Here is a 72,089-nt window from a genome sequence, read left to right as displayed (position 1 = left end):
TCTGTAGCTTTCAACTTTTCTAACAGTTGACATGTATCAACAGTAAATCCATCAGTAAAGTGATGAGTGAATGTCTCTGTTTCTGCAGTAATGATGTGTTCATGACTCTCAGCACTTTATTTCCTCTGTGTACTTGAGTGAAATCTGCAGAGTAAACAGACTTGATAGCAAAAGTCTGTGCAGGTGTGTGAGCTTGGAGCTCAGTGTGTTCACTCCAACACGTTAACATGAGAGCTGAAAGGAAGCAGGCTACGCTGCACAGCTGTTCCACTTCTGGTCTGAACAAGACTGAAGTCCCTGCTGCTCTTTATACTGGATGTGCTGCATCACTGACTGACAGCTGATGAAGTGAGTCTCACTAAACACTGATTTATGACCTCTGTTGTTTCTTCTTCTCTCATCAGATGGGAGGATTGGTCTCTGTCAGAGTGTGAGTGAACATCCAGGAGTGTGTGTTGAGAGAGGATCAGCTGGATCCTGATGATCCATCTGGACCGGAGTCTGGATCTGGATTTTGTCATCTTCACTTAAGTCTCTTAACTGACTACAAACTGAACAGTTATCTCTGGATTTTGTTGAATCAGCACTTTACAGATGTGTTATACATGAGCTGTTTGATGCAGAAAAGATTAAAAACAGGTGTTATAAGTCAGACTCTGACCCTGGGCCCATATTTATCAAGCGTCTCAGAATCACACTGAGAGTTAACGAGGACTAAAACTAATTAATGAAGCAGAAGAGAATTTACTGTGACTGTCAGCAGGAGAAGGATTACTCCTGGGAGAGAGTGAGACGTCTGTGTTTTACCACAGTCAGAGCAGCAAAGTAGAAATAATGATGACGTGTTGTAGTTTTCTCACAGTCTCAGCTGGAAATATGAAACAGTGGTAATTTGGTATATTATGTGTATAAGCAGGTAACCAGGCAGGTAACTTACCAAGGTTATGGAACAAAACTATGATGCCAAAATTCATTATAAGATGATATTTACAAAGTGTAAAGAAAGCCAGAGAAATAAATGTAGCCTATATGTTAATGAAGATAACAGGTAATTAGACTCAGCTGTGTGAAATGATCTTGGTTCAGCCACATGGTTTCACAGCCTGTAATAGTGCTGCATCTTGCACATATTGCACAGACACATGTTGCAAACCCTCTCCATGAAGAACATCTTCTCTTCCACTGTCCAATTCCTCTTTCAACTACTCCCCAAGTTAACTTGTGTTCTCTACATGAAGGTAAATACAGCGTAACAATAGAAACATATATTGTTCAGGTGCATCCTCCTCTCTCAAATATCAGGCTGTAGCTCTGCTGTTATTTGAAGGAGCCTCAATAAAAAATAAGCCTATAAAATATTTGAGCTGTTGTAATGAAGTTGAGATATCCTTCATTATGCAGCTGACATGATTGTGTGTAAATCAAAGTTTTAGTGGGCTGTAACTGAGGACCCTCGTCATGCTCATTATCTTTACGACGTGCATTAAGCCAGATCAAAGTTTGATTCATGACTTCCATCATTGTTGCTTCTGACAGAATCGTCACTGTTGCACAGCTGCATTTTCCCCGTTACCATAAAGTGTAACATTGTGAGGACGTTCTGTATTTATTTAAATGATGTTGTGTAGAAACATCATGTGTTCTCCTCTGCATCACACACAAAGTCAGTCTCACTAATGATTCTGTTTTAGTCCAAACAATCTTTTAATAAGCTCAGTGTCATCAAGCGTTCCCAAAACATCTCTCCTCTCAGGGAATATCTCTGCCTGAACTCCATCTCCTGCAGCTCCTAAATATTGGCAGAGATACGAATCATTTACCAAGTTTGGAAAGTTGATAAAAGGCTTTTTCTCCTAAAAGTAGAAGCAGAGATGCGTCACTCTGATCATTTTTGGCCAGTTAGGAGTGATTTCCTGCTCTGAGACGCTTGATAAATACGGGTCCAGATGTGACAGATGTGACAGATTGGATGTCCACAAATTTCATTCAGTTAAATTGTGAAAGAATTTATCATTGGTCCAGAAAACCTGCATGCAGGTCAAATCATTGTAGGAGAACCAGTTGATCTTTGTTTTTTCTGCAATCTCCAAAATAGCCCAAAGAAGGCCTGGGCTCAATCAATAATAACTTCTAACCTCTAAAGACATGGATGTATATTCAACTTCGTCTGGAAATGCCCTCAGGTAAACTGAGAACCCTTTCTTCACATTTAAGTGTCAGTTTTGACTCCTCACAGAACCATCTCCTCACCCGAAACTCTCCTCAAACTGTGTGGGACAATCCCAAATGGAAATTATGACACTAATGATGCTACATGCTTTACCAACCCAAGTTTCAGAGGATATTGGATTAAAGGACCCTTTCCTTGGACAAATGCAGAGAGACTGTTTATCATAGTGAAACCTCATCCATTTGTTTGATGAGTTTGGACAACTCTACCTACATTTTATGTTCTCTTTTCACCTTCTAATCTCATACACACACACACACACACACACACACACACACACATTCCAAAGCACATCCTCCCCTGTTGCTTTCACCCTGGTGTGACTTCAGATAAAGATAGTCCAGACCTGTTGTAAATTCAGTTAAGACTTTCTGTGTTCCTTAAAACCAGAAGTTTGATTCAGTGTTTCTTAAGTATATAATCATCTTGTAATCTATATATTATTGGTCACAAAGTAATTCCTGTTTAACTAGTCCAACTCGATCTTTCTGTTATAAAGTATAGCTGAGATAGAAATATCTAACTTTAATTGTTCCATAGTAATGGAACCACAGTGCCATCTAGTGGACAACTTTCAATGAGGTTGAATGTTAAAGACAGACCTCTCCCAGTGTATGATGCATAATGTTTTATTATTGTAATATATATTAAATTACCATTAAACTCTATATAACTCAGTAGGAATGTGATATGTATGAAAGATACTTTGATAAACAAAGAAGTAACACTAGTAGTTATAAAGTATGTTAGCTAGTATGAAAAGTAATTTGTTAAATAACTATAGTATGTTTTAATTAAGCTGCATTGATGATTGTTAACTTTGTGTGTTAATGGATGTATAGCCAACAAAGACTACATTCTGTTTTAACCTCATCAAAGGATTAAATTCAGGTATTGTGATGGTGATTACATTATAGATGTGTGTCTCTGAACATTTGAGTAACGTATCGTACATTTGCAATTTAGGGTTAAATCTGGATGATCATGGTGAGATAGTTGAATGGTTGAAATGTAATCAACTCAGGGAAGATCACGTGTTTTCTTTTGCGCGGGAGAACATCTATCTCCACCCACACAGGCCCATCTTATAAAAACAGTGTGCTGGCTACTCTGCTCTCTCTGATACCCCGATACTCTGCTACGTAGACGTACGTTGCGTCCTGAAGACTTCCGCCATTTTAATTTTCTCCACACTTTTTCTTTTGTATCACGTGATCTTCTAAGTTAACTGTTTTCCCCTTTAAGGCACGTGCAGTATTGTTACTTCAGTAAAACAAATTTTATGTTGGAATTCTTTCACGCGTTTTATTTTGAAGTATAGTTTTGTTCGGCCAGCGAGATTATTATTGGAGTTATTTAGTAAGAAAGTCATTCAGTCAGAGACTTCAATTAAAACGATCCGCTCTCTATGGATCAATACCTCTTCAAGGTTTCAAGACCTTTATCCGTCTTTGTAACGGTGAACCCTGTGATGATCTGGAGAATCACCTGAAGAAGCTGTAACTACATCACTTCTCCTTAAAGGCTCCCGCAACGCTCACGAGAGGAAACTCGCCACGCAAAGTAGGCTGAACAACGCTACTCCTGCTCTCCATCTCCTTCATGATTAAGAGTTGGTGTCGTTTAAATTGAACTCTCTGGTTAATTCCTTAGAGAAGTTTAGTGAAGAATTAATTCTCCGTTAATTACGCTTTCATTAACATTTCACCATCATTCATCCATAACTTCATATATGCCATTTAGAACATTTATTCTGGTTGATTATTCATTTATCTGTTTGCATTGAAATCTCATTTATTTACTGTTCATTATTTAGTTCAATAAATATATCTTTATCAGCATGTCGTTGTCTGTGGCTTCAATTTAAGCAGAGAATTAGATCACTGCATCGTAACACACTACATCAGACGTGAGACTGATAAGTTGTTTCTGTGTTTCTTCCCGGCACAGTTAAATTAGACTAATAATGGGAAGTGGTGCCCCTTTTCAAACGAGGATTTTGTATTAATAAAGGTGATGTTCCTACATCATATCTTGGTTCTGTGGTGAAAAACTTTGTATTTTTGATTCCAGTCTAAGTTTTGATGATCATATCAGCAGCTGGTCCAGTCCTGTTTTCACCATTAAAACATATTCAAATAATATCTATGAAACCAGCACAGAACACTGCTGCTGTCAGACTTTGACCTCAAAGCAGGAAAAGAGATCATATTACTCCATTTCTATCATCACTTCACTGGTTACCTGTTTGTTTTAGGATTGATTGTAAAGATTTGATTTATTACTTTTAAAGGCTCTTCATGGCTCCAGATGACATTTCAGAGTTGCTCTGTGTGTAAATATTAAAGGTATCTAGCTTTTATATACAAACATATGATGTCACAATGAATAGTTTATATCTCATAACAATATTTAACAAGTCATTTGCATCAGGCTGTAAGTAAACACTGGAGCTCTATTAAGAGAAAGGATGTAACCAGCCCTGTTGCAAGACATTTCAATGAAAAGCAACATCACATCTCATCTCTATTTTTCACAGGCATAGAAGTGATGAAGTCCAGTCCAAGAGGTGGCAATGTCAGTTTTCTTAGTCATTCTCATTTTGGATTTTCTGTTTCCAAAGTTTATCTCTCAATTAATGAGTTTTTGTAGTGTTTTCTTAATACCTCTTAGTTATGTGGTTTTGTAGTGGTTTTTTATGATGTATTATTTCTTATTATTTTTTATCATTTTATATTGTTGTATAATGTATCTTTCTGCTCTATCTATACACAGCACTTTACAAAGCTATATCTATATCTATGCCATATCTAATAGGCACATTTTTGGATTAACACAGTTCTGCTGAGAGACACTTTAGTTTTTCTCTGAGATGCAAAAACCATTATCGAGGCTCAAATCAAATCTAGTCTTGTAATATTTATGTAAAATGTCATTTATAATAATTCACCACATTTCTTCTTTTATTGACTCACAAAAGTACAAAGAGAAAGACAGAAAATAGAGAATTCTGACAGTTAATGAAGAAACAACTGAGTCCTACCATCTCTAACGCTCCCAAAACAATGTGAAAATCTGAACCAAGCCTTTACCCTCAAACAATATCAGTCATAAACCTTATTAATGTCCTTCAATTCTCACTGTACTTACATCTTACAGCACAGGCAGCATGCAGTGTTCATACTGTAGAGCAGCACTGACAGAAGAAGAAGACAACAACTATTCAATTAATTCAAATAAAGAGAAAAAAGTCAAATCAAATGAAAAGGTTGGATTGATTTGTATTGTGACATTAAGGACTTTTCCACTGGTGCTCATGTTTCATGGATTCTGTCTCATTATTTTACAGTCGAAAAGCTTCCTTTTCTAACTTCATCATTTCTGTAGCTTCAGTCATCCATTCTTTCTGAGTTGGCATATTTCAAACAATACAGTTATTGATGATGACCTTCTTAGTGAGCGTACATAGAGAAAGATCTTTTTACCACATTTCTTTAGTGACAAACTACAACATCCTGCTTTCTGTCACAGATGTAATAATCAAACAAACTTCTTCTTCTGCTGCAACAAAAAGACGCATCAAAAGTAGATTTTCTTTCAAAAAGTCACTAAAACAAAAACTGATCAATCTCACATAGATAAAAGCTTTTTTAATTCTTCTTTTTTAATATATTTTATCATCCAGTTTTATATACAATACCAGCCAAAACCTTGGACACACCTTCCCATTCACTTCAGTGAGAAAGTCTGTCCTGTATATTTTTATTATATTTTATTTTTAGCTATTTATTTTAACTTTTTTTTAATAATAAATTACTTTCATCTTTTCAAACACAGTTTTCAAATGTAGAGTTATTTCACTTGATTTCTAATTTTTATATTTTGCTTGTTTTGCTTTTTCTTGTTTTGTTTTGTTGTTTTTTTTTGAGCAACTTGATTTTAAATAGTTGTTTTGTAGGAAGGAAAAAGCTGATGGGACCCAAATAAAAAAGACAGAATAAATGCTTCTTAGCCCCTCCCACAGGAAACAAACTATCAACATGTTGTTGTTTTTGTTTGTTTTGTTTTGTTTTTGTTTTAATACACTGTTTCCCAAAGTCCAAGATGACGTCATCAAATGTCTTGTTTTGTCCACAACTCAAAGATATTCAGTTTACTGTCATAGAGACTAAAGAAAGCAGAAAATATTCACATTTAAGAAGCTGCAATCAGAGAATTTGGAACAGAAATATGTCTTTGAGTGTTTGTGATGTTCTATATGTCCAAAAGTATGTGGACAGCTGAAAATTGCTGTAAGGTCCTTCCCCAAACTGTCATCAAGGTTTATTGTGTAAAATATCACTGTATGCTGTAGCTTTAAGATTTTCCTTCATTGAGACTAAGCGGCTTCAACCAAACCAGGAAACAAAAGGACACTAAAGTATGAGGCTCCCAACCAGGGAGTCAGGACCCCCACAAAGAGTCACAAGATCAATCCATAGAAAATCATCAAAAACATATTTCTGCTGCACAAACACAAAAGGTTGACTTTTCTCCATGCTGTCAGACATGGCTTAGAGGATGAACCCTAATAACTTTAGTGATCCTCTGACTGTCCATCATGTATCATCAGCTCAACATTTCATTTGTCAATACTTTGCTTTATGAGCAAATACCTTCAGAAGGAATGACGTTCCCATCAGCCTCAGAACATGTTAACATGCTGCACTAAGATGGTGAAGACGCTAAACATTATACCTGCTGTATATCAGCATGTTAGCATTGTCATTACACGTATGTTTGTTAGCATGCTGACATCATTTTATGTCTCCAGGACTCAGAAAACAATATAATCTGATCTGAACTGCTCACAACCAACAGACAGATGCAGCCTGTGATGCAGAGTCACAAGTAGACAGTTTTAGGGGAAAGGAACCACTCAGCTGTCCCTTTACTTTTGGCCATATACTTTCTAATCAAAGCACAAAGGGCCACTTACTAGCATGGGAGCTTTCAAGCAGATCTAATGGCCTTCATTCAGTGAATAGAGCTGTTGTGTCTGTGATATTTGACCTTTAGTTTAGTTTAGTTTCATCTTTGTGCTTAGATCAGATTTTCTCCATCAAATATTGTTTCTGAAGCTCATGAATGAACATCCACAGTCAGTTGATCATTTTTGATTTCATCTCAGATTATTTCACTTGTTAAGTACTAAACCCAGTTTGGACTTTGATGTTTTTTGGTGAAAGCTTCATATTATTGATGTGAAGTTTTGTGAACTGTGGTTGTGTTGAAGGAAGCTGCTCTGTTAAGTCCAGTGTTGATATTCAAGCATCTGATCACAGAAACACGTTGATGGAAGACTGAGAATCTTAGTAGTGTTTAGTTTTGGACTCTTATTCCTTGACAGTGGACATCTCTGAGCATGTTGTAGCCTGATGTTAAGTGTCTCTGTAGCTGCTGCTCATTTTGATAGAAAATACAATCTACATGGTGCAGCATTAAACCAATGATACACGTATGTTTAGATTCATCTGTCATGGTATTTAATAATCATATTCAGAGTGAAGTTGTATTTTCTTCACTGAGCATCAGTCTGTCCAACCTTTACTCTGCAGATCTGTTCACATCAGCATGAAAACATATTTTTATTATTAATATGAGGATATTTTTGCCCTTATTGTAGCTGTAATGAACACTGTCATTCAAAACATAAATGAGGTAGATATGAGATGATATGATCCATCTGGAGTGTTGTAGAAAATCATTTGAACTGTGAGATGAAGCGGACAGAAAGTGGAGTTTCAGCACTGGACTGTCAGACTGTAGATGCTGTTTTTCTGTTTTCTGTTTGTCCAGCAGCAGTTCTGTTTCCTCTCTGCTGACGTGGAGCTGGACTCAAACTGACTCAGGAGGGAACCAGTAGCATCTCATGGTGCTCAAAACACAGCGAGCAGTCCTAATCTGAGCAAATACTACCCGGGATTAATGATGTAGAAGTCTGTCTGTGTGTGAGACAATTCCAGCTCAGCCTGGAGGTCTTCATGGGTCCAATAAAACAGACCTGCCTGTGTTCATACATGAAGTTTAAACAAACAAACCTGTGAAGACCTGAAGCTCAGCCGTCTGTTTCATGTTGATTTTCCTCCTTATTTTGTATCAGTGTACAATCAAGAGTCTGAATGTTTGCTGTAAAACTCCCAAAAAACAAAGCAAATGTGCTCACAGAGGTGGACTGATGACTGAAGCAGATTTTCTTTATTTTAACTTTATACTCATTTCAAAGACATTTTCAGCTTCATTTTTAGGACATTTTACAGACAGAAATGGGGGAAAGTGTTAAGATGGTTTGGTTGGCATGCAGTCAATATACTGAGATTCATATGTAGTTCTTCATTTGAATAATAATAAAATCAATGAGTTTTCAGTGTGTAGTTTTGTGTCAGTGGATATATCAGCATATCAGGTTGTTTATTTAATTACACCCTCCTCTCTGTAAAATGTCCTGAAAATTACACCTTAAATATCTGCTAATTAACTGTTAAATGAAGCCTCAGCTAGATTTTGAATGAGGATAAAACATATTTATTCACATTTAGCCAGCTGTAATTATTAATGAAGTATGTTGTGCTTTAGTACTTTGATAGATTTAGTGGAAGTTTGACTCAACATAGTAGATAGTTGATGAACTAGTGTAGCTGGTGAGCAGCTAATTACCAGCAGTGGAAGAAATACTCAGATCCTTTACTGCAGTAAAAGTCATGTGTTGTATTTGAAAAGCTTGTTATATTATCCATTGTGTCAAATCTTCATCTGAAAAGTAACTAAAGCTGTCAAATAAATGTAGTGGAGTAGAAAGTACAATATTTCCCTCTGAAATGTAGTGGAGTGGAAGTATAAAAGTCCATCATGTCATTCAGTAAAGAGTTATTGAAAATGTTTCATGGCTGCAACTAAGAATTATTTTTAGTATTGATTAATCCCAAATGTCTGTTCTCAGCATCCAAAGTGATTCTTCAAACTCAGTTTTTACTGAAGAAAATGAATCCCAGTTTAAAGGCTCTACTGCTGACAGGGAATATTTTGATTTTCAACACTTTAATGTGACACTGAAAACTAGTTTGATCTGGTTAATCAGTCGACCTCCAGCTGTTCATCTGAGCTGGAACTGATCTGCTGTAGCTGTTTCATTATCAGCAATTAAAAACATGTTCACATCTTTTGTGATTATTGATGATGATTATTGATGATTGTTCTCAACATCACACACTCACAGAGCTGCAGTCAGGACAAACCTGTTTCTCTGAGAAGAAAAAATAAACTTGTATCATCAGGACTTTCTCACACACAGCAGAGTCTCTGCCAAACACTAGTGAGTACAGCTGATAATATTTACTGTAGTTATGGGACAAATGAAGCTTTCTGAAGCAGTGAGTCAATATGAAGCAGTTGTGTTGAAAATGCTTCAGTTTCAAAGCATTTGATGGTCAAAATGGCGACATCTGCTGGACAACTTTGACATTGCTTTTATATGTAAGAATTCAGGGCAAGACGTCATGAAACAGACAAAATATAAGTAAACTCACCGCTGTCATCTGTCATATTTTATTCAATAAAGCTTATTTACCAAAACTGTCTCAGTGTCTGATGGTCAAATATATGGAGATAATTAGTCATCTGTTAATAATGTTTATAATAAGCTCTTACTACTTTTATTAACTCCGAGTTCCCGCCTCCTCTCACATCAACTCCGTGGGATCTGCGGACGAGCAGAGATACCAGAGCGGGTAGAGAGTTCCCCACTGCGGGCCGAACACTCCTGTCTTCAGTTACTGTCCTCCCCGTCTGCCTCTCTGGGAGGATACTCGCGGTTTTCTGGGCGACAGCTGACCAACTGCTGACCCAGACCCGAGTGAAGCTGCGTTGGCGGACACTGGCTGCTGCATGTAGTCCAACGGTAACTCCGGGGTCGCTGGCTGGTGGCTGTCTGTCGTGTCGAACCGCTCCGGACTCTGTCTCTGGGTTCTTTTTCCGAACCGGGCCGTCTGCTCGTGTGTTCCGCGTCCTCCGGTTCCTCAGCTTGTCGCTCATTCTGCAATTAGTGAGATGACTGGAGATGTGTCTCTCCCAGTATCATTACTGCCCAGTTCATCATGCAAAATAATCAATACTTAAAACACACATAAACACATTAAAACACACCAAATGATCAAGAATAAAAAAGTTACACAGCAAAACAAGTAAAAGCGTCAACCAACAACATGCAAAGTGAAATAACATCATACAAATAAAAACATGCAAAAGGCATTTTTGACCCTGTTACATTAGACTCAGAGTTTGTTCAACCTGCTTTCTGGAATAAACCCTCAGAAAACAACTGTTTTTAGTACAATGAGGAAGTCACTCACACACACACACACACACACACACACACACACACACACACACACACATTCACACACACATGACTTCCAGTAAAGCTGAAGAACAGAGGAAGTGAAAGTTGAAAGTATTCAGTCAGACTCCATTTTAAAGTCAACAGAGCAGAAGGAGGAAAACAGTCTGAGGCAGGGTGAGTGTTAATATCAGAGCTGCTAATAATGATTACTGTCATTATTGATCAATCTGCTGATTATTTTACTGATTAATTGTTTAGTTGATTAAACTGTGTCAGAAAAATATGAAATCACAGTGTTGACGTCTTCAAACGTTGTTTCCTTTGTTCTTTTCCTGGTTTCTGCGTCCTCACAGTGATGTAACGTGACACACTGCTGCAGTTAAAATAGAGAGAAGTCACAGTTAAGAACCACACAGATGTTTATCTGAAGTCTGTTTGTTGGATTTAAAGCAGAGTCAAAGTTTATCTTTGTGATGGCTGGAATACACACATGGTTGTAGTTAAAGTCATGTAAACTAATAAGAAGCTACTAAGTTGAGAGGAAGGACTGGGTTTATTATACTGTGTATGTGTGTGTGTCTCCAGTGTTACTGGTTTACCTCTCAGACTCCAGAAGATGAAGGATTTGGAGGAAGAGGAGGACGGAGCAGAGTCTCTGATATCCAGCTGTCTGTCTATGAAGAGTGACCGGTCTAAACGTAGTCCTCCAGTCTTCAGTAATGAACCTGGACCCTCAGACACAAAGTAAGAGACTGTTTCTACTGTAAACTGACCTGAAGATGATTCAGTGAGACGGTTTCATTAAGGTTGTAGTGTAGATATGAAGGAAACACAGTAGAAAGAAATAATGAACTACCTTCCATTCAGCTGTAATCTAGAACAGATCTTCATGTACATGTTAACCAGAGACAGAGACAGGGCTGCTATTGTTATTTGATTTTCCAGTCTAACAATCTAAAGTAGTAGCAGGTAACCCAGGGTGATATTTACTAAGGATTTAGTAACAAGTCACATTGTGTCTCCTTATTTACTAAAGGACTGCACCGGGGTTTTGTGCAGGTAAAATGGAAGAAAATGGAGTGTTTGGTCTCCTGCAATACAGAATGTGTCTTAACGTGTTCCTGTTCAAAGACACAAAATATGGGAGGAAGTAATGGAAATGTATACAAACAGCCTGCTGCAGCTGATTTATCACTGCAGACTGACCACTGCAGCAGAGGAAACTGAGTCTGACATTTAACGTTTGGGAAAAGTCAAATGTGTAAAACTGTTGTATCACACTGACACAGAGGGAGAGAGATTATAGCAGAAACAGTGAGAGAGAGAAACACAGATGAAAAGATGCATTATGAAGATATTTAGCAGAGCTCTCTGTTCAGCACCACAACACAAGACAAAAGAGCAGCAGTCTGTTATTTTTCTGTTTTGCTCAGTTGCCTCCTGCTTATTTTTCCTGACTTTTAATGTCTCATAGTAGCTTAAAGGAGCCCTGTGGAGTTTTCTTGTTAACAGACAAAAGTCATGTTTACATTGACTTACTGACCAAAACACATTGTGTGAATCCTTGTGGTCTAACAAATGTGTTGAATCCATTTCCCTCCTCATGAAACATTTGCAAAGTCAATTTTTGAAGCTAGTATTTTAAATCCTGCATTGTTTACATCCATGTTTACTAGTTTGCACTCTTCTTCTTCTTCTCTGCCTTTGCTGGCACATTGTTGTCTGAATGTCTGAACAACATTTAATAACAATACATCAAATTCTTGTTGAGAAATTTCAGTCTGAACCAAAGCATCGGACTAAGCTGCTGCTGGCAGCTAAACATGCAGGAGGGTGTGCTTTATAACACTGAACAGGATGTTATCCACAATATGTTTGGTAAAAGACTGATGCCATCCTGTTAGAAAGTTATCTACCAGGAACATTTACCTGTACATATTTGATTGTGACATTGTGTTAAATTAGCAGATAGTTGAGTCAGATTCAACTTTACCTGCTAACTGAAAGCTGCTGTGAGCTGCTCTGCTAACAGTGAACATAAATGTTATCAGAAACGTCTTCAATAAAATTCTCTGCTCACACTTTGAGCTGTGAGTTAATTTGTAAAGTTCAGAGTAATTTCAGATGCAATTGTTCATTCAACACATTACCGCTCTCTCTCCACACACACACACACACACACACACACACACACACACACACACACACACACACACACACACCACACACACACACACACACACACACACACACAAACACGTGACTTCCAGTAAAGCTGAAGAACAGAGGAAGTAAAAGTGAAAGTATTCAGTCAGACTCCATTTTAAAGTCAACAGAGCAGAAGGAGGAAAACAGTCTGAGGCAGGGTGAGTGTTAATATCAGAGCTGCTAATAATGATTACTGTCATTATTGATCAATCTGCTGATTATTTTTCTGATTAATTGTTTAGTTGATTAAACTGTGTCAGAAAAATATGAAATCACAGTGTTGACGTCTTCAAACGTTGTTTCCTTTGTTCTTTTCCTGGTTTCTGCGTCCTCACAGTGATGTAACGTGACACACTGCTGCAGTTAAAATAGAGAGAAGTCACAGTTAAGAACCACACAGATGTTTATCTGAAGTCTGTTTGTTGGATTTAAAGCAGAGTCAAAGTTTATCTTTGTGATGGCTGGAAAACACACATGGTTGTAGTTAAAGTCATGTAAACTAATAAGAAGCTACTAAGTTGAGAGGAAGGACTGGGTTTATTATACTGTGTATGTGTGTGTGTCTCCAGTGTTACTGGTTTACCTCTCAGACTCCAGAAGATGAATGATTTGGAGGAAGAGGAGGACGGAGCAGAGTCTCTGATATCCAGCTGTCTGTCTATGAAGAGTGACCGGTCTAAACGTAGTCCTCCAGTCTTCAATAATGAACCTGGACCCTCAGACACAAAGTAAGAGACTGTTTCTACTGTAAACTGACCTGAAGATGATTCAGTGAGACGGTTTCATTAAGGTTGTAGTGTAGATATGAAGGAAACACAGTAGAAAGAAATAATGAACTACCTTCCATTCAGCTGTAATCTAGAACAGATCTTCATGTACATGTTAACCAGAGACAGAGACAGGGCTGCTATTGCTATTTGATTTTCCAGTCTAACAATCTAAAGTAGTAGCAGGTAACCCAGGGTGATATTTACTAAGGATTTAGTAACAAGTCACATTGTGTCTCCTTATTTACTAAAGGACTGCACCGGGGTTTTGTGCAGGTAAAATGGAAGAAAATGGAGTGTTTGGTCTCCTGCAATACAGAATGTGTCTTAACTTGTTCCTGTTCAAAGACACAAAATATGGGAGGAAGTAATGGAAATGTATACAAACAGCCTGCTGCAGCTGATTTATCACTGCAGACTGACCACTGCAGCAGAGGAAACTGAGTCTGACATTTAACATTTGGGAAAAGTCAAATGTGTAAAACTGTTGTATCACACTGACACAGAGGGAGAGAGATTATAGCAGAAACAGTGAGAGAGAGAAACACAAATGAAAAGATGCATTATGAAGATATTTAGCAGAGCTCTCTGTTCAGCACCACAACACAAGACAAAAGAGCAGCAGTCTGTTATTTTTCTGTTTTGCTCAGTTGCCTCCTGCTTATTTTTCCTGACTTTTAATGTCTCATAGTAGCTTAAAGGAGCCCTGTGGAGTTTTCTTGTTAACAGACAAAAGTCATGTTTACATTGACTTACTGACCAAAACACATTGTGTGAATCCTTGTGGTCTAACAAATGTGTTGAATCCATTTCCCTCCTCATGAAACATTTGCAAAGTCAATTTTTGAAGCTAGTATTTTAAATCCTGCATTGTTTACATCCATGTTTACTAGTTTGCACTCTTCTTCTTCTTCTCTGCCTTTGCTGGCACATTGTTGTCTGAATGTCTGAACAACATTTAATAACAATACATCAAATTCTTGTTGAGAAATTTCAGTCTGAACCAAAGCATCGGACTAAGCTGCTGCTGGCAGCTAAACATGCAGGAGGGTGTGCTTTATAACACTGAACAGGATGTTATCCACAATATGTTTGGTAAAAGACTGATGCCATCCTGTTAGAAAGTTATCTACCAGGAACATTTACCTGTACATATTTGATTGTGACATTGTGTTAAATTAGCAGATAGTTGAGTCAGATTCAACTTTACCTGCTAACTGAAAGCTGCTGTGAGCTGCTCTGCTAACAGTGAACATAAATGTTATCAGAAACGTCTTCAATAAAATTCTCTGCTCACACTTTGAGCTGTGAGTTAATTTGTAAAGTTCAGAGTAATTTCAGATGCAATTGTTCATTCAACACATTACCGCTCTCTCTCCACACACACACACCACACACACACACACACACACACACAAACCACACATACACACACACCACACACATACACACACACACACACACACACACACACACACACACACACACACACACAAACACGTGACTTCCAGTAAAGCTGAAGAACAGAGGAAGTGAAAGTTGAAAGTATTCAGTCAGACTCCATTTTAAAGTCAACAGAGCAGAAGGAGGAAAACAGTCTGAGGCAGGGTGAGTGTTAATATCAGAGCTGCTAATAATGATTACTGTCATTATTGATCAATCTGCTGATTATTTTTCTGATTAATTGTTTAGTTGATTAAACTGTGTCAGAAAAATATGAAATCACAGTGTTGATGTCTTCAAATGTTGTTTCCTTTGTTCTTTTCCTGGTTTCTGCGTCCTCACAGTGATGTAACGTGACACACTGCTGCAGTTCAAATAGAGAGAAGTCACAGTTAAGAACCACACAGATGTTTATCTGAAGTCTGTTTGTTGGATTTAAAGCAGAGTCAAAGTTTATCTTTGTGATGGCTGGAAAACACACATGGTTGTAGTTAAAGTCATGTAAACTAATAAGAAGCTACTAAGTTGAGAGGAAGGACTGGGTTTATTCTACTGTGTATGTGTGTGTGTCTCCAGTGTTACTGGTTTACCTCTCAGACTCCAGAAGATGAAGGATTTGGAGGAAGAGGAGGACGGAGCAGAGTCTCTGATATCCAGCTGTCTGTCTATGAAGACTGACCGGTCTAAAGGTCTTCCTCCAGACATCAGTAATGAACCTGGACCCTCAGACACAAAGTAAGAGACTGTTTCTACTGTAAACTGACCTGAAGATGATTCAGTTTAATGTCATCTGATAACCTACATTACAACACTATTCTATTATAATTCTGTGTTTTTTTTAATTCAGTCACTAATCTTTTTGTTGTTTGAGTTTTGACTGCATTATTTCTTCATTTACAGCTTTCATTTTGTTTATAGATGCTTGATTTCTGTTCTGAAATGTTTATTAGTTGCTTCAACCAATATTTAATGCAGGTTAAATTACAGAGGACAGATTGTTGTGTTTGTGTAGCGACTACTGGCAACAATGTAAAAGTCGCTGAGAGGCTGAGGTTGGGCCTTGTTTGCCGTTTGTCTGACACGCTACCAAAAAGATTTGCTGAGATCAAAAAATAAGTTGATTAACTTTTAATAATGAAAAGGATCAACTTATTATAACGTGCACAAAATATAGGCTACTCAAAATAATCACAGCGATCAGGTGTAAAACAGCGGTCAACAAAAAATACGACGACCCACTCACCCTCTGTCTTTCTTACCAGCTGGCATGCAGGTGAACAGGTGCTTATATTAACTATAGGATACCACCGCCCATATCCATGTGACCTGATTATCAATCACTGTGATCGTGCAATAATAAACAAACCAAAATAACCCAAAATATAAAACAAAAAATTACTACTTTGCAATTCATTTCAGCCATTCATGGCTCCTACACGCCACCCCCTAATTATTAGGTTATTACATAATAATTACTCACATTACAGATGTTAATAGGAGGCATGAAGCAATTAAAAGCTCAATAATCAAAGTCCATAAATTTACTTTACATTTTCGATCTTCTTTCTTCCTCCCGATCCTGTACATGAGTCATAAGTCAGTAAGACCAGAGGTTACTAGCACATAGTCTTATTAGAGTGATCTTTACCATCACTCTATGTCTGTCAGTCAAAAATCAGAGTCAAAATGGAGGTCAAAGTATCACAATGTGCATCAGCCACTCCTTATCCAGCTTTGGCCTCCTGTAGTAGACACACTTTGGTTATTGGTCGGTCCAGGCAGCTGCTCTTTGTTTTGATGCGCACCTGACGCACAAAACCTCTCCTGTCTGGAAAGGTTTGTAGGACTCTTCCCATGACCCAGGAGTTACAAGGTGCCGTGTTATCCACTATAAGCACTATATCTCCAGCGATGAGGTTGCGCTTCACTCCTGACCACCTCTGACGCTCCTGCAGTTGAGGTAAGTATTCTTTAACCCATCTTTTCCAGAACAAGTCAGACATGTACTGGACCTGCTTCCATCGTCTACGAACATACATGTCTGTCCCCTGGAAGACTCCTGGTGGCAAAGATGGTAAGGTCTTCAAAAGTAACAGGTGATTTGGTGTCAATGCTTCCAGGTCATTAGGATCTGTGGATGCTTTAGTAATTGGACGGCCATTGATGATGGCTTCCAGTTCACAGAGAACTGTGTGAAGGCCTTCTTCGTCCAAGTTTTGCACTTTCAAAGTGGAATTGAGGACTTTCCTCACTGATCTAATTAACCTCTCCCAAGATCCTCCATGATGTGAGCCAGCCAGGGGGTTAAAAGTCCATTTTATTCCTTTCTGAAGAAGAACACCATTAATATGCAACTGATTCCACTGCTCAATAGCTGTTCTCAATTCACGCTCCGCTCCAATGAAGTTTGTCCCATTATCAGAGCACAATTCCTGAACTTGACCACGTCTTGCTATAAAGCGTCTGAGTGCATTAATGAAAGAGTCTGTGTCCAGTGAAGGTGCCACTTCAAGGTGGATTGCGCGTATGGCCAGGCAGGTGAAAATGACTCCATACCTCTTCACTACACTCCTTCTGCTCCTCACCTCGAAAGGTCCAAAATAGTCAGCTCCAACACGAGTAAAAGGAGGTTCATCTGGAGTAACTCTTTCATAAGGTAAGTCTGCCATCTGCTGGGACACTGGCTGAGCATTCAATCGTCGACAGATGATATACTTTGACAGAACTCTCCTTATGGCTGTACTGGCACCAGTGATCCAATATCTCTTGCGCAGTTTGGATAACATGTGGTTACGACCACCATGTCCCACCTCTTGATGAATGTGCCTCAGAAGAATGGCTGATATATGTAAATTTTTAGCCAGTATTATGGGATGTTTTGTTTCTGCTGGCATAGATGACCTGCTGAGCCGACCACCAACTCTCAGAACACCATCCTCCATCAGTGGGCAGAGTGTGTAGATGTGACTGTGCCCCTTCACACTTTTTCCCTTTTGCAGCCTGGAGAATTCCTCTGGAAACCTCTTCCTTTGACTAAACTTGATGATCTCCAGTTCAGTCTTCTCAAGCTCCTCCACTGATAGACAATTTGAAACTGTCTTTCTCTTAAAAGTTTCCATGTCCTTCTCCAATGAAAGTCTTTGTTGGTCCATATCCAAGTCAGACTGTGCAAGAGCCATGCTCAATTGTCTCCTCTTCTGACAAACAGACAAGAGCCAAATCTTAAATCTCAAGATCCAAGCAACAGACTTTCTCAGATGGGTCCAAGAGTCAAAGTAATGGATCATGCGAGTCACTGCATCAACCTCCTCTCTGACCTGTACAGCATTCACTGCAACAGCTTTCTTAACCTCAGGGTCATCTGATGGAAGTTGAAGAGCATCGTCAGGAGAGACAGGCCACTCACTCTCAGATTGAAGGAGAAAATGAGGCCCTGACACCCATGTTGCATTCTTGAGAAATGTATCTACTTTCACACCCCTGGAGGCAACATCGGCTGGATTGCTTGCAGTTTAAACATACCGCCATTGAGAAGGGTGTGAGGCCTTGCGAATTTCTGAGACTCGGTTGGCAACAAAGACTCTGAATCTGGAAGTCTCATTTTTGATGTACTTGAGCACAGAAGCACTGTCCGTCCAAAACACAGAATCCTGAAGATGCATGTGCAGCTCTTTCCTCCACAAGACATCAATGCGACTTGCCATGGTGGCAGCAATAAGCTCCATTCGGGGGATGGTAACAGACTTCAGTGGAGCTACCCTATCCTTTCCCATAACAAAGGCACTGTGTACTTGAGAGTGGGCATTTTGTGACAACAGGTAAGTCACTACTCCATAGCCTTCTTCACTTGCATCACTTGTGCTGTAGTAACTTCTCCTAAGTCCAGTGGTTTCAGACATCTCATGATGTTACATTTCTCCAAATGAGAAAGTTCATCCAGCCAACTTGTCCAGTCCTGAGCAACCGACTCAAGTATGACATCATCCCAGCCAAGTGCTCTCCTGCACAGATCCCTTAAGATCTTCTTCGCTGACAGGACGACAGGACTCAAGATACCAAGAGGATCATAGTTGGAGCTAACTGTTGAGAGAATCCCTCTCCTGGTGAGTGGTCTGTCCTTGATCACAATCTTGAACTTTAAAAGTATCAGACTGGATACACCATTCCACACCAAGTACTCTCTCTACTGGTAGCACATACCGATCCATGTCCAACCTTTTCATATCCTTAGCTCTGTGGCTCTCAGGTATCACAGACAGAACATCATGCCTGTTGCTTATCCACTTTGTGAGCTGGAATCCACCTTTAGCACAGATGGAGACAAGGTCATGATAGCAGTGACACTGCTTCCTCCTCCGAAGCTACTGACACAAGACAGTCATCAACATAGAAGCAATGTAGGACCTTATCCACCACTTCCTGGCTGAACTGTTCTTTGTTGTCCTCTGCACATTTTCTGAGGGCAAATTTGGCGCAGCTGGGAGACAACGTCGCCCCAAAGAGATGCACCATCATCCTGAAGTCGCTGAGATCTTGATTTAAATCCCCATCAGGCCACCAGAGGAACCTCAGCAAATCAACATCTTCCACTGGCACTCTTACCTGGTGAAACATGGATTCAACATCTGCCATGATCACCACTGGTTCTTTCCTGAATCTGGTCACCACTCCTATCAGTGAACTTGTAAGATCTGGTCCCTGTAGGAGCTGAGCATTAATTGATGTTCCCTGGAAACTCGCTCCACAGTCAAAGACAACTCTGATCTTTCCTTTTGTAGGATGGTAGACGCTATGGTGCGGGATATACCAGACCTTGCCATCACTACGTTCCACATCCTCTTCAGGCACCCTTTCAGCATAACCTTTGGCAACAAGGTCATTCATGAAGGCCATATAATCAGCATGAAATGAGGAATCCTTCTGAAGCCTCTTCTTCAGGTGTAAGGCACGCTGCTCAATGATTTTCTTATTATTTGGCATGCTAACGTCCCTTTTCCTCAGACGTAAGTTGATCTGATAGTGGCCATTCACCTGCTTTGCTGAGTTTGTGACCAGTTCCATAAACTTTTGATCTTCTCTTGACATGCTAGTTTGTTCATCCATGCTGCATTCAGGGAAATCTGCCTTAAATTGCTGCTGCCAAAGTTCGTACAAACACACAACTGACACTCTGTTCATTTGTAACTCTGGCTGCTCACAGTCCATTGCATCTCCACTGTCTCCTTTCAGTGGTTCATTCGCAGTCCAACCCAGCATTGTCCTTATTGCATAGGGTCCATTATTAACACTGCATATTACTTGCAATGGTTCCAAGGCCTTAGAAACATTTGTCCCTATCAACAGCTCAATCCCTGCCTCAATCTCAGGCAGGGATTGAGCTGATTGACATGTTTTAAATGAGGCCATCTCTGAAGATCACTATGTCTCGGAATGTTCCCTTTGTGAACAGGCATGCACACCTGCGTGTAAGCCTTGGGCAGTTCACAGAAGTGCTCTTCATTCAAGCCAGCTACCTCCAGGCCTGACACGATGTTACTGCTCACAACTTTCTCTTGGCCCATTGTCCATAAAAGAATATGTACCTTCTTCCCTGTAAGGTCAAGCTTGTGCATCAGAGACTCTGTACGGAATACTGCTGTACTGCCTTGGTCCAAGAAAGCATAGGTGGTGACAATCTTGCTCCCCTTTCTGGATTTAACTTGCACTGGAACTATGGGAAGTATACAATCGTGATCACCAGCCCCAGTAAGACCACTTGACACCAGAGTGCTGTCCACTGACACCTCTGCTTTCCTCTCAGCTAGGTCAGATTCCTTTTCCTTTGGAGGAATGTGAAGTATGGTTGGATGTTTAAGACCGCATTTTGCACAGGAAATCCGTTTTCTGCAATCTTTGCTGATGTGTCCAATACACAAACAGCCAAAACAGACACCATTGTCCTTCAAGAAGCCAATCTTCTCTTTATGTGCTCTTTTCCCCAACTGAGGACACAAATCCAATGCGTGACCTCCTCCACAGCAAAGACATGTCTTCCTTTCAGTTTGAACATGTTCCTTCCCTTTGGTTCCAGGTTGAGTTTTGTTTCCCACAGGGGCTACAGTGGTAGCAAAACTAGTTCCTTTAATTCCAGAACGAGATTGTGGATTGTGCTTGCCTACACCTTTGTTTGTTGTCAGCGATGGAGCATCCTGTATGTTTCCAAACACTGGGTCAGTTAAGATTCTCACTTGTCTCTCAATGAAATTAGTGATGTCAATTAATGTAGCTCTCTGGCTGCGCCTTTCTTGCAGTTCACAGGCTACAGTTCTCCACCTCTTCCATGGCATTACAGCAGCCTCTGAGGAAAAAGCTGTGATCTTGAAGAGCTTTTACATCTTCAGTTTTGATCGGAGGCCATGAAAGAGCCCTTTCCATGTATGCAGATGCAACCTTCTGCTCATTTCCAAACTGCTCCTGTAATAAAGCCTTAGCCTTAACATATGCCCTCTCTGGATCAATGTGCTGGCAGCTTCTAACAAGCTCTTTTGGATGACCCTTAGTGTGCTGCTCCAGGAAATAGAGTCGGTCACTGTGGCTCGCAGTGTTCCTTTCCACACCATCCTCAAAAGCCTTCATGAATGCATGATATTTTATGGATCACCATCAAAAGTTGGTATATCTCGCTTGGGCAAAGATGAAAGACATTGCTGCTGTATCAACAGTGTAGTGATTTCATTTTGCTTCCTCATAATACCAAGTATGTTGTTTTGGTCTTCATTTTCTGGACTCATATTTGCATATGACACATTTCCATATTGCATTTGTGTAGTTGCTTGAGCATCATGATACACTGAATGTTGCTGGGGTTCATGGCACCCTACAGACATAGGCTTCAAATGAAAGAACTGAGATGGATTTTTCTCCTCAGGCCTTGCTCCTGTATCCAGGTGGTCACATTTGATTTCCTTTTGTGACATTTGTGGAATAAATGGATTTGCCTTAGCACTGAGGGTTTGTGTTTTTCCTTGTCTTTTTTCCAAATAAGAATTCATCCCATCTGATTGCTTTGTTATAGAGGTTTTCCCACTTAGGATGCTCTGAGATCTGAACACATTTAGCTTAGCCATGTGTGTAGCAATTTCCTCATCCAGTTGAAGCTGCTCCTTCCTTTTACGTAGCCGTTCCTCCTCTTCTTCCAGTTCGCGTTTGTCCTTTAATAATTTTTGTCTCATCTTTAAAGCTGCCAAGTCCGCCTCAGCTTTAAGACGTGCAGAAGAAATACTAGAAGCAGCGGACTTTCTTCCTGTTGCAGAGTTTTGTGATCTGGATACTCTGCTTCCCACATTTGACACACTGTCACTTGGCTTTACATCATCTTGTATATCATCTGTCATGATTATGGATGCAGCCTGCATTATTACTTGAGGTTCATCGGCTATTTGAGGAAAAGACACATCTTCATTGATTCCAACAGGATCAGATTGAACACAACTGTCATTGTGGAGCAGTTCCTCTGGTTCACTCAACCACTGTTCAACATGCCCTTTAAATGGGTTGCTGTATTTCACAATGCAGGAAAACCATTCATTTTGTTTCCTCTGTTCATCCTCTGGGAGTAAAGGAATCAACATATTATGTGACATGTTGGCATTTTCACAAAGTTGAATTAAATTCTCTAAAAGGGGTTGTACATGAGAGACGTTTTCCCTTTTTTTCATGAATGACTTCATTTGTGGTATGAGCCCTTTAATTTTATTCACAGTCATTTTGCGTTCCCATTGAAGCTTTTCAATTTTATTCACCAACGCCTTTGCAGTGAGTTGAACTTTTCTTTTCCCACACTCCATTTGAGAACTTGCAACACCAGCATTTATTTGACTCATTTTTCCTCTTGAGTTCCTTTTCGATGACTTTTTCAATACATTATTTGTGCATTTAAGGACACATCCACAGACCGAAAGGCAATTCATCCAGCAAACATCACATTTCCACATCAACAGCGCAGCGGCAACTTCAAAGAGACCAAGCGGAGATTCCTTATTTTTGCACCACGGAGATAATTCAGCACCGGGAACCCATACAATCAGGTTGATGCCAACACTCCGGGTGAGCCACCTCTCAACCGGTAATCAATCAGCCAGTCGTCCCCAGCGGACACACAGCAGTGAATATGCAAGCCGCATTCCTTCCATTAATACACAGTTTAATGTGTACAGACACCGGTAAGCCTACCTGGCTTCTGTGGTTGGCTTTCACTGTGGCTCCTGAAGTTGTAATAGTTGACAGCCGGTGCCTTCTTTAGTCATTTACCCCCGATGATCGCTTTGTTTAATCCCCGTCCAATCGATCCTTGAGCCCATGCGCCATCCAGTGATGTTTCTTTTAATGCCATTTTTTGTTGACAAAATGTAGCGACTACTGGCAACAATGTAAAAGTCGCTGAGAGGCTAAGGTTGGGCCTTGTTTGCCGTTTGTCTGACACGCTACCAAAAAGATTCGCTGAGATCAAAAAATAAGTTTAATAACTTTTATTAATGAAAAGGATCAACTTATTATAACGTGCACAAAATATAGGCTACTCAAAATAATCACAGCGATCAGGTGTAAAACAGCGGTCAACAAAAAATACGACGACCCACTCACCCTCTGTCTTTCTTACCAGCTGGCATGCAGGTGAACAGGTGCTTATATTAACTATAGGATACCACCGCCCATATCCATGTGACCTGATTATCAATCACTGTGATCGTGCAATAATAAACAAACCAAAATAACCCAAAATATAAAACAAAAAATGACTACTTTGCAATTCATTCAAACTTGAAATTAAGCCATTCATGGCTCCTACAGTTTGTTTTCTAGACATGAAAAAGTTAATCTGACAGCCCAGCATCAGGCAGCAGTGCCTTTAGTTTAAAACTATAATACGTATCTATTCTGCATTAAAATGTCTAAAAACAACTAGACCTACGTTCCAACTGTATCTTTAATCAGATGAAGGATTTTGAAGGATCTTAAATTATCAGAGAAACAAGCTGAGCAAATGTTAGCAGCAGCTCGGCTCACAGCTTTTCCCTGACGTCCTGTGTCCTCTGAATAGCATCAGAGAAAGACTGATTTTCTATGTGAAACAGCTTCATTCAGTTTTTACCTGTTTGTTCTGGAGAGGAGGAGACCTCTGCAGATACTTTGGCTGTCCTGTTGTGACACTGAATAGAAGACAGGTCTCAGCAGACAGCTGCAGCTTCTGTGGATCTTGAAGTTAATGTTTTAACAATGGGCATTTGCAGACCAGTTGGACTGCAGCTTTGTTGGTTGGATTGAAGGTGGGCTATGTTGAAAGAGGCAGGTGCTGTTTGGAGCACCGAGCTGGTGGACAGCAGCACTGGAGGAAGACTTCTGGTTTAACAGGATAATATTACAGGACTTTTTAGCCCAAGGAACATGAAAACTAAAGAACATGGAGCAGAAGGCTTTAGAGACTGCAGTGTCTGTGGTTGGAGGTCGATAAAGCTCACAGGACGAACTGAGAGGCCAGATAACTAACAAATAGGAGTCAGGGCTTTGAACTGGCTGTTTTCAGCAGGAGAGAACTACTGGCAGATGACCTTCAGCAGACGGGGAGGGATGTATTGTTCGTATTTTCTTAAAGAAATGCTAAAGTAGAGAGGAGAGATGACGCTTCACAGTGCTTCTAGAGAACCAGACTCATGTTGGGGAATGGGAGGAAGACTCCTGGTATCCAGTGGGGGAGTTTTTAATTCATAGTCATAAATCTGATAAGGAACGTCTTCAATTATATTCTCTGCTCACACTTTGAGCTGTGAGTTACTTTGTAAAGTTCAGAGTAATTTTAGATATTTGTTATTGACAGATGACCTGCAATTGTTCACCACACACACACACACACACACACACACAAACACACACACGTGACTTCTAGTAAAGAAGTGGAAGGGAGGAGTGTGACGGGTCGTGTCTTTCTGTGGATTTATGGTGGATGTATCCCTGATGTCTATGGTGCAGGAAGAACGGCACAGCCACACAGGACTTGTTCTCATTCTGGCTCTCTTTACTCTGGCACTGGTACAAAAATCAGCAACACACAGTCACCGTCAATAGTGTGTTATGTAACTGCAAGCGTTCAGGTCTCTCCAGCATGAAAGTACCTTTCTTTGCTGAGGCGCGTACGGTGCGCAGAGAGGAACACTATTTGTGCAGTTACGCTATTATTCCACCAGGTGGCTCTAAAACTATGTACATACAAGACAGGCACATCTATTTTGAAGAAATTCATAATAGGGGTTATTTCTAACCCTGTTACAGGAGTAAACAGGCAGGAAGTAAAAGTGAAAGTATTCAGTCAGACTCCATTTTAAAGTCAACAGAGCAGAAGGAGGAAAACAGTCTGAGGCAGGGTGAGTGTTAATATCAGGGCTGCTAATAATGATTCAAGGTTCAAGGTTAATTTATTGTCATTTGCATGCTTACACATGTAAACGAAATTTGTACTCAGGTTCAGTGGCGTACAATGCAATAAGTCTAAAAATAATCTATAATAATTAGTCTGGGTTTATTCTACTGTGTATGTGTGTGTGTCTCCAGTGTTACTGGTTTACCTCTCAGACTCCAGAAGATGAAGGATTTGGAGGAAGAGGAGGACGGAGCAGAGTCTCTGATATCCAGCTGTCTGTCTATGAAGAGGTCTAAAGATTATCCTCCAAACTACAGTAATGAACCTGGACCCTCAGACACAAAGTAAGAGACTGTTTCTACTGTAAACTGACCTGAAGATGATTCAGTTTTTAATCTTATTTGATAACCTACATTACAACACTATTCTATTATAATTCTGTGTTTTTTAATTCAGTTACTGATGTTTTTGTTGTTTGAGCATTGACTGCATTATTTCTTCGTTTATAGCTTTCATTTTGTTTTAAGAGTGCTAGTTGCAATATTTAATGCAGGTTAAATTACAGAGGACAGATTGTTGTTTGTTTTCTAGACATGAACAAGTTAATCTGACAGCCCAGCATCAGGCAGCAGTGCCTTTAGTTTAAAACTATAATATGTAACTATTCTGCATTAAAATGTCTAAAAACAACTAGACCTACGTTCCAACTGTATCTTTAATCAGATGAAGGATTTTGAAGGATCTTAAATTATCAGAGAAACAAGCTGAGCAAATGTTAGCAGCAGCTCGGCTCACAGCTTTTCCCTGACGTCCTGTGTCCTCTGAATAGCATCAGAGAAAGACTGATTTTCTATGTGAAACAGCTTCATTCAGTTTTTACCTGTTTGTTCTGGAGAGGAGGAGACCTCTGCAGATACTTTGGCTGTCCTGTTGTGACACTGAATAGAAGACAGGTCTCAGCAGACAGCTGCAGCTTCTGTGGATCTTGAAGTTAATGTTTAAACAATGGGCAGAGGGCAATGAAAAACAAAATGAAATTCATCCTCGACAACACAAAGATCACAAAAAACTATGAACATTCCTCTCCAGGAGTACCTTTATATCTGCCTACCTCAATTGCCAGTGGTAAAGTACCAGTTCTTAACTGAGCATACAGGGACCTTTGCCTTCTCTGTAAGTTTAGCTTTATATATGGTTCTGTATAATAATCATCTTTCATTTGAATGTAGTTTCTAAGCTTTGGCTTCTTATAAATGTCTTCCTTCCATTGCTCCTTATAAATCTTTAATCATTTTTGTGCAACTTTATTTATATTACACTGCAAGTTATTCCTGAAAATAAAATTCAAATCAGAAAGAGAAAATATTGCAGCGACCTCTCTCGACCAAGGATGATTGTGTGCTCGATCCCAGTTGAAGATCTTTTTGGTCAGTCTTTCCTCTGGCAACTGCATAACGCAGTTCCACAACCTAACCATTTCAACTCTCTGCTTTACAATAAATGACTCCCATCCGATGTCACCTTCAACAGCTTGCTTAGCAGTAAATGTATGCACCCCAAGAAAACACCTCATGGCTTGATTCTGGTTGGCATTACATCTTTAAAACTCCACACACCTGCAGCATAAAATAAAACTGAGCCAACCATTGAATCATAAAGTTTAGTGAAAGTTGAAAAACTAAGCTCAGGACACAATTTTATTTTATTCATTACAGACCCTAGTGCTCTTCCTGCTGATTCTGCTGGTACTTTAATTCCCTCTGTAAAGCACATATTTTCATTAAAATCCAAACCAAGATATGTGTAAGAACTGGTGTACTTTAGAGGCATTGGTCCAAATTTAAATATATAGTTGCTTTGTCATTCACATTGCTTTCTAAAATGTATAATCTGTGTTTTGTCATCATTAATAGTCAGTCTCCATTTACTACACCATAATCTCAAAATATTTAACATTTTTTGTAAATTAATCTCTGTCTCTGCAAGCAACACAATATCATCAGCATATAAAAAAATCTTAAATTCATATTATCAATCGCTATACCTGGATTGGCCTGCTTAATTTCTTCAGTTTAATCATCTACATAAAGGGCAAATAATGTAGGGGAAAGTACATCTGCTGCTTCACTCCAAATGGAGTAGGAAACCAGCCAGTCCTAAAATTATTTAACTGTACACACGAAATCAGGGAAGTATACAAGGCTTTGATGGCCTTATAAAATTTGCCATCAATACCAGAACATCAGAAATCAACAAAACAAGCAAATGTATTTTTCCCTTCTTGTAGTTTTGCTCTCACCACTGAGGATATAACATAAATATGGTCAATAGGGAAAGAGCTGCATCAACTTGTGAGCTGTCGGTTGGCCACCACTAATGTCATGTGTCATAAAGAATGTGTTCATGTCCACAGAGAGAGAGAGAGGAAGAGGAAGAGGAAGAGGAAGAGGAAGAGGAGGGGTGTTTCTGTGGAGGAGCAGCTGTCCTGCTGTTCTTTGTGTCAGGACGTCCTGAAGGATCCAGTCTCTACCAGCTGTGGACACTGGTTCTGCAGTCAGTGCATCACCTCATACTGGGACCAGTCTGCTCCATCAGGAGACTCCTCCTGTCCCCAGTGTGGAAAAAGATCCAGAACAAGACCTGGACTGCAGACAGACAGTCAGACCAGCACTGTACAAAGTAAGACTGAAGATCTGTCTGCTGATGTCATCATCTCTGAAAACAGGACAGGAATCTACCTCCTCTATCCTGCTGAAAATTAACACAGTCAGACATATTTCTTTCTAATTATACATTTTTTCTTCTCTTTCAGCAGAAAGTGGTCTGCAGGAGGTTTTAGATGAACATAAGATCAGTCTGAGGAGGAGATTTGAATGTGTGACTGAAGGAACTGATGAAGCAGGAAGTAAAACCCTCCTCAACAGGATCTACACTGAGCTCTACATCACAGAGGGACAGAGTGAAGACGTTAATACCCAACATGAGGTGAGGCAGCTTGAAGCTGCTTCCAAGATGGAGACCCTCCATGACACTCCAATCAGGTGTCACGACATCTTTAAAGTCTTACCTGACCAACAGAAAGACATCAGAGTCGTTCTGACCAACGGCGTTGCTGGCGTTGGAAAAACCTTCTCAGTGCAGAAGTTCACTCTGGACTGGGCAGAGGGCTCGGAAAACCAAGATGTCAGTTTGATGATTCTGCTTTCGTTCAGGGAGCTGAACTTGATCAAAGATGAGCAGTACAGTCTCCTCATGCTGATCCATGATTTCCATCCAACATTACAGAAGGTCACAGCAGAGAAGCTCGCTGTCTGGAAAGTTTTGTTCATCTTTGACGGCCTGGATGAAAGCAGACTTTCACTGGATTTCAAGAACAGGAAGATCGTGTCTGATGTCACACAGAAGTCATCAGTCAACGTGCTGTTGACAAACCTCATCGAGGGGAAGCTGCTTCCCTCGGCTCTCATCTGGATAACTTCCCGACCTGCAGCAGCCAATCAGATCCCTCCTACATGTGTTGACAGGGTAACAGAAGTACGAGGCTTCACTGACGCCCAGAAGGAGGAGTACTTCAGGAAGAGATTCAGTAATAAAAAGCTGTCCAGCAGAATCATCTCACACATCAAGACATCCAGGAGCCTCCACATCATGTGTCTCATCCCAGTCTTCTGCTGGATCACTGCTACAGTTCTGGAGCACATGTTGACTACAGACCAGAGAGGAGAGCTGCCCAAGACCCTGACTGACATGTACTCACACTTCCTGCTGGTTCAGACAAAGAGGAAGAAGCACAAGTATGATGAAGGACATGAGACGAGTCCACAGGAGCTGACAGAGGCTGACAGGGAACTTCTTCTGAAGCTGGGGAGGCTGGCGTTTGAACATCTGGAGAAAGGAAACATCATGTTCTACCAAGAAGACCTGAAGAAGTGTGGTCTTGATGTCACAGAGGCCTCGGTGTTATCAGGAGTTTGTACAGAGATCTTCAAAAGAGAGAGTGTGATCTTCCAGAAAACAGTCTACTGCTTTGTTCATCTGAGCGTTCAGGAGTTTCTGGCTGCAGTCTACATGTACCACTGTTACACCAACAGGAACACAAAGGTACTGGAGGACTTCCTGGGAACATACTACAGTTACTCATTTCTGAATAACTTCCTGGGAAAGAAACACAGTTACTCATCTCTGGATGTCTTCCTGATGAGAGCCATGAAGAAATCTCTCAGAAGTGAAAATGGCCACCTGGACCTGTTTGTGCGCTTCCTTCATGGCCTCTCTCTGGAGTCCAACCAGAGTCTCTTAGGAGGCCTGCTGGGTCAGACAGAGAACAGTCCAGAAATCATCCAGAGAGCCATCAACAACCTGAAGGCGATGAACACTGAGGATATCTATCCTGACAGAAGCATCAACATCTTCTACTGTCTGATGGAGATGAACGACTGCTCAGTGCATCAGGAGATCCAAGAGTTCCTGAAGTCAGAGAACAGATCAGAGAAGAAACTCTCTGTGATCCACTGCTCAGCTCTGGCCTACATGCTGCAGATGTCAGAGGAGGTTCTGGATGAGTTGGACCTGAAGAAGTACAACACATCAAAGGAGGGACAACTGAGACTGATCCCAGCTGTGAGGAACTGCAGAAAGGCTCAGTAAGTCCAGATGTGATTATCAACATTATAAAGCTGCCATCAGTATTACAGTAAAGATTCACACATGCACACTATCAAAGTGTTAAACATGTGTTACAGCTGCTTGTTGCCAAAGTTATACATGAGTAGTGTTTCATTACAAGGAGTACCTGCAAGCACATTCACATGTGTCAAGACATCCTCATCACAAGGAAAACATATTTCTATTCACATTAATGTTTTTATTTTCATAGTGATGAGGATATCTTGACACATTGATTATGTCACCGGTCATTTTGATATAAATATCCTTCATTTCCCTCCTGTGGGTATTTGTCTGAGGAAGACCTGTAATCAGTTGAAATGTTACCAGTAAATTTAAATGGAGCTGTGATTCCAGTGTGTGAGTTCTCCTTGTATCCCAGTTGAATAGATTTTGTATCCAGCACCTATCCCACTGAGGGTTTGTGGATGTGAACACGACGACTCTGACTTATAGTGCTTCACTTCAAATGTTCTTCACATGTTACAAATGCTATGAGAGCAAGAAAAACTTATTATTGTTTGTGTGTTTATACCTCACATTAGTAAACACAGTTATTCTGTTTATTTATAATGATTTTACAGTTTATTGTTCACCTTCTAGTTTTCTTCCTTTGGGTTTAATACAAATCCAGCAAAATATCTTCAGGTTTGAAGTTTTTGTTGAAAATGTTTAAAGAGTCATTATTTCATCACAACAGACAACAGTATTTTCCAGTGGACAGTACCTGCTGTACCTTTCTATAATGTGTCTGTTTATTTTATATACAGACACATACATGTAATATCTGTGATCTGCTGCAGCTACCAGCTTGTATGAAGCCTGAGAGGCGAAACCCAGGGCATAAAAAGTCTACAAAGCTCTTCCTGCTGATAACACTTAATTGCTGTGAGTGCACAGTGATAATTGAAGAGACTCAGTTTGAAGCTGCTCAGGTTTTATGAACAAGACATTTTCATTTGAACTTTGTGGAGACACTCTGATATGATGGGTGCTTCTCATGACCTTATTTCATGTCTTCTCTCTCCTCGGGTGACCCGGAAATTGATCTGGAAATTGGTCTCATCATGAAGGATGTTTGAATTTGCTTATTTCTGTTTGGAGGAGAGAGGAGGCTGCCTGAAGGAGGGAGTAAACAGTACACAAGACCATCCTTCATCTTTTATCAAACTGACACAACCCTTTATTGTAAATCTGTAGTGATTAGACGCAGCAGCTGATCGGACTGATCTGATATTACATCACTAACATCTCAGTTTTATATCGAGACAAATAACAGAACCAACTCAGGTGTAATATCACTCCCAAGTTTAGATGTTTTGTCTTCTGATTCTCAGTCTATTTAACATTTTGGATTAAAATTTTCACTGTAGGCCTGATTAATAAAGGAAGCATAAAACAACTTTCATCATTCACTAGAAAGAGTATTATTTTTATATTCCTTCTACTAATTTAGCCTGTGTCATGGATGATATAGTCAGTCAGCAGAAAACACATTTTAATTAAATATCAGTTTCTATGAGGCTGAAAATCCCTGTGCGTCAGGTATGTTGTGAAGAGCAGAGCAGGTGGAGCCAAACACAGGAGACTGCAGGCAACAGGAACTTGAAGAATAAATCTTTATCCAGAGGGATGTTCCATCAAGCTGGCTAACGGGATAGCCTGGTTTATTTCGATAAGCCTCGATAATTTAAGTGAGAGTTCGTTCCATCACCGCGGCTTCTATGAGTCCCAGCTCAGTAACCATGGTAACTTAGTCAGCAGAACTAGCTGCTCCGTGGCAGGTTAACGGTCAAACTTAATTCAGCTGCGTGTCAAAGAATGTCTGACGGACGGAAACAGACTCTCAAAAGACGGTTCCATCAAGAGTCTTTTCACACTTGCAACCCTTTTATTTAAAAGCTCAGCATTTATAATTTAAGAAATAAAAGTGTGCCAGCGTTATTTTGAAGTTATTTATTTATTCATTCACTCATTTTGTTCAAGCTGTGAAGACAAAAAGAAAATGAAATAAAGTCCAAACCATGACCTTCTGCTGTGTTTAAATGTATACAGTATTAACTGCTTATAGTGATCACAGTTACAGTGATCAGCTGTTTATATGGATCAAAAAGCTCTGAGACAGAATCATTCATATACAACATTTATGCTGTTTCAATAAGTCACCTATAGAAATCAAGTAGTCCACCTACAGTGATCATTTTGGGTCTCTTCATACATGACAACATGTGGAAAAACATTTTAAACCACGTAAATCTATTTTTGTACTTTACTCCCATGATAAGCGGCTGCTGCTGCGTGAACACTGACATCATGACAGAGACAGAAAGTCATTTTCTCTCAATGACAAGCGTCTTCTCCTCAAAGCTTATGACAATAAAAGGGGGGAAGAAATTTAAGTTAAATTCACTGCTCTCTTCGCCTGTTCTGCCGCCGGGGAAAATAAGAAACTTGGCTGGACTCATATAAGCCACAGTGATGGAACGAACTCTCACTTAAATTATCGAGGCTTATCGAAATAAACCAGGCTATCCCGTTAGCCAGTTTGATGGAACATCCCCCAGGATTTAAATAAAACTAAATTGAAGAGGGGATGAGGTGCAGGTGCAGCAGGAGAACAGGAAAGAAGCTGATTGGCTGGTGAAGACACAGGGAGCAGGGCAGGACTAACGAGGCTGATGCAGGGCAGGTGTGGAGGGAAAGTGAGGAGGGAAAAGCAGGCTGGGGAGGAGTACATGAACTCAGGAAGGAAACACAGAGCAAACAAAAAAATAAAAACACAAAAAACACAATGAGACAGATGATGTTCCTATAAAATAAAATGCAGTAGTGTCTCAGATTACATTTTCCTCATAACAATTCCTTAAACTAAACACATGCTCCTATATAACAGCAGCGAGAAAGGTGAAACTGTCTCCTGATAGTTTGTGTGTAGGGAGATGGGCGGGAAGCTCAGGTGAGGGGAATGAGGTGATTGCAGTGATAGCAGGGCAGATGGGAGTGGCATAGTGCATCTAATGTTGAACACAAACTATATACAGTCATCACTACTGTGGTGAAATAAGATGCTCATAAAAACTGGCAACTCATTGTATGAATGAGTAAAATTACATGAGCAAAAGGACTGGATAACAGAAGTGTAACACATAAATGATGACGGATAAATACAACCTAAGAGAGTGATGTCTAGATGAAGAGTAACTAAGCCAACACTAAACAAGCCGCTCCATAACCAGCACTGTACATGACTAGATAGTCACATAAAGCAGTGAGGAAGAAAGTTGGTGCGAGTGAGACGTGAACTTAGTAGAGCCAGACTCACTCAGAGCTGAGAGGAAGATACATAGAGCCAGACTGTGACAAGGTAGAAAGTAAACATTGATGTCAGATATATTTACATATTTCCTCTTTCCTTAAAACATATAAACTACAAGTTTAAATTATTCCTACAAATTATGAGACATTCTCATCATAACATGAATTATTAAATAATGAATTTACAAACAGAATATCAATGAATGCAGATGCAAATAACAAATATATTTTAGAAAAAGTTGCTGCCAGTAGAAATGTGTATTCAGTGTCTGAGCAGTTACAAACTGTTTGATGGATCTGTTCACAATATAACATGCAGATGTTTGTCAAACAGTTTATTTCAGGAGAAATATGCAGAGATATTTCACGTTGTCTTTTGTCATGTTGGAGGACATCACTACATCACTATGCTGGCAGTGGTAACTGTACACCATTATTCATTTTTTAGACAGTACATCACATTTAAACTCCAGCACATGAAAAGACACTGAAGAGCTGTTAACACCTGTAGACTGACAGCTGACGTCACTTCAGATGACGCCTGAAAGGAAAGGACGTCCAAAAACATGTTTCCTTGATTCTTCTTCCCTCACATCTTTTCCTGCATCTCTCCCTTGTATCTAGGTGGGAGGGACTAAGACACAAGGATATGACTCACGTGAGCAAAGCAAGGAGACATTTAAGACAAATAAGAAGCAATCACTGTGGACTTTATAGAAGCATAAATGCAACTCCATTTTCTTTGCCTTTGTCTGCAAGATGAAACCAAAACAGAGAATCCCATTAAAAAGTCTGCAGTACAGCAGCAGAGAGAGTGAGGAGAGTTACTGAATAACTCAACTTTGATTTGAAGGGTAAATCACAACATGACACGTTTACATTACTTTCATTTTCAGACGCTTTTGTCCAAAGTGACTTACCTTTTTTTACATACATGTACAATTTTGGATTGAGTGTGTTGCTCAAAGACACTTGGACATGTGGACAGAAGGAGCTCAAGTTTCAAACCACCAACCTTGTGATTAATGGCCGACCAGCTCTGCCAACAGAGATAACTGAGCTATTCATCACATCTTAGTTTGTTTAGTGATCAAAATGCCTAGAATCTATATTTATTATTAAAGTGTATATTGTATGTATGTTATCTGCATTACAGACTTGATGGATGCGAACTCTCAGTGACTCACTGTGAAGTTGTGGCTTCAGCTCTGAAGTCCAACCCCTCCCATCTCAGAAAGCTGAACCTGGGCGAGAACAAGCTGTCTGTCTCAGCAGTGAAGCATCTGTCTGCTGGACTGGAGAGTCCAAACTGTAGACTGGAGACTCTGAGGTCAGTTCGCTGACTGTCTGTTACTATTGTTGATCTTAATGTTTAACAACTGAACCTAATTTATGTACATACATAACTTACATCCATGAAGTTATTTTTTTCCCATATTTTAATTTTTTACTGTACAAAGATTAGTCTGTAGTTATAAAAGATGACTGATTCTTAAAGAAACTATAAAAAATGTCCACTGTTAGTTGTTAAAGTCATGTAATGTTTATAATTTTTGGTAAAGAGTCACATCTGTATACAGAAGATCCTCTCAACTAATATCTGTTTTAAATGGATCAAGTTTACTTGATGAGGGAGAAATATCTCTTTATTATGTTCTTTAATGTGTTTTAATGAATAATGTCTGATCATTGATATTGATCCTTCAGAACACACACACACACACACACACAGGGACACAGAGATCAATGCAGGTGACCTCAGAGTCTTCAGTCCACACTGTAGACTGGAGACTCTGAGGTCAGACATCATTTCTTACTGCTGTGCTGAGATTAATATGATGTGACAGTTGTGGTGACACTAAACTGCAGACATAAAGCTGATATTATGCTGATCCACACTGAGGATCTTAATGGGAAAGTCTATTTTCTTCTTCAGTGGTTTAGTCCATTGACTGTGTCAGATTTCTATAGGTGACTTATTTAAACAGCATAAATGTTGTATATGAATGATTCTGTACCAGAGCTTTTTATAAACAGCTGATCACTGTAACTGTGATCACTATAAGCAGTTAATACTGTATACATTTAAACACAGCAGAAGGTCATGGTTTGGACTTTATTTAATTTTCTTTTTGTCTTCACAGCTTGAACAAAATGAGTGAATGAATAAATAAATAACTTCAAAATAACGCTGACACACTTTTATTTCTTAAATTATAAATGCTGAGCTTTTAAATAAAAGGGTTGTGAGTGTGAAAAGACTCTTGATGGAACCGTCTTTTGAGAGTCTGTTTCCGTCCGTCAGACATTCTTTGACACGCAGCTGAATTAAGCTTGACCGTTAACCTGCCACGGAGCAGCTAGTTCTGCTGACTAAGTTACCATGGTTACTGAGCTGGGACTCATATAAGCCGCGGTGATGGAACGAACTCTCACTTAAATTATCGAGGCTTATCGAAATAAACCAGACTATCCCGTTAGCCAGCTTGATGGAACATCCCTCAGGATTTAAATAAAACTAAACTGAAGAGGGGATGAGGTGCAGGTGGAGCAGGAGAACAGGAAAGAAGCTGAGTGGATGGTGAAGACACAGGGAGCAGGGCAGGACTAACGAGGCTGATGCAGGGCAGGTGTGGAGGGAAAGTGAGGAGGGAAAAGCAGGCTGGCTCATAAAAACTGGCAACTCATCGTATGAATGAGTAAAATTACATGAGCAAAAGGACTGGATAACAGAAGTGTAACACATAAATGATGATGGATAAATACAACCTAAGAGAGTGATGTCTAGATGAAGAGTAACTAAGCCAACACTAAACAAGCCGCTCCATAACCATCACTGTACATGACTAGATAGTCACATAAAGCAGTGAGGAAGAAAGTTGGTGTGAGAGAGAAGTGAACTTAGTAGAGCCAGACTCACTCAGAGCTGAGAGGAAGATACATAGAGCCAGACTGTGACAAGGTAGAAAGTAAACATTGATGTGAGATATATTTACATATTTCCTCTTTCCTTAAAACATATAAACTACAAGTTTAAATTATTCCTACAAATTATGAGATGTTCTCATCATAACATGAATTATTAAATAATGAATTTACAAACAGAATATCAATGAATGCAGATGCAAATAACAAATATATATTAGAAAAAGTTGCTGCCAGTAGAAATGTGTATTCAGTGTCTGAGCAGTTACAAACTGTTTGATGGATCTGTTCACAATATAACATGCAGATGTTTGTCAAACAGTTTATTTCAGGAGAAACATGCAGAGATATTTCATGTTGTCTTTTGTCATGTTGGAGGACATCACTACATCACTGTGCTGGCAGTGGTAACTGTACGCCATTATTCATTTTTTAGACAGTACATCACATTTAAACTCCAGCACATGAAAAGACACTGAAGAGCTGTTAACACCTGTAGACTGACAGCTGACGTCACTTCAGATGACGCCTGAAAGGAAAGGACATCCAAAAACATGTTTCCTTGATTCTTCTTCCCTCACATCTTTTCCTGCATCTCTCCCTTGTATCTTAGGTGGGAGGGACTAAGACACAAGGATACGACTCAAGTGAGCAAAGCAAGGAGACATTTAAGACAAATAAGAAGCAATCACTGTGGACTTTATAGAAGCATAAATGCAACTCCATTTTCTTTGCCTTTGTCTGCAAGATGAAACCAAAACAGAGAATCCCATTAAAAAGTCTGCAGTACAGCAGCAGAGAGAGTGAGGAGAGTTATTGAATAACTCAACTTTGATTTGAAGGGTAAATCACAACATGACACGTTTACATTACTTTCATTTTCAGACGCTTTTGTCCAAAGTGACATTTTTTTACATACACGTACAATTTTGGATAAGTGTGTTGCTCAAAGACACTTAGACATGTGGACAGAAGGAGCTCAAGTTTCAAACCACCAACCTTGTGATTAATGGCCGACCAGCTCTGCCAACAGAGATAACTGAGCTATTCATCACATCTTAGTTTGTTTAGTGATGAAAATGCCTAGAATCTATATTTATTATTAAAGTGTATATTGTATGTATGTTATCTGCATTACAGACTTTTTGATTGCGGACTCTCAGAGACTCACTGTGAAGTTGTGGCTTCAGCTCTGAAGTCCAACCCCTCCCATCTCAGAGAGCTGGAGCTGGGCCAGAACAGTCTGTCTGTCTCAGCAGTGAAGCATCTGTCTGCTGGACTGGAGAGTCCAAACTGTAGACTGGAGACTCTGAGGTCAGTTCACTGACTGTCTGTTACTATTTTCATTTTTTACTGTACAAAGTTTAGTCTGTAGTTATAAAAGATGACTGATTCTTAAAGAAACTATAAAAAAATGTCCACTGTTAGTTGTTAAAATCAATTAATGTTCATAATTTTTGGGAAAGAGTCACATCTGTATACAGAAGATCCTCTCAACTAATATCTGTTTTAAATGGATCAAGTTTACTTGATGAAGGAGAAATATTTCTTTATTATACTCTTTAATGTGTTTTAATGAATAATGTCTAATCATTGATATTGATCCTTCAGAACACACACACACACACACACACACACACACATAATGACACAGAGATCAATGCAGGTGACCTCAGAGTCTTCAGTCCACACTGTAGACTGGAGACTCTGAGGTCAGACACCATTTCTAACTGCTGTGCTGAGATTAATATGATGTGACAGTTGTGGTGACACTAAACTGCAGACATAAAGCTGATATTATGCTGATCCACACTGAGGATCTTAATGGGAAAGTCTATTTTCTTCTTCAGTGGTTTAGTCCATTGACTGTGTCAGAGCAATGTTGAGCTGCACATTTAAAACCTTCATATAACAAGAAGAATCTGCACTGGATAATTCACTCTGAACCACTAAAACTTTTTTTGTCTTTAATATTTAACAGTTTTTAACCTGCATCCTGTTGGGTTCAGGTGTTTGGAGTTTCCGTCTTCTAAACTTTAGGGCTGGACAAAAAATAAATAAAATAGTTGTGATTAATTGAAATTCTTATTTGAATGATCAATAATCGATTCTTGAAATCCAGAGAAAACTTTGCATTTGCACCTTTAGTCAGTGAACATGTGTACATGTGCACTGTGTTGTGTGTATGCAGTGGTTACTTATTGAAATGGTTCAGTTAGAACTGAGTGACGTGTGAAATGTCTACTTTGTGGAAATGGAGTTATCACAATGTGCACAAAAATCTTATTTCAAGTTTGAAAGTAAGGTAGATGCTAGCTGCTATATTAGCTGCCCTGAGTCATGACAGTCCCATAGAAGGATGGCGGAAGGAAGATTGAGGTGGACGAGCTTGAAAGAGGCAGCGGGAAGAAATCAGGAAGAAAATAGAAGAAAGAAGAAGAAATTTGAAGTTACAGTGATGATAGAGAGAAAGAAAGAGAAATCCACTTGGCTGGAATAAAACTGACTGGGAACAAGGACAGATTTGGAGTTCTGTTGAACAAACATGAAGTCGCCAGTTGGATTAAGGACAAACTTGGCGATGTCAACTTAGTTGATGTGAAAAGAAATGGATTGATCATTGTTGGATGTGTTTCACAGACACAGCTGAAGAAGTTGTTGGAAACATGAGTTAGATGGTTAGCAGGTGTCATGTTTCACACTTCATAGAAGCGTTCCAGTAAGTTGTTGACAGTCATTGAATGATCAGGATGAGTGACGGAGAAAAGTTTGAAACCAGACCAGGGGCCAGATGCATAAACGATACATACACACAAAAACCATGCACACACCATTTCTCGCACATAAACTGATATTTATAAACACAGAATGTGCGGTGAGAATGTGAACACCTCACGCATACTTTAGACCAGGCGTACACATGTTTTTCCTAAGAGATCTGAGGCTGATGTGATGAGGTGGAGATGAAATATAAGCTGAGAGACAGAATCTTTTAGTAAAACATTGTTTGTTCAGGTTGATAACCAGCTGCACTGATTGTGTGTGTTTTTGGGTTCTTTTGGGGTGTTAACACAGATATTTGTAAAATGCCAATCAAAGGTGCATTTATTAAATTAACATTGATTAATTATTTTTGTGTTTCATTTTGTCATTCCTTTAATTTCCATAGGAGCCAACATTTTATTTTGCTCTTATTATTGTTTTTATTTTATCCTTAGTTGTGGCACACCTTGTAAAGTCGGTTTAGATATGAGCTACAAACTACAACATTGATTCCATTTCTGAGATATTACTGCTGACGATGGTTCACAGTTCACGTGATGAATTAATGATATGGATGGTATAAAGAGCTGCACAGCCGTGTGTAATGGTGGCGCGTAATGACAGTTATTCTGGCTGTTGGAGAAACTCGCCGCTGCAACACAATTTAGTGAAACTGCACTTCTTCTTTCCCGTTTGTTTCATTGACAGCTGTACAGACTGATGAGGCAGGTGACCCATTGATATGAAAACAGCTGGTTCAGGGTGTGTCTTAATCCATTTATGGTTCATTGTGGGAGTGGAAATGAGGCTCGTGCACGTGCGTCCAGTTCCTCGACGACTGAGATTTATAAAACAGAACCATGCGTACGCACGGCTTTATAAATCTGATGAAAAGAATGCGTCTGCATGTTTGTGGTTTTATGCGTACACACAGTTTTAGTCATGAATCTACACAGAGTTTTATGCATCTGGTCCCTGGTGTGTTGCATTTTGAATGAGAAATCCTGCCTGACAAAGTATTCTTAGATCATATCAGTTACCCAGTAAGGCTGTTTGTTCCCAAACACATTCAGTGCAGACGTTGTTGGAAATGTGGACACAGCTGGCTTGTGTGTAGACATGTTTTGGGGATATGTGGTTAATGTGGAGATGAGACGTGCAGCAGCAGAAACTGTGAAAAAGAACCCCAGTGTAATCAGTGTGGGGGGAGACATGAGGCAAGCAGACTGTCCAAAGAGAAAGAAAGAGATGGAAGTCATGAGGATCAGGTCCAAGAGAAGGCTGAGCCATGAGGAAGCAGATAGGAATGAAAAGATTCAAGAAGTGAAGGAGAACTAATCAGGTAGGAAGCATGATGAATATTGTTTTTGTGAGGACAAGATGAAGTTCTGAGCACTTCTGTCCATGGTGATTAACTGTGCTGCTGAGGCAGAAAGGAAATCTGAGAGAATAGAGATTATTACTGGAGAGGAAGTGCAGAGGCTGCTGAGAGGCTTTCAGACTCTCTCAGAGCCTTGATTGAGAAGTTATATTAGAGAATGGGATGAGGGTGCGAATATATATATTAGTTTTATTTTATATATAATCATTTAGATTAAATAGGAGAACTGAGTCTTATTTTCAATCCAGTAGAAGGCAGTAATGTAACTGACAGTCCATGTGTTGCATTATGGGATAGCATTTATGTTTTTTAAATGTGCATAATGATGAAACTCTTGCAAGTGATGCAGGTCTTTTATTATTCTTGCTCAACTGTTTTGCACATGTAGGCCTAAAAAATATAGCTGTGTCATGTTTGAGTCTTTTTGCATTTTCACTTGTGTTTGGCTGCACAACATGAGTTTGTATAGATGGAGTCACTGGTGGAGCTGCAGAGTTTAAGAGGTGAAGTCACTACGTCTTTATTGAAGTAGCAGCATGTTGTCATTAATATCAATGAGAGCTCTTTTTCACTGTTTGTATTTGACAGTTTTTAACCTGCATCCTGTTGGGTTCAGCTGAGTTTCCATTTTATAAACTTCTACATTCTATCAATCAATCAATCAAACTTTATTTATATAGCACCTTTCAAACAAATAAAATGCAATTCAAAGTGCTGCACAGGTGACTGACAAAACGTAGGATGTTAAAAATGGATTTAGAGACTAATGAACACCAAAGCAATTAAAAAAGCAAAAAAGGTTCAATAAATAAGACAACAATAAAAAATGGGTAGTTAAGATAATAAAATATAAATAATAAAAGATAATACAAGCAATAAAGATAACAAAAAGTTGTCAAATACTACACATTATAAATAGATTAGTAAAATAGTAAAATGTTAATAAACAATTAAAAAAATAATTTATAATGATCAACAGTAAAATGTTGATAAACAAAATAGAATAAAATAAATCATGATGATAAATAAAATAAGTATAAATAATAAAACCATAAAATGATAAAACACTACATAAAAGCCAGACTAAACAGATGGTTTTTAGTTTATGTTTAAAAATATGTATATTTTCAGCTCCTCTCAGATCCTCTGAAGGCTGTTCCAGCAGCTTCTAAACCTTCTTCACATCTGAACAGATTATGAAACATTGAATGATTTAAAAAAGGAACTTTGTTTTCTAAAGTGACGTCATTTATTCTTTATTCAGATTGTGGTGGTGCAATTTGTCAGGGATCAGCTGTGCTTCTCTGGCCTCAGCTCTGAAGTCCAACCCCTCATCCCATCTGAGAGAGTTGAATCTGAGAGGAAACTACCTGCGGAGGAAAGACGTGAAGCTGCTGTCTGATCTTCAGGAGAGTCCAGACTGTAGACTGGAGACTCTGATGTGAGTAGAGAGTTGGAGTCAGTCTGTGCTGGTTTCAGCAGTATTGTATTAAACACAGTTAGTATCAAAGCAAAGATCCAGTATTTCCTGGTGAACCTTCAACCTTCTCAGTGGCTGCTTTCCTCAGTGAAGCTGTGAGAGGAGAATGGTGACAGGCTTCAGGATTGGACAGAAAGACAGAGAGAGAGAGAACAGTCAGCCAATCAGATCAGCCAGAAGCTTGTTGTGATCATGTGTTTGAGTTGATGTGAAGACGACTGTTGTTGTTGTGTTGATGTCTGCAGGAAATAAAGCTGGATTACAGCTGACAGCCTTACAAGATGTATAGAGACAGTGGTCCTCATCATCAAACTGTCCTACCATCAAATCTGATCTGAAAGTGTTTGTTCTCCCATTTCAACACTTAAGAATTGATCAGTTCATCTTTGTCAGAGCTCTAAGATCAGTCTGACTGCAGCCTGCAAATCACTGGCTCTGATTTCACACAAGCATCATTACGTTTAGTAACCATGTGGTCTTTATACAGACCAGAACCTCTGCTGAAGTCCAGGAATCACAGCAGCTGTTTAGCTGAGAGCTCTGACTGATTGTCATGTGATGATTTAACAGCAGGAAAGATCTTCAAATCCCACAGAGACTCTGTAACTTTCAACTTTTCTAACAGTTCACATGTATCAACAGTAAATCCATCAGTAAACTGATGAGTGAATGTCTCTGTTTCTGCAGTAATGATGTGTTCATGACTCTCAGCACTTTATTTCCTCTGTGTACTTGAGTGAAATCTGCAGAGTAAACAGACTTGATAGCAAAAGTCTGTGCAGGTGTGTGAGCTTGGAGCTCAGTGTGTTCACTCCAACACGTTAACATGAGAGCTGAAAGGAAACAGGCTACGCTGCACAGCTGTTCCACTTCTGGTCTGAACAGGACTGAAGTCCCTGCTGCTCTTTATACTGGATGTGCTGCATCACTGACTCACAGCTGATGAAGTGAGTCTCACTAAACACTGATTTATGACCTCTGTTGTTTCTTCTTCTCTCATCAGATGGGAGTGATCTCTGTCAGAGTGTGAGTGAACATCCAGGAGTGTGTGTTGAGAGAGGATCAGCTGGATCCTGATGATCCATCTGGACCGGAGTCTGGATCTGGATTTTGTCATCTTCACTTAAGTCTCTTAACTGACTACAAACTGAACAGTTATCTCTGGATTTTGTTGAATCAGCACTTTACAGATGTGTTATACATGAGCTGTTTGATGCAGAAAAGATTAAAAACAGGTGTTATAAGTCAGACTCTGACCCTGGGCCCATATTTATCAAGCGTCTCAGAATCACACTGAGAGTTAACGAGGACTAAAACTAGTTAATGAAGCAGAAGAGAATTTACTGTGACTGTCAGCAGGAGAAGGATTACTCCTGGGAGAGAGTGAGACGTCACTGTTTTACCACAGTCAGAGCAGCAAAGTAGAAATAATGATGACGTGTTGTAGTTTTCTCACAGTCTCAGCTGGAAATATGAAACAGTGGTAATTTGGTATATTATGTGTATAAGCAGGTAACCAGGCAGGTAACTTACCAAGGTTATGGACCAAAACTATGATGCCAAAATTCATAAGATGATATTTACAAAGTGTAAAGAAAGCCTGAGAAATAAATGTAGCCTATATGTTAATGAAGATAACAGGTAATTAGACTCAGCTGTGTGAAATGATCTTGGTTCAGCCACATGGTTTCACAGCCTGTAATAGTGCTGCATCTTGCACATATTGCACAGACACATGTTGCAAACCCTCTCCATGAAGAACATCTTCTCTTCCACTGTCCAATTCCTCTTTCAACTACACCCCAAGTTAACTTGTGTTCTCTACATGAAGGTAAATACAGCGTAACAATAGAAACATATATTGTTCAGGTGCATCCTCCTCTCTCAAATATCAGGCTGTAGCTCTGCTGTTATTTGAAGGAGCCTCAATAAAAAATAAGCCTATAAAATATTTGAGCTGTTGTAATGAAGTTGAGATATCCTTCATTATGCAGCTGACATGATTGTGTGTAAATCAAAGTTTTAGTGGGCTGTAACTGAGGACCCTCGTCATGCTCATTATCTTTACGATGTGCATTAAGCCAGATCAAAGTTTGATTCATGACTTCCATCATTGTTGCTTCTGACAGAATCGTCACTGTTGCACAGCTGCATTTTCCCCGTTACCATAAAGTGTAACATTGTGAGGACGTTCTGTATTTATTTAAATGATGTTCTGTAGAAACATCATGTGTTCTCCTCTGCATCACACACAAAGTCAGTCTCACTAATGATTCTGTTTTAGTCCAAACAATCTTTTAATAAGCTCAGTGTCATCAAGCGTTCCCAAAACATCTCTCCTCTCAGGGAATATCTCTGCCTGATCTCCATCTCCTGCAGCTCCTAAATATTGGCAGGGTAGGAATCATTTACCAAGTTTGGAAAGTTGATAAAAGGCTTTTTCTCCTAAAAGTAGAAGCAAAGATGTGTCACTCTGATCATTTTTGGCCAGTTAGGAGTGATTTCCTGCTCTGAGACGCTTGATAAATACAGGCCCAGATGTGACAGATTGGATGTCCACAAATTTCATTCAGTTAAATTGTGAAAGAATTTATCATTGGTCCAGAAAACCTGCATGCAGGTCAAATCATTGTAGGAGAACCAGTTGATCTTTGTTTTTTCTGCAATCTCCAAAATAGCCCAAAGAAGGCCTGGGCTCAATCAACAATAACTTCTAACCTCTAAAGACATGGATGTATATTCAACTTCATCTGGAAATGCCCTCAGGTAAACTGAGAACCCTTTCTTCACTTTAAAGTTTTAGTTTTGACTCCTCACAGAACCATCTCCTCACCCCAAACTCTCCTCAAACTGTGTGGGACAATCCCAAATGGAAGTTATGACACTAATGATGCTACATGCTTTACCAACCCAAGTTTCAGAGGATACCGGATTAAAGGACCCTTTCCTTGGACAAATGCAGAGAGACTGTTTATCATAGTGAAACCTCATCCATTTGTTTGATGAGTTTGGACAACTCTACCTACATTTTATGTTCTCTTTTCACCTTCTAATCTCATACACACACACACACACACACACACACACACACACACACACACACACACACACACACATTCCAAAGCACATCCTCCCCTGTTGCTTTCACCCTGGTGTGACTTCAGATAAAGATAGTCCAGACCTGTCGTAAATTCAGTTAAGCCTTTCTGTGTTCCTTAAAACCAGAAGTTTGATTCAGTGTTTCTTAAGTATATAATCATCTTGTAATCTATATATTATTGGTCACAAAGTAATTCCTGTTAAACCAGTCCAACTCGATCTTTCTGTTATAAAGTATAGCTGAGATAGAAATATCTAACTTTAATTGTTCCATAGTAATGGAACCACAGTGCCATCTAGTGGACAACTTTCAATGAGGTTGAATGTTAAAGACAGACCTCTCCCGGTGTATGATGCATAATGTTTTATTATTGTAATATCTATTAAATTACCATTAAACTCTATATAACTCAGTAGGAATGTGATATGTATGAAAGATACTTTGATAAACAAAGAAGTAACACTAGTAGTTATAAAGTATGTTAGCTAGTATGAAAAGTAATTTGTTAAATAACTATAGTATGTTTTAATTAAGCTGCATTGATGATTGTTAACTTTGTGTGTTAATGGATGTATAGCCAACAAACTACATTCTGTTTTAACCTCATCAAAGGATTAAATTCAGGTATTATGATGGTGATTACATTATAGATGTGTGTCTCTGAACATTTGAGTAACGTATCGTACATTTGCAATGTAGGGTTAAATCTGGATGATCATGGTGAGATAGTTGAATGGTTGAAATGTAATCAACTCAGGGAAGATCACGTGTTTTCTTTTGCGCGGGAGAACATCTATCTCCACCCACACAGGCCCATCTTAGCGCCAGCCCTGATAAAAACAGCGTGCTGGCTACGCTCGCTCTCTCTGATACCCCGATACTCTGCTACGTAGACATACGTTGCGTCCTGAAGACTTCCGCCATTTTAATTTTCTCCACACTTTTTCTTTTGTATCACGTGATCTTCTAAGTTAACTTTTTTCCCCCTTAAGGCACGTGCAGTATTGTTACTTCAGTAAAACAAATTTTATGTTGGAATTCTTTCACGCATTTTATTTTGAAGTATAGTTTTGTTCGGCCGGCGAGATTATTATTGGAGTTATTTAGTAAGAAAGTCATTCAGTCAAAGACTTCAATTAAAACGATCCGCTCTCTATGGATCAATACCTCTTCAAGGTTTCAAGACCTTTATCCTTCTTTGTATCGGTGAACCCTGTGGTGATCTGGAGAATCACCTGAAGAAGCTGTAACTACATCACTTCTCCTTAAAGGCTCCCGCAACGTTCACGAGAGGAAACTCACCACGCAAAGTAGGCTGAACAACGCTACTCCTGCTCTCCATCTCCTTCATGATTAAGAGTTGGTGTCGTTTAAATTGAACTCTCTGGTTAATTCCTTAGAGAAGTTAAGTGAAGAATTAATTCTCCGTTAATTACGCTTTCATTAACATTTCACCATCACTCATCCATAACTTCATATATGCCATTTAGAACATTTATTCTGGTTGATTATTCATTTATCTGTTTGCATTGAAATCTCATTTATTTACTGTTCATTATTTAGTTCAATAAATATATCTTTATCAGCATGTCGTTGTCTGTGGCTTCAATTTAAGCAGAGAATTAGATCACTGCATCGTAACACACTACATCAGACGTGAGACTGATAAGTTGTTTCTGTGTTTCTTCCCGGCACAGTTAAATTAGACTAATAATGGGAAGTGGTGCCCCTTTTCAAACGAGGATTTTGTATTAATAAAGATGATGTTCCTTCATCATATCTTGGTTCTATGGTGAAAAACTTTGTATTTGTATTTTTGATTCCAGTCTAAGTTTTGATGATCATATCAGCAGCTCGTCCAGTCCTGTTTTCACCATTAAAACATATTCAAATAATATCTATAAAACCAGCACAGAACCCTGCTGCTGTCAGACTTTGACCTAAAAGCAGGAAAAGAGTTCATATTACTCTATTTCTATCATCACTTCACTGGTTACCTGTTTGTTTTAGGATTGATTGTGAAGATTTGATTGATTACTTTTAAAGGCTCTTCATGGCTCCAGATGACATTTCAGAGTTGCTCTGTGTGTAAATATTAAAGGTATCTAGCTTTTATATGCAAACATATGATGTCACAATGAATAGTTTATATCTCATAACAATATTTAACAAGTCATTTGCATCAGGCTGTAAGTAAACACTGGAGCTCTATTAAGAGAAAGGATGTAACCAGCCCTGTTGCAAGACATTTCAATGAAAAGCAACATCACATCTCATCTCTATTTTTCACAGGCATAGAAGTGATGAAGTCCAGTCCAAGAGGTGGCAATGTCAGTTTTCTTAGTCATTCTCATTTTGGATTTTCAATTTCCAAAGTTTATCTCTCAATTAATGAGTTTTTGTAGTGTTTTCTTAATACCTCTTAGTTATGTGGTTTTGTAGTGTTTTTTTTATGATATATTATTTCTTATTATTTTTTATCATTTTATATTGTTGTATAATGTATCTTTCTGCTCTATCTATACACAGCACTTCACAAAGCTTTTTATCTTTACTATTATTATTATTATTATTGTTATTATTATTATTATTATTATTATTATTATTATTATCATCATTATTATTGTTATTGTCCTAATAAGTGTTTTTAATGTACGCCATATCTAATAGGCACATTTTTGGATTAACACAGTTCTGCTGAGAGACACTTTAGTTTTTCTCTGAGATGCAAAAACGATTATCGAGGCTCAAATCAAATCTAGTCTTGCAATATTTATGTAAAATGTCATTTGTAATAATTCACCATGTTTATTTTTTTATTGACTCACAAAAGTACAAAGAGAAAGACAGAAAATAGAGAATTCTGACAGTTAATGAAGAAACAACTGAGTCCTACCATCTCTAACGCTCCCAAAACAATGTGAAAATCTGAACCAAGCCTTTACCCTCAAACAATATCAGTCATAAACCTTATTAATGTCCTTCAATTCTCACTGTACTTACATCTTACAGCACAGGCAGCATGCAGTGTTCATACTGTAGAGCAGCACTGACAGAAGAAGAAGACAACAACTATTCAATTCATTCAAATAAAGAGAAAAAAGTCAAATCAAATGAAAAGGTTGGATTGATTTGTATTGTGACATTAAGGACTTTTCCACTGGTGCTCATGTTTCATGGATTCTGTCTCATTATTTTACAGTCTAAAAGCTTCCTTTTCTAACTTCATCATTTCTGTAGCTTCAGTCATCCATTCTTTCTGAGTTGGCATATTTCAAACAATACAGTTATTGATGATAACCTTCTTAGTGAGCGTACATAGAGAAAGATCTTTTTACCACATTTCTTTAGTGACAAACTACAACATCCTGCTTTCTGTCACAGATGTAATAATCAAACAAACTTCTTCTTCTGCTGCAACAAAAAGACGCATCAAAAGTAGATTTTCTTTCAAAAAGTCACTAAAACAAAAACTGATCAATCTCACATAGATAAAACCTTTTTTACTTCTTCTTTTTTAATATATTTTATCATCCAGTTTTATATACAATACCAGCCAAAACCTTGGACACACCTTCCCATTCACTTCAATGAGAAAGTCTGTCCTGTATATTTTTATTATATTTTATTTTTAGCTATTTATTTTAACTTTTTTTTAATAATAAATTACTTTCATCTTTTCAAACACAGTTTTCAAACGTAGAATTATTTCACTTGATTTCTAATTTTTATATTTTGCTTGTTTTGTTTTGTTGTTTTTTTGAGCAACTTGATTTTAAATAGTTGTTTTGTAGGAAGGAAAAAGCTGATGGGACCCAAATAAAAAAGAGAGAATAAATGCTTCTTAGCCCCTCCCCTGTTTTTGTTTTAATACACTGTTTCCCAAAGTCCAAGATGACGTCATCAAATGTCTTGTTTTGTCCACAACTCAAAGATATTCAGTTTATTGTCATAGAGACTAAAGAAAGCAGAAAATATTCACATTTAAGAAGCTGCAATCAGAGAATTTGGAACAGAAATATGTCTTTGAATGTTTGTGATGTTCTATATGTCCAAAAGTATGTGGACAGCTGAAAATTGCTGTAAGGTCCTTCCCCAAACTGTCAGCACAAGGTTTATTGTGTAAAATATCACTGTATGCTGTAGCTTTAAGATTTTCCTTCATTGAGACTAAGTGGCTTCAACCAAACCAGGAAACAAAAGGACACTAAAGTATGAGGCTCCCAACCAGGGAGTCAGGACCCCCACAAAGAGTCACAAGATCAATCCATAGAAAATCATCAAAAACATATTTCTGCTGCACAAACACAAAAGGTTGACTTTTCTCCATGCTGGCAGACGTGGCTTAGAGGATGAACCCTAATAACTTTAGTGATCCTCTGACTGTCCATCATGTATCATCAGCTCAACATTTCATTTGTCAATACTTTGCTTTATGAGCAAATACCTTCAGAAGGAATGACGTTCCCATCAGCCTCAGAACATGTTAACATGCTGCACTAAGATGGTGAAGACGCTAAACATTATACCTGCTGTATATCAGCATGTTAGCATTGTCATTACACGTATGTTTGTTAGCATGCTGACATCATTTTATGTCTCCAGGACTCAGAAAACAATATAATCTGATCTGAACTGCTCACAACCAGCAGACAGATGCAGCCTGTGATGCAGAGTCACAAGTAGACAGTTTTAGAGGAAAGGAACTACTCAGCTGTCCCTTTACTTTTGGCCATATACTTCATAATTCAAGCACAAAGGGCCACTTACTAGCATGGAAGCTTTCAAGCAGATCTCATGGCCTTCATTCAGTGAATAGAGCTGTTGTGTCTGTGATATTTGACCTTTAGTTTAGTTTAGTTTCATCTTTGTGCTTAGATCAGATTTTCTCCATCAAATATTGTTTCTGAAGCTCATGAATGAACATCCACAGTCAGTTGATCATTTTTGATTTCATCTCAGATTATTTCACTTGTTAAGTACTAAACCCAGTTTGGACTTTGATGTTTTTTGGTGAAAGCTTCATATTATTGATGTGAAGTTTTGTGAACTGTGGTTGTGTTGAAGGAAGCTGCTCTGTTAAGTCCAGTGTTGATATTCAAGCATCTGATCACAGAAACACGTTGATGGAAGACTGAGAATCTTAGTAGTGTTTAGTTTTGGACTCTTATTCCCCGACAGTGGACATCTCTGAGCATGTTGTAGCCTGATGTTAAGTGTCTCTGTAGCTGCTGCTCATTTTGATAGAAAATACAATCTATATGGTGCAGCATTAAACCAATGATACACGTATGTTTAGATTCATCTGTCATGGTATTTAATAATAATATTCAGAGTGAAGTTGTATTTTCTTCACTGAGCGTCAGTCTGTCCAACCTTTACTCTGCAGATCTGTTCACATCAGCATGAAAACATATTTTTATTATTAATATTAGGATATTTTTGCCCTTATTGTAGCTGTAATGAACACTATCATTCAAAACATAAATGAGGTAGATATGAGATGATATGATCCATCTGGAGTGTTGTAGAAAATCATTTGAACTGTGAGATGAAGCGGACAGAAAGTGGAGTTTCAGCACTGGACTGTCAGACTGTAGATGCTGTTTTTCTGTTTTCTATTTGTCCAGCAGCAGTTCTGTTTCCTCTCTGCTGACGTGGAGCTGGACTCAAACTGACTCAGGAGGGAACCAGTAGCATCTCATGGTTCTCAAAACACAGCGAGCAGTCCTAATCTGAGCAAATACTACCCGGGATTAATGATGTAGAAGTCTGTCTGTGTGTGAGACAATTCCAGCTCAGCCTGGAGGTCTTCATGGGTCCAATAAAACAGACCTGCCTGTGTTCATACATGAAGTTTAAACAAACAAACCTGTGAAGACCTGAAGCTCAGCCGTCTGTTTCATGTTGATTTTCCTCCTTATTTTGTGTCAGTGTACAATCAAGAGTCTGAATGTTTGCTGTAAAACTCCCAAAAAACAAAGCAAATGTGCTCACAGAGGTGGACTGATGACTGAAGCAGATTTTCTTTATTTTAACTTTATACTCATTTCAAAGACATTTTCAGCTTCATTTTTAGGACATTTTACAGACAGAAATGGGGGAAAGTGTTAAGATGGTTTGGTTGGCATGCAGTCAATATACTGAGATTCATATGTAGTTCTTCATTTGAATAATAATAAAATCAATGAGTTTTCAGTGTGTAGTTTTGTGTCAGTGGATATATCAGCATATCAGGTTGTTTATTTAATTACACCCTCCTCTCTGTAAAATGTCCTGAAAATTACACCTTAAATATCTGCTAATTAACTGTTAAATGAAGCCTCAGCTAGATTTTTAATGAGGATAAAACATATTTATTCACATTGTAATTATTAATGAAGTATGTTGTGCTTTAGTACTTTGATAGATTTATTGGAAGTTTGACTTAACATAGTAGATAGTTGATGAACTAGTGTAGCTGGTGAGCAGCTAATTACCAGCAGTGGAAGAAATACTCAGATCCTTTACTGCAGTAAAAGTCATGTGTTGTATTTGAAAAGCTTGTTATATTATCCATTGTGTCAAATCTTCATCTGAAAAGTAACTAAAGCTGTCAAATAAATGTAGTGGAGTAGAAAGTACAATATTTCCCTCTGAAATGTAGTGGAGTGGAAGTATAAAAGTCCATCATGTCATTCAGTAAAGAGTTATTGAAAATGATTCATGGCTGCAACTAAGAATTATTTTTAGTATTGATTAATCCCAAATGTCTGTTCTCAGCATCCAAAGTGATTCTTCAAACTCAGTTTTTACTGAAGAAAATGAATCCCAGTTTAAAGGCTCTACTGCTGACAGGGAATATTTTGATTTTCAACACTTTAATGTGACACTGAAAACTAGTTTGATCTGGTTAATCAGTCGACCTCCAGCTGTTCATCTGAGCTGGAACTGATCTGCTGTAACTGTTTCATTATCAGCAATTAAAAACATGTTCACATCTTTTGTGATTATTGATGATGATTATTGATGATTGTTCTCAACATCACACACTCACAGAGCTGCAGTCAGGACAAACCTGTTTCTCTGAGAAGGAAAAATAAACTTGTATCATCAGGACTTTCTCACACACAGCAGAGTCTCTGCCAAACACTAGTGAGTACAGCTGATAATATTTACTGTAGTTATGGGACAAATGAAGCTTTCTGAAGCAGTGAATCAATATGAAGCAGTTGTGTTGAAAATGCTTCAGTTTCAAAGCATTTGATGGTCAAAATGGCGACATCTGCTGGACAACTTTGACATTGCTTTTATATGTAAGAATTCAGGGCAAGACGTCATGAAACAGACAAAATATAAGTAAACTCACCGCTGTCATCTGTCATATTTTATTCAATAAAGCTTATTTACCAAAACTGTCTCAGTGTCTGATGGTCAAATATATGGAGATAATTAGTCATCTGTTAATAATGTTTATAATAAGCTCTTACTACTTTTATTAACTCCGAGTTCCCGCCTCCTCTCACATCAACTCCGTGGGATCTGCGGACGAGCAGAGATACCAGAGCGGGTAGAGAGTTCCCCACTGCGGGCCGAACACTCCTGTCTTCAGTTACAGTCCTCCCCGTCTGCCTCTCTGGGAGGAAACTCGCGGTTTTCTGGGCGACAGCTGACCAACTGCTGACCCAGACCCGAGTGAAGCTGCGTTGGCGGACACTGGCTGCTGCATGTAGTCCCACGGTAACTCCGGGGTCGCTGGCTGGTGGCTGTCTGTCGTGTCGAACCGCTCCGGACTCTGTCTCTGGGTTCTTTCTACGAACCGGGCCGTCTGCTCGTGTGTTCCGGTTCCTCCGGTTCCTCAGCTTGTCGCTCATTCTGCAATTAGTGAGATGACTGGAGATGTGTCTCTCCCAGTATCATTACTGCCCAGTTCATCATGCAAAATAATCAATACTTAAAACACACATAAACACATTCAAAACACACCAAATGATCAAGAATAAAAAAGTTACACAGCAAAACAAGTAAAAGTGTCAAACAACAACATGCAAAGTGAAATAACATCATACAAATAAAAACATGCAAAAGGCATTTCTGACCCTGTTACATTAGACTCAGAGTTTGTTCAACCTGCTTCCTGGAATAAACCCTCAGAAAATAACTGTTTTTAGTACAATGAGGAAGTCACTCACACACACACACACACACACACACACACACACACACACACACACACACACACACACACATTCACACACACACGACTTCCAGTAAAGCTGAAGAACAGAGGAAGTGAAAGTTGAAAGTATTCAGTCAGACTCCATTTTAAAGTCAACAGAGCAGAAGAAGGAAAACAGTCTGAGGCAGGGTGAGTGTTAATATCAGAGCTGCTAATAATGATTACTGTCATTATTGATCAATCTGCTGATTATTTTACTGATTAATTGTTTAGTTGATTAAACTGTGTCAGAAAAATATGAAATCACAGTGTTGACGTCTTCAAATGTTTCCTTTGTTCTTTTCCTGGTTTCTGTGTCCTCACAGTGATGTAACGTGACACACTGCTGCAGTTCAAATAGAGAGAAGTCACAGTTAAGAACCACACAGATGTTTATCTGAAGTCTGTTTGTTGGATTTAAAGCAGAGTCAAAGTTTATCTTTGTGATGGCTGGAAAACACACATGGTTGTAGTTAAAGTCATGTAAACTAATAAGAAGCTACTAAGTTGAGAGGAAGGACTGGGTTTATTCTACTGTGTATGTGTGTGTGTCTCCAGTGTTACTGGTTTACCTCTCAGACTCCAGAAGATGAAGGATTTGGAGGAAGAGGAGGACGGAGCAGAGTCTCTGATATCCAGCTGTCTGTCTATGAAGAGTGACCGGTCTAAACATCCTCCTCCAGACTTCAGTAATGAACCTGGACCCTCAGACACAAAGTAAGAGACTGTTTCTACTGTAAACTGACCTGAAGATGATTCAGTTTAATGTCATCTGATAACCTACATTACAACACTATTCTATTATAATTCTGTGTTTTTTTAATTCAGTCACTAATCTTTTTGTTGTTTGAGTTTTGACTGCATTATTTCTTCATTTACAGCTTTCATTTTGTTTATAGATGCTTGATTTCTGTTCTGAAATGTTTATTAGTTGCTTCAACCAATATTTAATGCAGGTTAAATTACAGAGGACAGATTGTTGTTTGTTTTCTAGACATGAACAAGTTAATCTGACAGCCCAGCATCAGGCAGCAGTGCCTTTAGTTTAAAACTATAATATGTAAATATTCTGCATTAAAATGTCTAAAAACAACTAGATCTATGTTATATGTTTTGTTGAGTTGTGTACTTACATTAAACCAAATGGTTCCAACAATTTTCAAACCCAGAGAAATTTGTAATTTTAATCAAGGTAAAGGTCTGTTTCATTTGGTCGCCTGTCAATGGCGTCATACCTCCTCTACCAAAGAGTTTACACACACAAGATACATGCATCAGCGTTGTGATTGTCCTCTACAGTGGCATCTACCAAACAATATACACCTACAAGATAATACATAGGCGTTGTGGTACCCGCCAGAAACTGTCATAAATCGACTCCTATTCTGTCTTAAGCCACATTTTATGATAAACTTTTTAGATCTTGGTCGTTTTTAACTGTATCTTTTAACCAGATGAAGGATTTTGAAGGACCTTAAATTATCAGAGAAACAAGTTGAGCAAAAGTTAGCAGCAGCTCCGCTAGCAGCCCCTCCCTGACATGCTGTGTCTGCCGTACAGCATTGGAGAAACACTAATTTTTAACGTGAAACTGCTTTATTCAGTGTTTTAACCAGTTTTAATCACCGGGTCTGTTTGTTCTGGAGATGAGGAGACCTCTTCCGATAATTCAGCTCATGCTAAAAATCTGCTGAACGTCTGGATCTTAAGTTATTAGAGAAACAAGCTGAGAAAATGTTAGCAGCAGTCGGCTAACAGCCCCTCCCTGATGTCCTGTGTCCACCAAACAATGTCGGAGAAACACTGATTTTTAAAGTGAAACTGCTTCATTCAGTGTTTTTACCTGTTTTAATCAGTGGGTCTGTTTGTTCTGGAGAGGGGGAGACCTCTGCGAATAATTCAGCTCCCAGTAAAGACATCCTGAATGATGAACACTGGAGTTACCCCTGAGAAGCTGGTTGTTTAACAACAAAGACAACAACTCCCATGATCCCTTGCTGCTTCACACCGTCATCACACTCCATCTATTGTTATTGTTTTGATTGAGACCCCTAGTGGCTGAAATTACATGTTGTGTGTTTAACTGTTAGAAAAATAAACTGTTATATAAAAATCATTTTTGTCATTTGGCATTTTCACAGCTCACATGTCAGACTTTGTGTTCTTAAACATGTAGATGTTTAAAAACTCTTCACGCAAATATATCCAGCTGTAGATAAATGTTTAGAACATGCAGAAGGAGAGATGAACATAACTATTTGTTGTCATTATTGAATCATGACCCTGAGCCATGTTTCATGTTAAACCTGCTCTTTACAAGAACTAATGATATGTGTAAAACAATTGTTGTTTCCACAGACAGAGAGCAGAGTCTCTGATATCCAGCTGTCTGTCTATGAAGAGTGACTGTTCTAAAGATAGTCCTCTACACTTCAGTAATGAACCTGGACCCTCAGACACAAAGTAAGAGACTGTTTCTACTGTAAACTGAGCTGAAGATGATTCAGTGAGACGGTTTCATTAAGGTTGTAGTGTAGATATGAAGGAAACACAGTAGAAAGAAATAATGAACTACCTTCCATTCAGCTGTAATCTAGAACAGATCTTCATGAACATGTTAACCAGAGACAGAGACAGGGCTGCTATTGCTATTTGATTTTCCAGTCTAACAATCTAGTAGCAGGTAACCCAGGGTGATATTTACTAAGGATTTAGTAACAAGTCACATTGTGTCTCCTTATTATAGGACTGCACCGGGGTTTTGTGCAGGTAAAATGGAAGAAAATGGAGTGTTTGGTCTCCTGCAATACAGAATGTGTCTTAACGTGTTCCTGTTCAAAGACACAAAATATGGGAGGAAGTAATGGAAATGTATACAAACAGCCTGCTGCAGCTGATTTATCACTGCAGACTGACCACTGCAGCAGAGGAAACTGAGTCTGACATTTAACATTTGGGAAAAGTCAAATGTGTAAAACTGTTGTATCACACTGACACAGAGGGAGAGAGATTATAGCAGAAACAGTGAGAGAGAGAAACACAAATGAAAAGATGCATTATGAAGATATTTAGCAGAGCTCTCTGTTCAGCACCACAACACAAGACAAAAGAGCAGCAGTCTGTTATTTTTCTGTTTTGCTCAGTTGCCTCCTGCTTATTTTTCCTGACTTTTAATGTCTCATAGTAGCTTAAAGGAGCCCTGTGGAGTTTTCTTGTTAACAGACAAAAGTCATGTTTACATTGACTTACTGACCAAAACACATTGTGTGAATCCTCGTGGTCTAACAAATGTGTTGAATCCATTTCCCTCCTCATGAAACATTTGCAAAGTCGATTTTTGAATCTAGTATTTTAAATCCTGCATTGTTTACATCCATGTTTACTAGTTTGCACTCTTCTTCTTCTTCTTCTCTGCCTTTGCTGGCACATTGTTGTGTCTGTCTAATTACTTTTGAACATTTGTTTGTTTGATTGATTGATTGATTGAATTGTTTATTTAAGTGTGCTGCACCTTTCTGGTGCCCAGCCCATATGGGCTTACAAGACACTAGACAAAAATAACCAAGATGGCCACATGACATATCATAATGTACAGTTCCACAAATTCAGAAATAAAGCATTTCAAAACATTTAGTTTACATGGAAGAAATGTCCCATTATGATGGATACAATGTTCTCTGTCTTAGCTGCCAAGCATCTCCTATAAATCTCGCTAAAATAAAAATTTCCATATTAAAAAGCCAACTCAACACATCAGCATCAGATAACCAAAACAAATCGGGGTTTTTCAATTCTATCTTTTCAAACAAACAATTCCTCAAGTCATTGTACAGAGGGCAATGAAATACAAAATGAAATTCATCCTCGACAACACAAAGATCACAAAAAACTATGAACATTCCTCTCCAGGAGTACCTTTATATCTGCCTACCTCAATTGCCAGTGGTAAAGTACCAGTTCTTAACTGAGCATACAGGGACCTTTGCCTTCTCTGTAAGTTTAGCTTTATATATGGTTCTGTATAATAATCATCTTTCATTTGAATGTAGTTTCTAAGCTTTGGCTTCTTATAAATGTCTTCCTTCCATTGCTCCTTATAAATCTTTAATAATTTTTGTGCAACTTTATTTACATTACACTGCAAGTTATTCCTGAAAATAAAATTCAAATCAGAAAGAGAAAATATTGCAGTGACCTCTCTCGACCAAGGATGATTGTGTGCTCGAACCCAGTTGAAGATCTTTTTGGTCAGTCTTTCCTCTGGCAACTGCATAACGCAGTTCCACAACCTAACCATTTCAACTCTCTGCTTTACAATAAATGACTCCCATCCGATGTCACCTTCAACAGCTTGCTTAGCAGTAAATGTATGCACCCCAAGAAAACACCTCATGGCTTGATTCTGGATGGCATTACATCTTTAAAACTCCACACACCTGCAGCATAAAATAAAATTGAGCCAACCATTGAATCATAAAGTTTAGTGAAAGTTGAAAAACTAAGCTCAGGACACAATTTTATTTTATTCATTACAGACCCTAGTGCTCTTCCTGCTGATTCTGCTGGTACTTTAATTCCCTCTGTAAAGCACATATTTTCATTAAAATCCACACCAAGATATGTGTGAGAACTGGTGTACTTTAGAGGCATTGGTCCAAATTTAAATATATAGTTGCTTTGTCATTCACATTGCTTTCTAAAATGTATAATCTGTGTTTTGTCATCATTAATAGTCAGTCTCCATTTACTACACCATAAACTCAAAATATTTAACATTTTTTGTAAATTAATCTCTGTCTCTGCAAGCAACACAATATCATCAACATATAATAAAATACTTAAATTCATATTATCAATCGCCATACCTAGATTGGCCTGCTTAATTTCTTCAGTTTAATCATCTACATAAAGGGCAAATAATGTAGGGGAAAGTACATCTGCTGCTTCACTCCAAATGGAGTAGGAAACCAGCCAGTCCTAAAATTATTTAGCTGTACACACGAAATCAGGGAAGTATACAAGGCTTTGATGGCCTTATAAAATTTGCCATCAATACCAGAACATCAGAAATCAACAAAACAAGCAAATGTATTTTTCTCTTCTTGTAGTTTTGCTCTCACCACTGAGGATATAACATAAATATGGTCAATAGGGAAAGAACTGCATCAACTTGTGAGCTGTCGGTTGGCCACCACTAATGTCATGTGTCATAAAGAATGTGTTCATGTCCACAGAGAGAGGAAGAGGAAGAGGAAGAGGAAGAGGAGGGGTGTTTCTGTGGAGGAGCAGCTGTCCTGCTGTTCTTTGTGTCAGGACGTCCTGAAGGATCCAGTCTCTACCAGCTGTGGACACTGGTTCTGCAGACAGTGCATCACCTCATACTGGGACCAGTCTGCTCCATCAGGAGACTCCTCCTGTCCCCAGTGTGGAAAAAGATCCAGAACAAGACCTGGACTGCAGACAGACAGTCAGACCAGCACTGTACAAAGTAAGACTGAAGATCCGTCTGCTGATGTCATCATCTCTGAAAACAGGACAGGAATCTACCTCCTCTATCCTGCTGAAAATTAACACAGTCAGACATATTTCTTTTTAATTATACCTTTTTTTCTTCTCTTTCAGCAGAAAGTGGTCTGCAGGAGGTTTTAGATGAACATAAGATCAGTCTGAGGAGGAGATGTGAATGTGTGACTGAAGGAAGTGATTAAGCAGGAAGTGAAACCCTCCTCAACAGGATCTACACTGAGCTCTACATCACAGAGGGACAGAGTGAAGACGTTAATACCCAACATGAGGTGAGGCAGCTTGAAGCAGCTTCCAAGATGGAGACCCTCCATGACACTCCAATCAGGTGTCACGACATCTTTAAAGTCTTACCTGACCAACAGAAAGACATCAGAGTCGTTCTGACCAACGGCGTCGCTGGCGTTGGAAAAACCTTCTCAGTGCAGAAGTTCACTCTGGACTGGGCAGAGGGCTCAGAAAACCAAGATGTCAGTCTGGTGATTCTGCTTTCGTTCAGGGAGCTGAACTTGATCAAAGATGAGCAGTACAGTCTCCTCATGCTGATCCATGATTTCTATCCAACATTACAGAAGGTCACAGCAGAGAAGCTCGCTGTCTGGAAAGTTTTGTTCATCTTTGACGGCCTGGATGAAAGCAGACTTTCACTGGATTTCAACAACATGAAGGTCGTGTCTGATGTCACACAGAAGTCATCAGTCAACATACTGTTGACAAACCTCATCGAGGGGAAGCTGCTTCCCACAGCTCTCATCTGGATAACTTCCCGACCTGCAGCAGCCAATCAGATCCCTCCTACATGTGTTGACAGGGTAACAGAAGTACGAGGCTTCACTGACGCCCAGAAGGAGGAGTACTTCAGGAAGAGATTCAGTAATAAAAAGCTGTCCAGCAGAATCATCTCACACATCAAGACATCCAGGAGCCTCCACATCATGTGTCTCATCCCAGTCTTCTGCTGGATCACTGCTACAGTTCTGGAGCACATGTTGACTACAGACCAGAGAGGAGAGCTGCCCAAGACCCTGACTGACATGTACTCACACTTCCTGCTGGTTCAGACAAAGAGGAAGAAGCACAAGTATGATGAAGGACATGAGACGAGTCCACAGGAGCTGACAGAGGCTGACAGGGAACTTCTTCTGAAGCTGGGGAGGCTGGCGTTTGAACATCTGGAGAAAGGAAACATCATGTTCTACCAAGAAGACCTGAAGAAGTGTGGTCTTGATGTCACAGAGGCCTCGGTGTTATCAGGAGTTTGTACAGAGATCTTCAAAAGAGAGAGTGTGATCTTCCAGAAAACAGTCTACTGCTTTGTTCATCTGAGCGTTCAGGAGTTTCTGGCTGCAGTCTACATGTACCACTGTTACACCAACAGGAACACAAAGGTACTGGAGGACTTCCTGGGAACATACTACAGTTACTCATTTCTGAATAACTTCCTGGGAAAGAAACACAGTTACTCATCTCTGGATGTCTTCCTGATGAGAGCCATGAAGAAATCTCTCAGAAGTGAAAATGGCCACCTGGACCTGTTTGTGCGCTTCCTTCATGGCCTCTCTCTGGAGTCCAACCAGAGTCTCTTAGGAGGCCTGCTGGGTCAGACAGAGAACAGTCCAGAAATCATCCAGAGAGCCATCAACAACCTGAAGGCGATGAACACTGAGGATATCTATCCTGACAGAAGCATCAACATCTTCTACTGTCTGATGGAGATGAACGACTGCTCAGTGCATCAGGAGATCCAAGAGTTCCTGAAGTCAGAGAACAGATCAGAGAAGAAACTCTCTGTGATCCACTGCTCAGCTCTGGCCTACATGCTGCAGATGTCAGAGGAGGTTCTGGATGAGTTGGACCTGGAGAAGTACAACACATCACGGGAGGGAAAACTGAGACTGATCCCAGCTGTGAGGAACTGCAGAAAGGCTCGGTAAGTCCAGATGTGATTATCAACATTATAAAGCTGCCATCAGTATTACAGTAAAGATTCACACATGCACACTATCAAAGTGTTAAACATGTGTTACACCTGCTTGTTGCCAAAGTTATACATGAGTAGTGCTTCATTACAAGGAGTACCTGCAAGCACATTCACATGTGTCAAGACATCCTTATCACAAGGAAAACATATTGCTATTCACATTAATGTTTTTATTTTCATAGTGATGAGGATATCTTGACACATTGATTATGTCACCGGTCATTTTGATATAAATATCCTTCATTTCCCTCCTGTGGGTATTTGTCTGAGGAAGACCTGTAATCAGTTGAAATGTTACCAGTAAATTTAAATGGAGCTGTGATTCCAGTGTGTGAGTTCTCCTTGTATCCCAGTTGAATAGATTTTGTATCCAGCACCTATCCCACTGAGGGTTTGTGGATGTGAACACGACGACTCTGACTTATAATGCTTCACTTCAAATGTTCTTCACATGTTACAAATGCTATGAGAGCAATAAAAACTTATTATTGTTGGTGTGTTTATACCTCACATTAGTAAACACAGTTACTCTGTTTATTTATAATGATTTTACAGTTTATTGTTCACCTTCTAGTTTTCTTCCTTTGGGTTTAATACAAATCCAGCAAAATATCTTCAGGTTTCAAGTTTTAGTTGAAAATGTTTAAAGAGTCATTATTTCATCACAACAGAAAACAGTATTTTCCAGTGGACAGTACCTGCTGTACCTTTCATTAATGTGTCTGTTTATTTTATATACAGACACATACATGTAATATCAGTGATCTGCTGCAGCTACCAGCTTGTATGAAGCCTGAGAGGTGAAACCCAGGGCATAAAAAGTCTACAAAGCTCTTCCTGCTGATAACACTTAATTGCTGTGAGTGCACGGTGATAATTGAAGAGACTCAGTTTGAAGCTGCTCAGGTTTTATGAGCAAGACAATTTCATTTGAACTTTGTGGAGACACTCTGATATGATGGGTGCTTCTCATGACCTTATTTCATGTCTTCTCTCTCCTCGGGTGCCCCGGAAATTGATCTGGAAATTGGTCTCATCATGAAGGATGTTTGAATTTGCTTATTTCTGTTTGGAGGAGAGAGGAGGCTGCCTGAAGGAGGGAGTAAACAGTACACAAGACCATCCTTCATCTTTTATCAAACTGACACAACCCTTTATTGGAAATCTATCTATCAGTGACAAACGTCGTCTACTCGAAGCTTATGACAATAAAAAGGGGGGGAAGAAATTTAAGTGAAATTCACTGCTCTCTTCGCCTGTTCTGCCGCCGGGGAAAATAAGAAACTTGTCATTGACAAAAGTCAGAACCTGCTGCTTCAAAAATGCTCACAATGCGTTTGAAACAGCTGTACTGTATCACGAAACAGTCAATAAAATTCAGTAACTTTATATTCATGTAGGCTAATAAATATACACATGTCAATTAGATGGTTTTCTGCATGACAAATAAAGAAAAAGAAAAGGTTATGATATTATAGTGATATTTGACCCGGACAGACATGATCACTCTAAGCGGTTTCCACTTATTTATATCCTTCTCCAGTTTCTTTATCTCCAACAATACAAACTAAACTGAAGAGGGGATGAGGTGCAGGTGGAGCAGGAGAACAGGAAAGAAGCTGATTGGCTGGTGAAGACACAGGGAGCAGGGCAGGACTAACGAGGCTGATGCAGGGCAGGTGTGGAGGGAAAGTGAGGAGGGAAAAGCAGGCTGGGGAGGAGTACATGAACACAGGAAGGAAACACAGAGCAAACAGAAAACTAAAAACACAAAAAACACAATGACACAGATGATGTTCCTATAAAATAAAATGCAGTAGTGTCTCAGATTACATTTTCCTCATAACAATTCCTTAAACTAAACACATGCTCCTATATAACCGCAGTGAGAAAGGTGAAACTGTCTCCTGATAGTTTGTGTGTAGGGAGATGGGCGGGAAGCTCAGGTGAGGGGAATGAGGTGATTGCAGTGATAGCAGGGCAGATGGGAGTGGCATAGTGCATCTAATGTTGAACACAAACTATATACAGACATCACTACTGTGGTGAAATAAGATGCTCATAAAAACTGGCAACTCATCGTATGAATGAATAAAATTACATGAGCAAAAGGACTGGATAACAGAAGTGTAACACATAAATGATGATGGATAAATACAACCTAAGAGAGTGATGTCTAGATGAAGAGTAACTAAGCCAACACTAAACAAGCAGCTCCATAACCAGCACTGTACATGACTAGATAGTCACATAAAGCAGTGAGGAAGAAAGTTGGTGTGAGTGAGACGTGAACTTAGTAGAGCCAGACTCACTCAGAGCTGAGAGGAAGATACATAGAGCCAGACTGTGACAAGGTAGAAAGTAAACATTGATGTCAGATATGTTTACATATTTCCTCTTTCCTTAAAACATATAAACTACAAGTTTAAATTATTCCTACAAATTATGAGACGTTCTCATCATAACATGAATTATTAAATAATGAATTTACAAACAGAATATCAATGAATGCAGATGCAAATAACAAATATATTTTAGAAAAAGTTGCTGCCAGTAGAAATGTGTATTCAGTGTCTGAGCAGTTACTAACTGTTTGATGGATCTGTTCACAATATAACATGCAGATGTTTGTCAAACAGTTTATTTCAGGAGAAACATGCAGAGATATTTCACGTTGTCTTTTGTCATGTTGGAGGACATCACTACATCACTGTGCTGGCAGTGGTAACTGTGCGCCATTATTCATTTTTTAGACAGTACATCACATTTAAACTCCAGCACATGAAAAGACACTGAAGAGCTGTTAACACCTGTAGACTGACAGCTGACGTCACTTCAGATGACGCCGGAAAGGAAAGGACGTCCAAAAACATGTTTCCTTGATTCTTCTTCCCTCACATCTTTTCCTGCATCTCTCCCTTGTATCTTAGGTGGGAGGGACTAAGACACAAGGATACGACTCAAGTGAGCAAAGCAAGGAGACATTTAAGACAAATAAGAAGCAATCACTGTGGACTTTATAGAAGCATAAATGCAACTCCATTTTCTTTGCCTTTGTCTGTAAGATGAAACTAAAACAGAGAATCCCATTAAAAAGTCTGCAGTACAGCAGCAGAGAGAGTGAGGAGAGTTACTGAATAACTCAACTTTGATTTGAAGGGTAAATCACAACATGACACATTTACATTACTTTCATTTTCAGACACTTTTGTCCAAATGACTCACATTTTTTTACATACACGTACAATTTTGGATTGAGTGTGTTGCTCAAAGACACTTGGACATGTGGACAGAAGGAGCTCAAGTTTCAAACCACCAACCTTGTGATTAATGGCCGACCAGCTCTGCCAACAGAGATAACTGAGCTATTCATCACATCTTAGTTTGTTTAGTGATCAAAATGCCTAGAATCTATATTTATTATTAAAGTGAATATTGTATGTATGTTATCTGCATTACAGACTTGTTGATTGTGGACTCTCAGAGACTCACTGTGAAGTTGTGGCTTCAGCTCTGAAGTCCAACCCCTCCCATCTCAGAGAGCTTGATCTGAGCTGGAACAGTCTGTCTGTCTCAGCAGTGAAGCATCTGTCTGCTGGACTGGAGAGTCCAAACTGTAGACTGGAGACTCTGAGGTCAGTTCACTGACTGTCTGTTACTATTGTTGATCTTAATGTTTAACAACTGAACCTAATTTATGTACATACATAACTTACATCCATGAAGTTATTTTTTTCACATATTTTCATCTTTTACTGTACAAAGATTAGTCTGTAGTTATAAAAGATGACTGATTCTTAAAGAAACTGTAGAAAATGTCCACTGTTAGTTGTTAAAGTCAATTAATGTTCATAATTTTTGGTTAAGAGTCACATCTGTATGCAGAAGATCCTCTCAACTAATATCTGTTTTAAATGGATCAAGTTTACTTGATGAAGGAGAAATATTTCTTTATTATATTCTTTAATGTGTTTTAATGAATAATGTCTGATCATTGATATTTATCCTTCAGAACACACACACACACACACACACACACACACACACACACACACACACAGGGACAGAGAGATCAATACAGGTGACCTCAGAGTCTCCAGTCCACACTGTAGACTGAAGACTCTGAGGTCAGACACCATTTCTTACTGCTGTGCTGAGATTAATATGATGTGACAGTTGTGGTGACACTAAACTGCAGACATAAAGCTGATATTATGCTGATCCACACTGAGGATCTTAATGGGAAAGTCTGTTTTCTTCTTCAGTGGTTTAGTCCATTGACTGTGTCAGAGCAATGTTGAGCTGCACATTTAAAACCTTCATATAACAAGAAAAATCTGCACTGGATAATTCACTCTGAACCACTGAAACTTTTTTTGTCTTTTATATTTGACAGTTTTTAACCTGCATCCTGTTGGGTTCAGGTGTTTGGAGTTTCTGTCTTCTAAACTTTAGAGCTGGACAAAAAATAAATAAAATAGTTGTGATTAATTGCAATTCTTATTTGATCAATAATCGGCTCTTGAAATCCAGAGAAAACTTTGCATTTGCACCTTTACTCAGTGAACATGTGTACATGTACACTGTGTTGTGTGTATGCAGTGGTTACTTATTGTAAATGGTTCAGTTAGACCTGCGTGACGTGTAAAATGTCTACTTTGTGGAAATGGAGTTATCACAATGTGCACAAAAATCTGATTTCAAGTTTGAAAGTAAGGTAGATGTTAGCTGCTATATTAGCTGCTCTGAGTCATGACAGTCCCATAGAAGGACGGCGGAAGGAAGATTGAGGTGGACGAGCTTGAAAGAGGCAGCGGGAAGAAATCAGGAAGAAAACAGAAGAAAGAAGAAGAAACTTGAAGTTGCAGTGATGATAGAGAGAAAGAAAGAGAAATCCACTTGGCTGGAATAAAACTGACTGGGAACAAGGACAGATTTGGAGTTCTGTTGAACAAACATGAAGTCGCCAGTTGGATTAAGGACAAACTTGGTGATGTCAACTTAGTTGATGTTAAAAGAAATGGATTGATCATTGTTGGATGTGTTTCACAGACACAGCTGAAGAAGTTGTTGGAAACATGAGTTAGATGGTTAGCAGGTGTCATGTTTCCCACTTCATAGAAGAGTTCCAGTAAGTTGTTGACAGTCTCTGAATGATCAGGATGAGTGACGGAGAAAGGTTTGAAACAAGACCAGGGGCCAGATGCATAAACGATACGTACGCACAAAAACCCACAGTTGCACCCAGTTCCTCAATGATTGAGATTTATAAAACAGAACCATGCGTACGCACAGCTTTATAAACCTGATGAAAAGAATGCGTCTGCATGTTTGTGGTTTTATGCGCACACACAGTTTTAGTCATGAATCTACAGAGTTTTATGCATCTGGCCCCTGGTGTGTTGCATTTTGAATGAGAAATCCTGCCTGACAAAGTATTCTTAGATCATATCAGTTACCCAGTAAGGCTGTTTGTTCCCAAACACATTCAGTGCAGACGTTGTTGGAAATGTGGACACAGCTGGCTTGTGTGTAGACATGATTTGGGGATATGTGGTTAATGTGGAGATGAGACGTGCAGCAGCAGAAACTGTGAAAAAGAACCCCAGTGTAATCAGTGTGGGGGGAGACATGAGGCAAGCAGACAGTCCAAAGCGAAAGAAAGAGATGGAAGTCATGAGGATCAGGTCCAAGAGAAGGCTGAGCCATGAGGAAGCAGCTAGGAGTGAAAAGATTCAAGAAGTGAAGGAGAACTAATCAGGTAGGAAGCATGATGAATATTGTTTTTGTGAGGACAAGATGAAGTTCTGAGCACTTCTGTCCATGGTGATTAACTGTGCCGCTTAGGCAGAAAGGAAATCTGAGAGAATAGAGATTATTACTGGAGAGGAAGTGCAGAGGCTGCTGAGAGGCTTTCAGACTCTCTCAGAGCCTCGATTGAGAAGTTATATTAGAGAATGGGATGAGGGTGGGAATATATATATTAGTTTTATTTTATATATAATCATTTAGATTAAATAGGAGAACTGAGTCTTATTTTCATTCCAGTAGAAGGCAGTAATGTAGCTGACAGTCCATGTGTTGCATTATGGGATAGCATTTATTTTGTTTAAATGTGCATAATGATGAAGCCCTTGCAAGTGATGCAGGTCTTTTATTATTCTTGCTCAACTGTTTTGCACATGTAGGCCTAAAAAATATAGCTGTGTCATGTTTGAGTCTTTTTGCATTTTTACTTGTGTTTGGCTGCACAACATGAGTTTGTATAGATGGAGTCACTGGTGGAGCTGCAGAGTTTAAGAGGTGAAGTCACTACGTCTTTATTGAAGTAGCAGCATGTTGTCATTAATATTAAGGAGAGCTCTTTTTCACCGTTTGTATTTGACAGTTTTTAACCTGCATCCTGTTGGGTTCAGCTGTTTGGAGTTTCAATTTTATAAACTTCTACATTCTATCAATCAATCAATCAATCAAACTTTATTTATATAGCACCTTTCAACCAAATAAAATACAATTCAAAGTGCTGCACAAGCAACTGACAAAACGTAGGATGTTAAAAATGGATTTAGAGACTAATGAACACCAAAGCAATTAAAAAAGCAAAAAAGGTTCAATAAATAAGACAACAATAAAAATGGGTAGTTAAGATAATAAAATATAAATAATAAAAGATAATACAAGCAATAAAAACAACAAAAAAGTTGTCAAATACTACACATTATACATAGATTAGTAAAATAGTAAAATGTTAATAAACAATTAAAAAAATAATTTATAATGATCAACAGTAAAATGTTGATAAACAAAATAGAATAAAATAAATCATGATGACAATTAAAATAAGTATAAATAATAAAACCATAAAATGATAAAACACTACATAAAAGCCAGACTAAACAGATGGTTTTTAGTTTATGTTTAAAAATATGTATATTTTCAGCTCCTCTCAGATCCTCTGAAGGCTGTTCCAGCAGCTTCTAAACCTTCTTCACATCTGAACAGATTATGAAACTTTGAATGATTTAAAAAAGGAACTTTGTTTTCTAAAGTGACGTCATTTATTCTTTATTCAGATTGGGGCGCTGCAGTTTGTCAAAGATCAGCTGTGATTCTCTGGCCTCAGCTCTGAAGTCCAACCCCTCATCCCATCTGAGAGAGCTGGATCTGAGAGAGCTGGATCCGTGTCCGGTTCTGTGGGGAAACAAGCTGCGGAGCAAAGACGTGAAGCTGCTGTCTGATCTTCAGAAGAGTCCAGACTGTAGACTGGAGACTCTGATGTGAGTAGAGAGTTGGAGTCAGTCTGTGCTGGTTTCAGCAGTATTGTATTAAACACAGTTTATATCAAAGCAAAGATCCAGTATTTCCTGGTGAACCTTCAACCTTCTCAGTGGCTGCTTTCCTCAGTGAAGCTGTGAGAAGAGAATGGTGACAGGCTTCAGGATTGGACAGAAAGACAGAGAGAGAGAGAACAGTCAGCCAATCAGATCAGCCAGAAGCTTGTTGTGATCATGTGTTTGAGTTGATGTTAAGACGACTGTTGTTGTTGTGTTGATGTCTGCAGGAAATAAAGCTGGATTACAGCTGACAGTCTTACAAGATGTATAGAGACAGTGGTCCTCATCATCAAACTGTCCTACCATCAAATCTGATCTGAAAGTGTTTGTTCTCTCATTTCAACACTAAAGAATTGATCAGTTCATCTTTGTCAGAGCTCTAAGATCAGTCTGACTGCAGCCTGCAAATCACTGGCTCTGATTTCACACAAGCATCATTACGTTTAGTAACCATGTGGTCTTTATACAGACCAGAACCTCTGCTGAAGTCCAGGAATCACAGCAGCTGTTTAGCTGAGAGCTCTGACTGATTGTCATGTGATGATTTAACAGCAGGAAAGATCTTCAAATCCCACAGAGACTCTGTAGCTTTCAACTTTTCTAACAGTTGACATGTATCAACAGTAAATCCATCAGTAAACTGATGAGTGAATGTCTCTGTTTCTGCAGTAATGATGTGTTCATGACTCTCAGCACTTTATTTCCTCTGTGTACTTGAGTGAAATCTGCAGAGTAAACAGACTTGATAGCAAAAGTCTGTGCAGGTGTGTGAGCTTGGAGCTCAGTGTGTTCACTCCAATACGTTAACATGAGAGCTGAAAGGAAGCAGGCTACGCTGCACAGCTGTTCCACTTCTGGTCTGAACAGGACTGAAGTCCCTGCTGCTCTTTATACTGGATGTGCTGCATCACTGACTGACAGCTGATGAAGTGAGTCTCACTAAACACTGATTTATGACCTCTGTTGTTTCTTCTTCTCTCATCAGATGGAAGGATTGGTCTCTGTCAGAGTGTGAGTGAACATCCAGGAGTGTGTGTTAAGAGAGGATCAGCTGGATCCTGATGATCCATCTGGACCGGAGTCTGGATCTGGATTTTGTCATCTTCACTTAAGTCTCTTAACTGACTACAAACTGAACAGTTATCTCTGGATTTTGTTGAATCAGCACTTTACAGATGTGTTATACATGAGCTGTTTGATGCAGAAAAGATTAAAAACAGGTGTTATAAGTCAGACTCTGACCCTGGGCCCATATTTATCAAGCGTCTCAGAATCACACTGAGAGTTAACGAGGGCTAAAACTAATTGATGAAGCAGAAGAGAATTTACTGTGACTGTCAGCAGGAGAAGGATTACTCCTGGGAGAGAGTGAGGCATCGCTGTTTTACCACAGTCAGAGCAGCAAAGTAGAAATAATGATGACGTGTTGTAGTTTTCTCACAGTCTCAGCTGGAAATATGAAACAGTGGTAATTTGGTATATTATGTGTATAGGCAGGTAACCAGGCAGGTAACTTACCAAGGTTATGGAACAAAACTATGATGCCAAAATTCATTATAAGATGATATTTACAAAGTGTAAAGAAAGTCTGAGAAATAAATGTAGCCTATATGTTAATGAAGATAACAGGTAATTAGACTCAGCTGTGTGAAATGATCTTGGTTCAACCACATGGTTTCACAGCCTGTAATAGTGCTGCATCTTGCACATATTGCACAGACACATGTTGCAAACCCTCTCCATGAAGAACATCTTCTCTTCCACTGTCCAATTCCTCTTTCAACTACACCCCAAGTTAACTTGTGTTCTCTACATGAAGGTAAATACAGCGTAACAATAGAAACATATATTGTTCAGGTGCATCCTCCTCTCTCAAATATCAGGCTGTAGCTCTGCTGTTATTTGAAGGAGCCTCAATAAAAAATAAGCCTATAAAATATTTGAGCTGTTGTAATGAAGTTGAGATATCCTTCATTATGCAGCTGACATGATTGTGTGTAAATCAAAGTTTTAGTGGGCTGTAACTGAGGACCCTCGTCATGCTCATTATCTTTACGACGTGCATTAAGCCAGATCAAAGTTTGATTCATGACTTCCATCATTGTCGCTTCTGACAGAATCGTCACTGTTGCACAGCTGCATTTTCTCCGTTACCATAAAGTGTAACATTGTGAGGACATTCTGTATTTATTTAAATGATGTTGTGTAGAAACATCATGTGTTCTCCTCTGCATCACACACAAAGTCAGTCTCACTAATGATTCTGTTTTAGTCCAAACAATCTTTTAATAAGCTCAGTGTCATCAAGCGTTCCCAAAACATCTCTCCTCTAAGGGAATATCTCTGCCTGAACTCCATCTCCTGCAGCTCCTAAATATTGGCAGAGATAGGAATCATTTACCAAGTTTGGAAAGTTGATAAAAAGGCTTTTTCTCCTAAAAGTAGAAGCAGAGATGCGTCACTCTGATCATTTTTGGCCAGTTAGGAGTGATTTCCTGCTCTGAGACGCTTGATAAATACAGGCCCAGATGTGACAGATGTGACAGATTGGATGTCCACAAATTTCATTCAGTTAAATTGTGAAAGAATTTATCATTGGTCCAGAAAACCTGCATGCAGGTCAAATCATATCTTGGTTCTGTGGTGAAAAACTTTGTATTTTTTGATTCCAGTCTAAGTTTTGATGATCATATCAGCAGCTCGTCCAGTCCTGTTTTCACCATTAAAACATATTCAAATAATATCTATAAAACCAGCACAGAACACTGCTGCTGTCAGACTTTGAACTAAAACATTTCAGAGTTGCTCTGTGTGTAAATATTAAAGGTATCTAGCTTTTATATGCAAACATATGATGTCACAATGAATAGTTTATATCTCATAACAATATTTAACAAGTCATTTGCATCAGGCTGTAAGTAAACACTGGTCAGCCAATCAGGTGGCTTTAACAATAACTATATAATTTAAACTTGTAGGTGAGATCATGTGATCCAGCTGTGTGATCCAGCTCTATCCAATCACATCCTTTACATCTTTTTTTCTACATTAGTGCAGCATCTTGCATGTATTGTACAACACTGCACACAGTGATAATGATGCAAACGGACTGTGGACACAACTTCATTATAAACATGAAATGTATCTTCTCCACTGTCCAACTCATCTCCAGCTAAACCTCCTGTTGACTTATGTGTCCTTACAGCTCTTTGAAATATATCTCTGCCATCAGCAGTTTAACACTAATGAATCATTAAATCAATAAAGCCAGGATTTGCATGAATGCAGCTTGTTTTTCTATAAGTTGACACTGAGTGGTGGGAAATGAATTAGTGCTGATTATCAGCACAGATAAATATGGGTCCTGGTCTTTGCTGTCAGGGCTCTGGATCAACCTGTTTGAGGAGCTCAGTCTGATAAGTCATTATCTTCCTTTAAATAACTTCTTCAAACTCATTTTATCCACTGATCCACTGATTATTTTTGTTTTATATGCTGTACATCTTTATTTTTATAGACTTGTGAAGGGAGGGTGGTGGGATGATGATGGTGGGAAACAAAGACTAAATTCTAATAAACATCTGTGGAAATAAATGAACTTGTGTGTGTTTATCTTGTGTCAAGCTTCAGCTTCATGTATAACATCTATTTTTATTGTAGTTATTTTTTCTGTCTTTGTGTATAAATGAACCATATTTTATTGAATCTGTGTTCTTTGTTTTGTTTCTGTGGATCTGTTAGATGGTTTTGTCGAACCACTGGACCACCTGGACGCCATCTGAGTTTTTGGTTACGCTTTATTTTAAAGCTTCATTATTCTTATAATTTCATATTAATTTCTTCAAAGTTTCCAGGAAAGAATTGTCTGTGTAATTTGGTCTATTTATAGATTTCATTTCCACCTGAGTTCATATTTATTCATCAGTCATTTATTATTGGAAACTTTATTCTCATATGTTGAATTGTATGTTTTTCTGTATATGAGACATGTTTGCAACAAGGAAACA

At 39.0% G+C, this 72,089-nt stretch overlaps 2 protein-coding genes, 1 long non-coding RNA gene and 1 pseudogene across 4 annotated transcripts in view; all 4 read left to right on the top strand.

Moving 5' to 3' along the window:
• LOC122985203 (protein NLRC3-like) overlaps positions 1-501 on the top strand; it is a 40,563-nt gene extending 40,062 nt beyond the window's left edge. The window contains exon 8 of the mRNA XM_044355680.1: positions 405-501. Within this exon, the coding sequence (XP_044211615.1) occupies positions 405-438 (34 nt within the window). The 3' untranslated portion in view covers positions 439-501. The remainder of the gene's footprint in view (positions 1-404) is intronic.
• A 38-nt stretch (positions 502-539) lies between these two features.
• Positions 540-4,071, top strand: LOC122985208. Its single transcript, XR_006404055.1, has 2 exons — positions 540-2,590; positions 2,634-4,071. It is a non-coding gene; the product is annotated as an uncharacterized LOC122985208 (long non-coding RNA).
• An 11,374-nt stretch (positions 4,072-15,445) lies between these two features.
• Positions 15,446-68,265, top strand: LOC122985147 (protein NLRC3-like). 2 transcript variants are annotated; one of them, XM_044355582.1, is made up of 7 exons: positions 15,446-15,760; positions 27,838-28,097; positions 28,234-30,061; positions 34,555-34,728; positions 41,732-41,908; positions 64,210-64,383; positions 67,822-68,265. In XM_044355582.1, exons 1-7 carry the CDS (start codon positions 15,633-15,635, stop codon positions 68,027-68,029), a joined length of 2,949 nt encoding a protein of 982 aa, XP_044211517.1. In that variant the 5' UTR covers positions 15,446-15,632; the 3' UTR covers positions 68,030-68,265. The 2 variants fall into 2 exon arrangements, with proteins under 2 accessions (XP_044211517.1, XP_044211518.1); XM_044355583.1 differs by lacking the exons at positions 41,732-41,908; positions 64,210-64,383; positions 67,822-68,265 and adding an exon at positions 36,937-37,125.
• LOC122985158 lies at positions 58,393-61,234 on the top strand (annotated as a pseudogene).
• Positions 68,266-72,089: the final 3,824 nt, after the last annotated feature.

The sequence above is a fragment of the Thunnus albacares genome, chromosome 7, assembly GCF_914725855.1.
Source record: "Thunnus albacares chromosome 7, fThuAlb1.1, whole genome shotgun sequence".
In the NCBI taxonomy this organism is placed as follows: Eukaryota; Metazoa; Chordata; class Actinopteri; order Scombriformes; family Scombridae; genus Thunnus; species Thunnus albacares.
This window is presented reverse-complemented; position numbering and strand designations above follow the sequence as displayed.

Excerpts from the sequence above, each read along its gene's own strand:
- LOC122985147 (XM_044355582.1), top strand. The coding sequence starts at position 15,633 with ATGAAGGATTTGGAGGAAGAGGAGGACGGAGCAGAGTCTCTGATATCC. Across the intron at positions 28,098-28,233 it reads TCAGACCAGCACTGTACAAA|AAAGTGGTCTGCAGGAGGTT; the intron begins GTAAGACTGAAG and ends CTCTTTCAGCAG. Across the intron at positions 41,909-64,209 it reads TGTAGACTGGAGACTCTGAT|ACTTGTTGATTGTGGACTCT; the intron begins GTGAGTAGAGAG and ends TCTGCATTACAG.